General features: G+C 46.1%; 1 protein-coding gene and 1 long non-coding RNA gene across 2 annotated transcripts; both read left to right on the top strand.

Moving 5' to 3' along the window:
* Window positions 1-45,395: 45,395 nt before the first annotated feature.
* Window positions 45,396-46,172, top strand: LOC120842853. The gene has a single exon (XM_040214041.1). It carries the CDS (start codon window positions 45,396-45,398, stop codon window positions 46,170-46,172), a length of 777 nt encoding a protein of 258 aa, XP_040069975.1.
* Window positions 46,173-58,786: 12,614 nt separating this feature from the next.
* On the top strand, window positions 58,787-66,365 carry LOC115325381. The gene is made up of 3 exons (XR_006077141.1): window positions 58,787-58,899; window positions 61,396-61,635; window positions 66,288-66,365. It is a non-coding gene; the product is annotated as an uncharacterized LOC115325381 (long non-coding RNA).
* The last annotated feature ends 5,724 nt before the right edge of the window (window positions 66,366-72,089 follow it).

The raw sequence follows: 72,089 nt of genomic DNA, 5'->3' as shown, positions 1-72,089 counted from the left end.
CATATATCCAATATTGGAAAACCATTGGCTTTGACAGTCCAATATTCGACGGGTTATGCCAGCATTTATCCAATATTGTCACGGGTGGTGACCAAGAGAAACAATAAATACACAGAAAGAAATAAACGTTTAATGTGGCGAACTTGTGCCAAAAATAAAGAAGGAAACAGAAGAAAGCAGAGCGTCGCGGGCGTCGAAGTCGGCGTGTCAGCAGAATCGAGCGCTGGGGCGAGACTGACTCGACAAGGTCGCGGGCGGCCTCTTATCTAGAGTGCGCCGCTATCTCGAAGATTCGGCGAAAGCGGTTCGAGCGTCGCGTGATCGGGGCGAGAATGAACACGCACTTTCTAGAAAACAAAAGCAGGGATAAATGATAGAAGTTACGTGCGGTACATGAATAAACGGGAACTTTCTGGAAGACCGTGACCGAGCGTTGCTTTCTCAGCCTTGCGCGCGGCATTACTCCCCCCTTTAAAAAGTGCATCGGCCCGATGCATCCCAAAACGAAACAAAGCACATAAAAAGAACGGCAAACTAAAGAGTCACTTGAAACACATAAAATCCACAGTCCTACCGAGCGTAGTACGGCTTCAGGCGCACGACGTGGACGACTTCAGGTCGTGGTGGGCGGCGTGATGATGTTCTTATTTCGTCGGGCATCACCTCGTAGTTCAGCTCGCCGAGGCGACGAAGTACCTTGTATGGTCCAAAGTACCGTTTCAACAGTTTCTCACTGAGGCCGCGGCGACGGATGGGCGTCCACACCCACACCCTGTCTCCGGGCTGGAAGTGAACGTCCCTGCGACGAAGGTTGTAGCGGCCAGCGTCGACGCGTTGCTGGTCTTGAATCATGAGTCGGGCGAGCTGGCGGACTTCTTCGGCGCGTTGAGCAACCGCCTGGGCGTCGTCGCTCTCATTGTCAGACGGCTCATGGGGCAGCATTGCGTCCAGCATGGTCGTTACCTTCCGACCATGTACCAGCTGGAAAGGGGTGAATCCAGTGGTCTCCTGAACCGCCGTATTGTAGGCAAACGTGACGTAGGGCAACACCTCGTCCCACGTCTTGTGCTCTACGTCGACGTACATAGAGATCATATCGGCGATTGTCTTGTTGAGTCGCTCGGTCAGCCCGTTGGTCTGCGGGTGGTATGCAGTGGTTCGACGATGGCCGGTGCCACTGAGACGAAGGATCTCTTGCGTCAGCTGGGCCACGAACGAAGATCCGCGATCTGTAATCAGAACTTCGGGAGCGCCGTGCCGGAGGACGATGGACTCGATGAAAAACTTGGCGACTTCCACAGCAGTCCCTGAAGGAAGAGCTTTCGTTTCGGCGTACCGCGTGAGATAATCTGTAGCGACGATGATCCAGCGGTTCCCCGACGTCGAAGGCGGGAAAGGACCAAGTAGATCCATTCCGATCTGCTGGAAGGGTGTAGTTGGAGGAGAAATGGGCTGCAGAAGTCCGGCCGGCCTCGTCGGCGGTTTCTTGCGTCGCTGGCACTCGTGGCATGATCGTGTGTATAGGTGGACGGTCTTGGGGAGCTTCGGCCAGTAATACTTTTCACGAATACGGGCCAGTGTCCGGCTATAACCAAGGTGTCCGGATGTCGGGTCGTCGTGGCAGGCTTGGAAGATCTCTTCTCGAAGGTCACTAGGGATTACCAGCAACCACGGTGTGTTGTTGCCGCCGAAGTTCTCTTTGTAGAGTACACCTTGTCGGATGGCGAAGGTCGGCAGTACTCGTGAGAAGACACGTGGCACGGTACTGCTGCCCCCTTCCAGGTGCTCGATTAATGCGCGCAGCTCAGGATCGTCCCGTTGACGTCGTGCCATATCGTCGGTGTTCACTGCTCCTAGGAAGCACTCGTCGTCATTGTCGTCGCTGCAGCCGGAAGGGGTTTCGACGGGGGCTCTGGACAGGAAGTCGGCGTCGCTGTGCTTGCGGCCTGACTTATAGACCACTGTCATGTTGAACTCTTGTAGTCGAAGACTCCATCGAGCGAGGCGTCCTGACGGGTCCTTCAGGTTCGCAAGCCAGCAGAGCGAGTGGTGGTCCGTGACTACACGGAACGGGCTCCCGTACAAGTACGGACGAAACTTCGTTATTGCCCAGACGACCGCAAGGCATTCTTTCTCAGTCCTGGAGTAATTTTTCTCCGCCTTGGACAATGTCCGACTTGCGTAGGCGATGACTCGCTCGATGCCTTCTTGCACTTGGACTAGTACTGCGCCCAGTCCCGCGTTACTTGCGTCCGTGTGAATTTCTGTTTCCGCATCCTGGTCGAAATGTCCAAGCACAGGAGGAGTCTAGAGTCGTTGTTTCAGTTCGTCGAATGCCTGCTGTTGCTCCTCGGCCCATTCGAACTTCTCGGCGTCCTTCGTGAGATTCGTAAGTGGTGCGGAAATCCTTGCGAAATCCCGAACGAAGCGTCGATAATAGGCACAAAGTCCAAGGAATCTTCGCACGGCCTTCTTATCTGTCGGCGCTGGAAATGCCGCGACGGCGCGAGTCTTCTCGGGGTCTGGGCGAACGCCTTCGTTACTAACCACGTGACCTAAAAACTTTAGTTCGTCATAGGCAAACCGACACTTTGACGGCTTCAGGGTGAGTCCGGCGGTCCGTATGGCTTGGAGAACTGCTCGGAGTCGTCGCAAGTGCTCGTCGAAGTCGCTGGAAAACACTACGACGTCATCGAGGTAGACGAGACAGCTCTGCCACTTCAGTCCTGCCAGTACGGTGTCCATGACACGCTGGAAAGTTGCTGGAGCCGTGCACAGCCCGAAGGGCATCACCTTGAACTCGTACAGTCCATCCGGCGTGACGAAGGCTGTCTTCTCTCGGTCCCGTTCGTCGACCTCGATTTGCCAGTAGCCGCTCTTCAGATCCATCGATGAAAAGTATCGAGAGTGGCGCAGCCGGTCTAGAGTGTCGTCGATGCGGGGGAGTGGGTAGACGTCTTTCTTCGTAACCGTGTTGAGCTGCCGGTAGTCCACGCAGAACCGAAGAGTTCCGTCCTTCTTCTTAACCAGCACGACTGGAGAGGCCCATGGACTGCTTGAAGGTTGGATTATGTCGTCATTCAGCATCTCTTGAACTTGCTGATGGATCACCTCCCTTTCCTTAGCGGAGACTCTGTACGGTGATCGATGCACAGGGCGCGCGTCGTCCTCGGTAACGATGCGGTGCTTGGCAACCGCGGTCTGGCGCATCTTCGACGACGTCGCAAAGCAGTCGCGGTATTCGGCGAGGAGGTTAGCCAGCTGACGCCGTTTAGGGTCCGGAAGCTTAGGGTCAATGTCGAGCTGCGCTGGCGACGTACTCTCTTGCTGGGGCGCCGAGGATTCGTCAGTAATCGCGGTGATTTCGGCGGGGTTTCGGAGTTTCTCGACGTGGCCCACGGCTGCACCTTTCGTGAGGTGTTGCGTTTCGTTTCGGAAGTTCGTCACGAGGGCCACAGTCCGCCCATCCTGAAGTTCAGCTACTCCCCTTGCGACGCCTATGCCTCTTCCCAGGAGCAATTGGAGGCTTCCCTCGAGAAGAACTTCGCCACAGGAAGCTTCATCGATCCCGACAAGTACGAAAACACTCGACCGCGGTGGTAGGTTTACGTGGTTTGCGAGGACTCGGACCGTGGGTGACGTCGCTTGGGGTTCATCCGCTGGTGGAGCAGGTTTTCGTAGCGTCAGCCGGTTTGTTCCGAGGTCGATGACGGCGCCATACTCGCAGAGAAAGTCCATTCCGAGGATAACGTCCCTCGAACAGTCTTGCAGAACGACGAACTTGACAGGGCACGTTTCACCGTGGATCTCGACGCGAGCAGTGCATCTCCCGACTGGTGTGATGAGATGTCCTCCGGCGGTTCGTATTTGGGGTCCTTCCCACGGCGTCATGACTTTTCGAAGGCGGCGGGAGAGCCTCCCACTCAAGACTGAGTAGTCTGCTCCGGTGTCCACGAGTGCCGATGTGTCGGGGCCGTCGATCACAACGTTCAGGTTGTTGGACACCGATGCAGGAGCGTCGTTGTGATGCGTGGGGTCGGGAGAGTGGGAGCGCTCCGTCGTTCTTGGAGGCTCTTTACGTCGGTTGTCTTCGGCAACTCCACCTCCAGGGGTTGCCGCGCCTAGTTTCCCCGGTGAGGAGCGAGGGGTGACAGGCTTTCACGTCGGGGTCGGTGCATCGGCGAAGCTGGACGTCGGGGCGATGGCGACCGGAACTCGCGGCGGAACGCAGGCTCGGGGGACTGGGGTCGTCGCAGGTACTCGTCGATCTCCCGAGGGCGTTCACCATACCGGGGGCGCGGGTCGTTTGGGTGGAATCCGCGCAGCCCGATTCGTCGGTATGGGCATCGGCACTACACATGGTCGGCTTCCCCGCAGTGGTAGCAGAGCGGGCGTCGGTCGGCCGTTCGCCACACATCGGTCTTCCGGGGTACACGGGGCTCCTGGCTGGCGTACTGTGGCTGGTCGTCGCGGCGTCGGTCGTGCTGCGGCGCAGGAGACTGGCGTCGGGGCGGCGCGACATAGGCGCGAGGAGGAGGCGGTGGCCGTCGGGCCACTGCGGCGTAGGTCACGGTGGCCCTATTGGAAAAACGTACAAGAAACAAACCTGCTGCTTGTACAGTTCTGGTATGACACCACCATAATTTCTTTGTGTTATGCATGCAGCTAGTTTGGTTTGGCGTTCTGCATAACTGGAGATACCGGCACCGCTATGGCTCCGGGTCTGTCTATACTGGCAGCCAGTTTGCTTGCCGATATGATTCGGTGTGGCTGGTATGATTTTGCGTCCGATGACGTAGTTGACTGCCGTCTTTCCAACAAAACGCTTATACCACAGGACCACCGGTATAACCAAGTCATACATGCAGAAAGACGACCGCCATCTTCCAACAAAAACGTCCATCGTTCACCACCGCTATCGTTACATACACCATACATGTCGAAAAAGAACATAAGCCACGTTTACACGATTGCGACTTAGTCGCATTGAATCCAGTTGCCGCATTCAATATGCGGTCATGTAAACGGCATAATGCGCAAAGCGCATCGCATTTTGGAACGGGGAGGATTATCGGAAGGCGCTCGCTGCGGGAGCGAGTGAACAGCTGAGAACATGGCGGCGGCCAACCTCGTCGGCGGCGCGGAGAGCGGTCCCGCAATTTTTTTCCCGAGAACGCAAGCTTTTATTGCGATCATAAGTAAGCGGAATATAGCGGAGCTGCTCGGTGAGGGCGGCCCCGTCCAAACCTTTGCGAAGTACGACTTGCGCGTCCGAAGGGGTCACAAAGGCTTCAGTGCAAGCACGAATGACACCGAGAGCTCCGAGCACTGTAGAGCAGTGCATGGTAGCGCAGAACGAGCAGCTCCTACCTCGGTGCAGTTCCTGGCTCCGCAAGAGCCTCTCGGACTCGGGGTCCGGTTGGTCTGGTCGCGATCGGCGAGGTCTAGCGCGGCGAAACGCGGAGGCTTCCTCAAAGCGTGCACACACACGTCGCCTCTCGTTCAGAGTGAACCGGCGGCCCGGCCTGGAGTCCTAAACGCCTTCCGTCTCCCAACTTCTTCCACAGCACCGAAGACAGCGGGCACGATCTTTACGTTCACTGAATGCGTCGAAAGGCCTCCACGTGCGATGCACCGGAAAACGTGGTGCGGCTGGTGCCGGAACGGAACTGCATAACTTCGAGCTTTGAGTCAACGTGCACGGCAACAAACCGATCGTGACACCAAGCCGCGGATACCTCATCGCCGGTCGACAGCGGCAAACGGCCCGTTGCTCGTATCGTGGGCCGTGACTCGTACTCGGCCAACTTGGCGTCTTTTCGTGGCCCCTCGCGTCGTCGCAGCCAGCCACAAACCCGACAAACCCACCAGCCCGAAACCGTAGCGACCGTAGCCTGCGTTGGAGAAAAGCGAAACCGAAACTTAAAGCTTCCGCCCAGTGGCTTCCGCTGCCGCGGGTTTTCTAGCTTCGCGGCTTCCACTTCCGGTCGTCGCGGAGATGGCGAAGATAGAGCGGTGTGGGGGTTCGTTGGCTCGTTTATGGTTACGGGACAGATGTTTTGCGGTCCGTTTCTACTGCGTCTCTGGCTCTCAACTGGACGGCACCTCTCATAGTTCAACCAGGCGTGGTCAGCCTGCGTCAGGCCGGCTCGACTCGTCCGATCGCCGGACCGCAGGCGACTTCCAAGTACGGCCGTTAGGCCTAGGATCCGTGAAACGGTAAGCGAATCTCGACCCGTTTTCGTTCTACTTTTAAATTACGTTAGGTGCGCTACAATATAAGCATGCGTGCCAAGTGTTCGTGACAATTTTGAACTAGAATAATTGTGCTTCATTGCGGTCATTTGCCGAAAATGTAAATCGTGCAATGAACGAGGAGCCATGCTTGAAAACGGTGTATGTACGATGCTAACTTCTACCTGGTCGGCTAAAAAAAAAAAGTCAAGACTGGTTACGGTTGGATGCGAGGCTGGTCCCAATGCGATGGTAAGCACTTAGAGCGCCTTTCTGGACGGCATGTTAGCAATATAGTGATCAACGAGACGAGCGACGGCGAGAAGCTACGAGAGCTGGCGCCGAGCGCCGAAGATTTCTCACTCGCTGCTTGCGCCGCTCGGTTCTTGGGCTTCTTGAAAACGTCGCTCATCGCCTTGGTCGCTCGCACCAATCGCTTTCATAATGTGTGTGTCTCGTCGCGCGGCTGACTACCGTGTTTATTCAAATATAAGTCGACCTGTCTTTTTTTTTTTTTTTTTCGGAAATTGTGATTAAAGAATTTTGACACCTACATTCGCGACCAAATTTTGCGACCCTACCGGAGGCATGAAGCTATCGAGTCACCGAGCCGGCGTTGCCGTAGAGCCGCGCCGCTTCTAGTTTCAAAAAGCTTTTGGTTGCCGAAATGGCTCGCCGCCCGCGGTGACCGGTGCCGATATCGCGTGCACCCCTCGGGTACACGCGATTTCGACATCGCGCCTCTAGCGTTCCCCTTGCTGGGCAACGGGTAAGGAGAGGAACGCGATGCGCCATGCACTTTACCCTCCATCCTCGCAAACGGGCAAAAAAAAAAAAAAAAAATGTTATTTTTGTTAGTTGCTTGAGGCGGCTCGGCTCGCGTGTTGCTCATGGCGACACGGCGGCTTTGCTTGCGTCTTTGTAGTTTGTCTTCCGTCGCTTCGCACCTTTTTCGTTTCTGGTCGTCATTTTACAACGGTGTCAGTGAAGTATTGCTGCGAATTTGCGAGGATGTCTACCCAGCAGACTAAGCTTCGGACGATGATAACATGTCCAGAAGTTCTGACGGTGATGGAAGTTTTTGGCATCGCCCCGTGATTTAGCTGAGAGTGATGTAAATAAAGGTTTTTTTCTTTCTTTTCCCCAAAATTTCCCCTTTTCTTAAAAATTAAAAAAAAGGTTGACCTATATTTGAATTTTTTTTTTTTTTTGTTCTTGGTGGATCCAATAAATAGGGTTCGACCTATTTTCGAGTAAATACGGTAACTTTAATTTTTATTTTGGGTTACGTCGGACGCAACTCGAATGCTTGACAGTTACGTTGGGCGTAACTTTAATTTTTATTTCGGGTTCCGTCGGACGTAACGTTAGACACTCCGTTACACTTAAGGAAAATAGGGGCTGCTGGTTCATTATATAAACCAACCATTTGTGTTTAATTAAAATGCATCACTGACCTAAAAAAAAAATACTGCTATCCTAGAGTTTATGCTATAGGAATGTAGCGCTTCAGATAAATTTGTTAATTTTTACTTTTAGTCCCTGCCCCCTCCAGATACAACATCTGGCCTAAATCAGTGTTCCGGATCTCCTTCCAAGACCTCAGGCGGGTCGTCATTCAATCCATGAGTCGGCGGCGTCTCATGGGCGTGTTGCTGGTGCTTACTGGATGGTGCTACAGAGGGAAAAATGGTCATGCTTGGGAAAGGCAAGTATGGCCGCCGTAAGTATACATATTGTCTTTACCTTTGCTCGAATCCACTTTTAAGAAATGCACAGTTCGCATGTGTGCATCTCTCAATGTTTCCACAGTCGGCTGTTTTTTTGTTTTTTTTTGAGTGCTCCAACTCTGTCAGCGCTAGTTTCTCTAGATCATGCAAATGGGATGCAACACTAAACCACATATGCTCTCGCAACAAACAGTGCTGTGCAGAAGCACAGTGGAATTTACTCTAGCTTTATAATGCAGCACAAAATAGTTGACTCCAAGTATAGCTACTTTTGTGACTCCGTTTAACCAAAAGCTCTGCCGAAACAAACTTGCCGCCTTATAGGTAGTGCAAAAGAACCTCGCGTGCCTAACCTGGAGAAGGGCATTTTTTTCATCGGTCAATTTTTTTTTAAACCAATACCTTCAGCCTCCTTGAAATGTTAACATCATGTGACACACGGAAGAACAGTAACCTCTTTAATGTTGGCGAACCTTTAATTTTCGCGGCCTTTAATTTTGCAGAATTCAGTGGCTGCGATTATGTCCTCTGTGACCGATTCGAGAAGAAATAGGGGCCACGAAGATAAGGGGGTTTTACTGTACATCGGAGGAAAGAGGAAGTCACTTATGTTTGTATGCAGGAGTAAAACCAACAACAACAATCATGGTGTCGACCAGTGTTGCCAGATGGAGAAAAAAAAAGTCAGCAGATTGATCCCCAAAAAGTCAGTAGATTTGCACAAAAATCAGTAGATTCTACGAAATATGTGTTTTGCCATGTTTTGCTATTTCCATTAATACACACTTCGAAGAAATAGTATAGAGTAACATAGAACATAGTAACAAATACAAATAAAAATGAAAAAAAAAAACAAGACCAGTTCTGGAGTAATTGTTTGTGAAGGACAAACTAAAATGGCACCATAAATGTTTCTTTTTTTATTAATCATTATCGACTATTTCGAGGATTATTCTTTGAAATCGAGACTGAGCCACTTTTGGCATCAACAGATGAGGGCGAAAGTGCGACATCCACCTGTCGCTATTATTGACACGAAACCAAAACAAGACGTTCCGGCAAGTGCGCGCGTACATGTCCAATGGAAGTCCTCTGCAAGCTGCCATCTTTCCTTACTGGGCTGTGGAAGGTTTTTGAAGCAACGCTGTCGGCGCAGAGCACTTTTGAGGCTACGCGTCGTCTGCTACGGGCTTATTTCTTTTTCGCCTGACCCAAAGTTTGCGTTCAAACGTGGAGAACTTCATTCGTTAGCTTTTTAAGCCACCGAGGAATAAGATTATATAATTTTCTTGCCACAACCTGCCAAATAAAAGTAAATAAGTGAAATTTGGATGTCGATCCCATGCATTCCGCCGGGCGAATGAATGAAAATGGCGGCTCTCTCCGCTCAACTCGGAGAAGCCGAGAGTTCAGGCGCATGCGGTCACGCCTCTCGCTCTGCGCCACGGGCTGATTGGCTCACTCGGGAGAGGGACGTTACGGCGAGATCATAGACTGGCCAAACTCTCTCCATATATGGCTCTGGCCCGGATGTCACCGTCGAATCTGCCGAATCTGCCGAACCTGCTCTGGGTAAATAGATCGATGAATATACGGCTACGTCACTCGAATAGGACGGGCTTCTGGGCCATGTAGCCAGTGCTTCGTTTTTAATTCTGGTACAATATGAGTTTCCTTTGATGACCGACACTGGGAACTGAAGGGGCCAAATAAAAAAAATTTAATATGTTTACTAAAAAAAAGTCAGTAGATTTTCTTGTTTTTCATTGAATCAGTAGACCCGGAACGAAGTCAGTAGATCTGCTGATAAATCAGTAGACCTGGCAACACTGGTGTCGACACTTTGTAAGCCTATCTGTGTCTATTGAATGATATCAATTTTGTTTTAGTTCGTTAAACATTGTTGCCTGTACATTGTGGGATGTCGTCTTCAACACGAGCAGTGGTTTTCTTCTCAAGCAGGCAGCATGGATGCGTGCCGCAGCACAACATAGTTCATTTGCAGGTGGTACCGCAGGTTGAAAGATGGTTGGCACAATATGGGGGAATCACAATTCAATGTTCTACCTCGGGCGTAGACAATATTTGCTTATTCTAAATCATTTTGTCTAAAAATCTGGGATTTGCGATGAATGTACCCGCATGGTTGGAAGGGCCAGACAAGCCTTGTGAGCGCTTCATTTTCTAGCGTCTCAGTCCTGAACCCACTCACGCACCACATGTGTAGATGTTCCGATAGGTGGGAGCACTTATTTGGAAAATGGTGAATGGCAACTGTTATCTTTATCAGACTTCTGTATTATGGTCAAAGTTGGACTGCATATTTGCAATACTTTTTCTCACTTAAAAATATGTCATACTGAAATATGTAAAATAGCCGATGACAAAAAGAGAATGGCTGGGCGTCCTCCAGCACGTGCTTGTGCTTTTCACCCCACTTTGGACAGATGTGCTTGCTCCAGGCTCATGAGGCGCTGAAACGTCATCGAAGGTAGCAGACGGGCTGGTGGTGGAACAACGGAGACTTCTCCCTGCCTTTCTCATGCTGTCAGTGAGCGTGTACCTCTATACTCTAACTTAGCTTAACCTGCACAGAGCTGAGGAGAATAGGCTTGGCGAGTGCCCTTACTGCATATGCATTTGTACAGCTGAGGCACTTTCTGAATCAAGAACATTGTGTATCTTACCTTCAAAAACACATCATTTTGGGGGTGCAAAAGGAATTGTAAGGCATATCTTTGTTTGTATTGTCCTATTACGCATCGCAGGCACGTAGCCAGGGGGAGGCTTATGAGGCCCGGCCCCCCCCCCTCCCCCCCGATATCTTCCATTTTGCATGGGTCCTCCCCTCCCCCTCATACAGCGTTTTGTTATGAGGGGGCCCCCCCTGAAACAAACTCCTGGCTACGTGCCTGACGCATCGACTCCAACTTAATGCGGAGTTGACCCACCCTGTTGATAAATTTAATGCCTGCCAGGTAATTTGTTTTGCATTCAGTTAATATATCAGTATTCAGTTAGGTATCCCAAGTCATTAGTCGTTGAGATGCAGTCTCTCTGTAAGTCAGTCATGGTTAACATTCATAAAACTGCTTGTCAAGTAATGGCACTGTTGAGGACATGTACTCGGCTCGAGCAATCGCTGTGCACAAGCTGGTCGTGTGGATGCAGACAGCAAACATCCCGGTTGAAACGTCCTTCCTCGCAATGTAGCTCAAGACTAAGTCAGGGCCCCACTCACAAACGTCTATACTTTGCATCTCTTTAAGCTGGACCACTTTTGACACTACAAGCCATTGCAGCAAAAACAGTGTGAGACATGATTATAAGCTCGACGTACCATGGCATCCAACTAGAAGGTCACATGGCTTGCAACTTCTGCCATAATTAACTTTAAACTGAGATAGTTTGGAATAATGCTCCTGGTTTTTAGTGTTGCCCGGCACGGTTAACAATTTGGTGATGTAGTGCTGCATTAAAAAATCTGCATTCGTGACTGTATCACCTTATGAATGCATACTAGCTATTAAACTCTCCATTCTGCAGAGAAATGAAATGCACTTTGCTTCCAATTGCAGCTACTTCTGGAACTTCATGGTATGAAGCACCTTATGGCTGCAAACTCTGACCGATCTTGTTCTCTGGTCTGCGCAGGCTCATTGCAGGGAGTTGCTCCGAGAGCCTCACCAGAGGTTCCTGCCCGTGGTCGTTCTAAATTTTTTTGTTGTAGGTATGCATCCTTTCTGTCTTTCCCTAATGTACTCAGGCGTTTTCATTGTCGCAGATTTGCCTCAAAATTGGTTCAGCACAAAAATGGATGCTGTACAACTGTATCCCGCATATTTTGTTCAAGATAACTTTTCTTTGCGAAAGTTAGATTTTTTTATGAAGGTTAGTCTTTTTTTGTTTTTATTCACTAATTTATTTGAGTTTCCATGGGCAACACTAAAATGTTATGCCAAGGGCAAGGACAAGTTCACTGCTCTAACTTGTTCTCAACTGATTGCAAGAAATTTTGTTAATGTCGTGAAACCTCTTTCCAGCACTTGCTTTGCAGCATGGAAACAAATTATACATGGGACATACTCTTCTTTAGACTGCTTGTTCATTCTGCAGGTCTGCCTTCTATAGATGTCGTGCTACTGGAGAGCAGGCGAATTCGATTGTTGGTTTTGCCATTGCTTTTTTTTTAGCCGTTGTCTTAATAGTTCTTGTAAATTTAAAAATTTTCCTAAAAAGCAAGTCGGCAAGAATATCTATTTTGACTAGTTAGCTGGAAATAATGATCTAGTACCCTTTAGTCAGTAAAATAGATAGTGTGTGCCGCTGTTAGTGTCAAGTAGAGATGCACGCTTTTTAGGCATTTTGCGCAGAGTGGTACCCATTTTTATTGGTTAGCCTCTTGGTGCGCCAACTAAACTCTTTCTATCCAGACACCTGCCCTTTGCTTTTATTTGGCAGGCTCTGGCAATAAAATAATATAGTGTTATTCCTCGGTGGCTTAAAAACCTAAAGAAAGAAGTTTCTCCATGTTTAAACGCAAACTTTTATAAAGGCAAAAATGAATTAAGCCAGTAGCAGACGACACATAGCCTCAGCAGTGCTCCGCGCCAACAGCGTTGCGTCAAAATAGCGGTCGTCTCCTTTTTGCTGCCTTCTCTCTCTTTCCTTCGGCGCTCTCCTCCCTTTCCTCCTCTCCGGCACCTTTGTCACCACACCCACTGGCTAAACTCTCCCACTATACGGCTCTGCATTGCAGTAGTAGGTTTTTTTTATATAGTCTTTAGAGTTAAATGTGAATATTTGACAGAAATCTCCCAGGTTGGGGTGAAAGAGGGTTAAATGAATGCATTTGATCATTTGCCTTAATTTGGTACCCATCATTTCAAGGCCTGTGTGGCCTTGTCCTGGGGTGTGTCTATGACTGCGGCTGTGAAGGAGCAGTTTTTTAATAGGTACAAGTACAAAGTATAAAAGCAAAAGGATCTATGTGCTGATCATGAAAGAATATGCTAGCCATTCTAATGTAGCTCTGCCAAGTACTTGATTGTGATTTGTTTTTATTTCCAGCTACTTGGTTGCCTCAAGATCTGGAGATCCCAGTGGCCACAAGCTTGGACTCAATCTTCTTCTGTGGTCCGGCCAGGACCATGGGGGAGGTAATCCCAGCAACAAGAGCATCACAGTGTCTCCCTGCCTGTGACTTTCGATTAGCATCACGACAAGGGAGTCCTTATGCCACCAAGTGTTAGGTATGCTACTCGAAATAAGCATTCTTACCTTTTCTTAACTGAAACAGCAAAAGCACTACTAAGCCTAAAATGCAAAAAACATTCAAATCTCGGGTTGGATGGAGTCCAATTACAAAAAGGCGTCTGCAGACATGATTCACATGTGAACTTAAAGCCCACGGATGTAGGTTCGACGGAGTCACAGAAATAACTTCCCGCAGATGGCTTCGCTAGTGCCATGCCCAAACAAATTCTTAAAATAATCATTGTGTTACGTTGGTGTCATTAATCTTATGTACCTACCCCACCCAGCAGTCGGGAGATGTGAAGTATAAAAAAATGGGAACTTGCACATTGTCAGCTCTGCAAAGATAATATATTGAACCAAGCATAGCACGTTCAACTTAAGAAAGCAATTCAGTGCAGGCCTAGTTTTAAGCTTCACATATTTGTTATTGCCCTTCATAATGAAGTAAAAACTGCTTACGTTGTGGCCCACTACAGGCTTTCTATTAGTGTTAAAAAGTGTTATGGCAGTTTAAACAGCTCGCTCCAAATATTTTCTTGAAATGCATAGGTTTATGGAAATTATTATGTGGATGTTTGCAGACAGTCATGGTGAGACCAATCTTTAGTGCCAAGTGTTCCACTTATTCAGAGTTGGTTGAGTCTGTAAATATTGTAGGTCGCAAATTAAATTTTTATGGTATGCAATGGACACAATCATCCGTAATGACTAGCTCTACCTAGGGGAACTTTATACGTTTACTACGGCAAGATGGTTTCACAAAACTAAGTATTTATAGTCAGTTACAGGTTAAGAACTTAGCGGCAAATGCCCCTCAAAGGGAATCAGATATCCCTCCGCCACCTCCGCATCCAATAGCGTCCCACCGTTTCCGTGACGTCGCGGCCAACGCGCGAGGAGGGTCTTGCCTTTCTGTACATATGTGCTTGCTCTTTCGACTTTGACTTAGCATTGTGGAAGCCATGAGAGGGAGATTAGAGGTCTCCCCCACCGACGGAAACAAATACGACTTTCGGGGATTAGCTTCCCCCCCCCCGATGGACACAAAGGCTGCTTTCAGGCACTCGGTTCCCTCTCCGATGAATACAAAGGTCGCTTTCTTAAAAAGTGGGATCGGAGACAAGTGGGAATCCATTCAAGCGGAACAAGGGGTGTTTCCAGTGAACTCTTTTTTCGACTGCGGAGAGATTTGAAACAGGCGCATCACACTTGTGGGAGGAGCTTCTCCTACCTTCTTGACTTGTAACCGACTATAGTTTATTCAACTCCTGCACTAACCTTATCTCTAGAAACTTTTTATATTCTTTACGATGCTGAGTTAGGATTCTGGAAGTAGTTTTTCTCGAACTACGCTAGACATTTCCAGTTCATAATTTTTCTCGCGAAGAATTCGAGAGAGCCAAACCCTGTAATATACGGATGGAACTCGCAGAATGATGCGACTGGCAGTTTGAAACATTCGGCACTGTAACAGTAACAATGACATGTCACTTGCCTATGTAATGCTCATTGTCGCAGATCAAACTGCTTTTTCCGTCTGCACTCATTTTCAGTGGACTCATTCAGCGAACTCGCACCCGAGACTGCAGCGCTGGGTTCTGCGAAGTAATTTGCATGAATATAGATGCAACAGGTTTCTTTGAGTGTGCGTCTAACACATATTCTTCATATTGAATCTGCTACTGTATTCATGACCATGTCCTTAATTGTATCCACATTCCAGCTTATTTTTATTTTGACATTTGAGTTTTCTTCAGTACTTTTCTCAACATCTGTGCTTGTTGAGCCGTACTCAAGACCATTAATCTTGTCTTTAACTATTACATTAATATATAAAACTGTTGATGCCGAGGGAGAATTCAAGGTCCCAAATCTGTCGTGCGAGTTAAATAAGAACCAATAAAAAGCTCTACAAAGGAAATTTTGTTAAAGGAGGCTGTATAACCATTAAAATAGCACATGCCATGCTAAAAAAAAAATACAAATTCTTGTTGGGTATGCAAGGATGACACTGCTGTTTCTGATGTGTCACCAAAAAAATCAGTGCCATACAGTGTTCCTTATGGAAGTACAAACTGTTGAATTCAAAGCCCAGAAGTTTTATTCAAGAATGTTCCTCGATACAAATGTATTTAGAGATCTGAGCCGCTGACTCATACATGACTATGTGGCAAACATTCATTTTCATGTGCATTATAGTTTACAAGGTCTAGTCTGCATTGATTTATTGCATTCATGCTGAAACTGGGAGGGGTTCTCTGGGCATGAATAAAGAGATAAACATTTCTTGAAATCAAAACATTTGAGAACGGACAAAAGGAAGGATCTGAGAACGGTATCTTAGATTCTCTTCTTTTTCTTACAGTATCTCTAATGTTCACTTTATTTCACCTGATGAATTTAGTTTTTAGCGCAGCTGTTAGCACCCGTTTCCGCGTTCCGTGGCGTCGCTGTCGGCGTAACCGCCAAACAAAACTTGGCAGGAAATTGAATTAGTGTTGTGGTCGTGTGACGTTAATATTTCCGCTAAGTCTAGCTGAGAAACTGAATTTTTTTATGGATGACGTGACACGGTCATGCAACGTCATTTTCCCCCTTACTTTTAGCGGAAAAACTGCATTTGTGTTGAGGTCATGTGACATCAATTTCCGCGCTAAATTTAGTGGGAAACTTAACCCGCTAAATTTAGTTGAGAAATTTTCCCGCTAAATTCAGGGAAATTTGCCCCTAAATGGGAGGGAGCAGAAGAGGAGGAGGGGAGGGGAAGGAGGGGCATACCCTCCCATCTTCCTCTTCAAGATCTGTACTGTATTTTCACATTACAGAGAATTCTAAACGTGTCATATTTCATCTCATGTTTTTTCTACTTTTATATTGCAGGTGCGCTTGCAGCACAAATCTGGGTTGTGCTGATCCTCTACGCACAAGTTAGGAACTCCTGAGTGGCAAGAGTGGGAGTTTGGTCTGACAGCCCAAGGGACACCATTGTTCAGTATTGAATTTTTAATTATCTTCTTTTGAGCAAAGTTAAGCTTTGCTGCATGCAGTTCTTCTAAAAATAAATACCTGCAACCAAATTTACCAGGTCACGACATTTTGCCTCTGCTCTTAATGCTCCCGGTGAGCCTCGGATAAGAGCTTACTGGTGTGCAAACATCATGCTTGTTTGAAACCACTCACTGATGTAGAGACTCGCTGACATCCAGCGTTCCAATGAAACGCTGGATATCCATAAGTCTTTCTTGAACAATGCAAGCGGGAAAGGAACCATACAATCATATCGTATTGTGGGACATTCTACAGAGTGTTTTTTTGTATGTTTTACAGATTTTTTTTTAAAAAAGCCGTAAAAGCTACATTTACGCAGTCTGTGCACGTGAGTTATATGGCCAGGGCGGCATAGTATAAAAGGCTAATTTGTAATGATCAGTCGGCTTATTACAGAGATGTGCCAGACTTCTTTGAGAAAACTAGATGGAGGTTCATTCTAGCGTATTTTTATCCCGCGAATCTGAATATCCCGTTCATTTTCCACAAAGATATAACTAAACGTGAGAAAAGACAAAAAACATCCTACCAATAGTGACATCGTAAGAACACCCTTCGGCCGCCAACCGTGTGTCGCTTAAGGGCTGCGCGTCCAATCGCAAGTTTTCTAGGTATATTCTCCCGCATTGGCACCAGTCGCGACACATTTTTCTGCCCTTTTAAAAAATAGCATCTGCGTGCATAGCTTTGATAGGCGCTGAAGATGCGTGAACAAAGATTTTGAAAGCTGCTCTTGTGACGTCGCTCTCTAGGGAAGTGCTTTCACAGCGCTTTAAAAATGACTCTGAAAATGACTCAATTAATTAAATTAGCAAATAATTTTCATATTTGAGATTCTGGAGGTCAAATGAAGAAGATTTAAAAGTGTTTTCTCAAATACAAAACCGCTTCAGCCTGTCCTAAGTATAGTATGTTCCTGAAATTTTTAATCAGTGAAAATGGACCCATGGTTCCAATTAGAAACTTGCTAAGCATCATCAAAACACACTAAATCAATTTTCTTTGTGAAGATACAAGACAAGAGCAGCATTTTATGGTGTTCTAAAAAAAATGGTCAATTTGGACGCGTTTCCAGACTTCGGTTTCTTACCAGAGCGCATCTTTGCACGTACGGTCCTGCTGCCCGGTGGCCGCAGTGCGAAGCCGCCCCCTCGCCTCCCTCGTAGGATGGAGGGAGGCAAGGTGCACGTGTGTTGCGCGTCTAAGCCCCTGGGGAACAGGACCGTGGGCGCAAAGATGAGCTCTGATAAGAAACCGAAACCTAGACACTCGTCCAAATAAAGCATTTTTACAGAACGCATAAAATGCTACCCCTGCATTATATCCTTCTAAAAAGAGTTGATTTTGTGGTTTTCAGTGACTCAGCAAGTTTCTAATAGAAACCATATTTTCATTTTCACTAATTAAAAAGTTAATTAACAAATTGTATTTAATTATCTGACTGATCGTTACGACTAGGTCCCTATACTATGTACGCCTGGCCGTATAACTCGCCTGCTCAAATCGCATTAATTTAGCTTTCTCGACCTTTCTAGACATATATGTAAAGCTTAAAACTAAATTGCCCTGTGCAACACTGAAAAGGCGAAACCACCACGTTGGAGCCATATGGCTCCACCACGCCGGTATCGCCTTTTCGCTGGTATAGGATGTCCCATATTACGTTATGCATGTATGGTTCCGTCCGCCTACATGGTTCCGCCATAATCCACTGCGCCGGTACAGAATGTCCCATAATACGACACGCTTGTATGGTTCCGCCTATCTGTATCGTTCCGCCTTAATCCACTATACTGGACCTGCCTTTTCGCTTGTATAGGATGTCCCATATTACGGTTACGCTTGTATGAGCCTTTTCCATCATCTTTCCATCATCGAAATTTTCCAACGGGGGGGCTCCTCGGGTGCAGCTACGTTGGCAGGAGCCTCCAGTTGAATTGCCCGCTGAACCTCGTCGCGGACAACTTCGGCTATTGACACCGAAGCCGGCTGGTGGGTAGCAGGCAGGAGCTTCTTAATTTCCTCCCGGACGACGTCCCGGATGATCTCGCGAATGCTGGAGATGCTGGAGCCAAGGTCGCAAGCGGACGGCGGAACCGCTCTGACGCCGGGAGCCTCTGGTAGTGGCTGGCTCGGGCTTGCAGTGCACGCTCAATGTTCGTCGCCTCGGTTACAAATTCTTGAATCGTCGTCGGTGGGTTGCGTACGAGGCCACCGAAAATGTCGTCCTTCACGCCGCGCATCAGGATACGCAGCTTCTTTTCCTCGGTGGACTGAGGGTCGGCGCGGCTGCTCAGGCGGAGGACGTCTTCAACGAAGCTGGTTACCGTTTCGTTGGGCCCTTGAGTTCGGACTTGAAGGAGGTCTTCGGCTCGCTGTCGTCGTGTCTGGTTCGTGAATGTCTCCTTCAGGCCAGCGATACAGGCGTCCCACGACGTAAGCGACGCCTCGTGGTTCTCGAACCACTGCCTCGCGGTACCCTCCAAGGAGAAGTAGAGATTTTGGAGGCGCTGCTCAGTGGTCCATCCATTATGGCGTGCTACACGTTCGTAGTGCAGGAGCCAGTCCTCTACGTCTTCGTGGGTCTCGCCATGGAAGGTCGTCGGGGTTCGCTGGGCAACAGGCAGGTAGACGACGGCGGCGGCGGTCGGGGACTGCGATTGCTGGTCGTCCATCGTCGGCCTCGTAGGCTGCCTGGTCCTGGGTGGCAGAAGTCCGTATTCCGGGTGTAGACCTTGGGTGCGGCGACTGGTCCGAGTTTCAGGTTCCGCGTTGAGTGGTCTTGCCACAGGGCTTGGAATCGGGCTTGCACTGCGGGCCCTGGGAGGGGAACGCTCTACGGGCATGCGCTACCCCACACCTCCACCAAAATGTCACGGGTGGTGACCAAAAGAAACAATAAATACACAGAAAGAAATAAACGTTTAATGTGGCGAACTTGTGCCAAAAATAAAGAAGGAAACAGAAGAAAGCAGAGCGTCGCGGGCGTCGAAGTCGGCGTGTCAGCAGAATCGAGCGCTGGGGCGAGACTGACTCGACAAGGTCGCGGGCGGCCTCTTATCTAGAGTGCGCCGCTATCTCGAAGATTCGACGAAAGCGGTTCGAGCGTCGCGTGATCGGGGCGAGAATGAACACGCACTTTCTAGAAAACAAAAGCAGGGATAAATGATAGAAGTTACGTGCGGTACATGAATAAACGGGAACTTTCTGGAAGACCGTGACCGAGCGTTGCTTTCTCAGCCTTGCGCGCGGCAATATTGGCAAGCCATTGGCTTTCACAGTCCAATATTGGACAGCTTATTCCAGTGCATCACCAATATTGGAAAAACATTGGCTATGATAGTCCATTATTGGCCCAGGTAATTCCAATATTGGTAAACACATGGCTCAGTCGGGCCATTGTTGGGCCATTCTTTCTCCCATCAATTCCAATGTTGGCCCAATATCGTGTGCTGCCTGGGTGTGGTGTGAATGTGGCCCGGTAGCGTCTGCGATTCGAATTCCCGGAGGGCTCCTTGACTGTGGGTGCGCGCAGTTATATCAGGGATGGAGTCCTCGTGGAGAGTGATGGCCTCTGTGAGACCTGAACTTTCGCTGCAGTTGGTGAAGGGACGTCTGAGTGGAGAAGCGCCGACGAGGAGCGGGGGCTCCCAAGAGCCGTGACGACGTGGTGGGGTTGGACTTTTGCATCAGTGTAATACGTGTCGTGCGAGGGTATTGCTAGGCGTGTGAACCCGTGCTGCTGGCGTTGTTGGTCCGCCTCAGGATTTATTGTTTTTATTTATTTACTTAAATACCTTACACGCCCTCAAGGGGCATTATGTAAGGGGGGTAGGGGTTACAAAACATAATAAATCAAAAGTACAGAGCACAAAAACAACAAAATCAACCACACTTAAGTAGACATGCAAAAAGGGTCCCAGAAAGTAGTTAAATCTTGGCGAAAAAGAACTTGATTACGTTGACAAACAATGTTATCGGGAAAGTCATTCCAGTCAGGAATGGCGGATGGCAAAAACGAGCAGAAAAACAAGGATGACTTACAAGAAATAAGTTTAATCTTACATCAGTTATCAATGCGGGCTGAAACATAAAACGGTTGAGAGAGAAGTTATCAGTGAAGTGATGGCGAGTAGTAAATTGTATACAGAAGACATAGCTTTGATACCCTGCGGCGTATCTCAAGTGAATGAAGGTCAGCACGAGTTTTAAGGTTAGTTACACTGGTATGACGTGAGTAATCAGAAAAAATGAAACGAATGGCTCGGTTTCGGAGTGCTTCTAGTGAACAGCTAAGTAATGATAATGAGGGTTTAAAATGCTGCAAGCGTATTCCAGGATCGGTCGAACAAGCGTAACGTACGTTAGTCTTTTAAGAGAAGATGGGGCAGAATTAAGGTTACGTTTTAAATAATCGAGACTATGGTTAGCTTTTGAAAGAATGTTATTAATATGCATGTCCCATGATATATAGGAGGTTAGGCGAACTCCTAGGTATTTGTAAGATTGGACTAATTGCAACGGGATATTTTGAATATGATATTGACTGGGGTACAAACAAGAATTATTAGGACGAATGAAACGAACGTGCTTTCATTTAGAAGAGTTTAAAATCATGAGCCAGTTAGTACACTATGAGCTGTTATTTAGTAAGTCGTCTTGAAGGGCAGTAGAATCTGATCGGTTACTGATCTGACGATAAATAACGCAGTCATCGGCGAAAAGAGGAATTTGTGATGTCAGGAGTTAGGCAAATCGTCAATATAAATAGAAAAAAGAAGCGGGCCCAGCACACTACCCTGAGGAATACCGGAGGTGACGGGAACGGGATTTGAACGATAGTTGTTAGCGATAGTGTACTAGGTCCTATCATGTAAAAAGTCTTTAATTCATCTGAATACATGCGGGTCAATATTTAGTGCAGATAATTTCGAGAGCAAACGCTGAAGAGGAACGCGATAAAATGTCTTAGAAAAGTCGAAAAAATACCATGAGTAACCTCGTTGCTGTCTAAATTAGTGTGAATATGATGTAAGAAATTAGCTAGCTGTGTCTCACAAGACAGTCCTTTTCTAAAACCATAAGGATGAGGTGAAAAGAAATTATTGTTCTCAAGAAAAGTAACAAGGTTAGTATAGATTATATGTTCAAGTAATTTACATGACACACTGGTTATAGATATTGGCTTGTAGTCATTAGCAGATGATTTATCACCACCCTTGAAGACAGAAACGACCGGCCCGATTTTCCAATCATTGGGCAGCCTACCCTCTAGCAATGACTGGGTAATATTTCGGATAGTATGACACAGCTAATGTCCTTAGTACACGTCAATAATTTCGAGCTAATGCCGTCTTCACCAGCGGATGTACAAAGTTTAGAGCTGTTAATAAGGTTAAGAACACCCTCCGGTGTAATGTTCACGTTAGGCATGTTATTGCTTATATACGGAGGAAAGGAAAGGATTGCCCCCAGTGGTTCATGAGTAAACACAGCACCAAAAGTCGTATTCAACAGCGAAGCACACCGTTCCTCAGATACAATGTTCCCGTTATCAGTTAAGGGAAGTGCGGCATTAGCTTTTGGATTAACCACCTTCCAAAACTTTCTTGGGTTATTCAAGAGAAGTGACGGCAAATCTTGAGTAAAATATTTTCTTCGAGCTTCCCGACTCTTCCCCTTGTACAAACGATGGCACTCCTTATAACTCGCCAAGTCAGAATCGGAGCGGCTTCGCTTGGCTTTCCTGAAGCGACGCTTTTTTTTATTTAGTATTAGCTTCAGGTCCCGGTTAAACCAGGGCGCAGAATGATTTGTTTTTATACTGATGATGGGAACAAACTTTTCATCTAGGTCAAGCATTGTATTTTTAAACAGTAGCCATTTGTGTTCCACAGTACGAGAAGAAAAATCGAAAAGATAATCTTGAGCGAACACTGTCAGGTTAGCATTAATTGCATCATAGTTACCTTTGGTGTAATTTCTGATAACGTTTCGTGAAGTGATATTAGTAGGCAATGGGAACATGGCATGAAGGTGAACAAGCTTATGGTCGTTTAGGCCATTGAGGCATGATATATCTTAAAACCAGGGTGTCGAACCGGAACCGAACCGAACCGAAAACCGGAACAGAACCGTTATTTTTAGCCGAACCGGAACTGAACCAAACCGAAATCTTCGCCGCCATCTTGGAACTGAACCGGAACCGAACCGAACCGAAAAGAAATATAGCGGTAACCGGTTCAAAACGGTTCAAGGTAATATTTCTTTTTTTTTGTTAGTATCACAAAATGAACATATGGGAATAAAAATTGGGCAGCTGTATTTCTATTTATTGATCAAATCATCATATACAGAATTACAATATATGTTAAATTGTGGGTTTTCGTGGCACCTTTGTATTGGCACTAGGTGTAACATATGTCACGCTCTCACGTGACGTTATGGTGTCAATACATGTTGTCAAGTAATGTCACGTGGCTTCGTGACGTCACGTGACTCACTGCGTCAACTCGATTTAATTTGAGGAAGTCATTAGATGTATTAACCTTGTTCACAGCATGACGAAACATGACATCACGATTTCGCTCCGAGAGTCAGGTGACACCGTGACGTAAGCGATTTTCATAACCCCTAGTTGAGTGCTCGGGTTCATGGCAATCAGCATCGCCAAATATTCGGGTAATGGCTAATGTCAATTAAATATGAGAATTAATAGCCCAACTCTAACAATATCTGAAGCTCAGCCCAAGCTTTTGCTTTCCAAAACCTAGCCGCCTAGGGCATTACTGTGATGAACGCTGGCGGTATATAATTAGCGTCCGATCACGTGGCCGCTTGTTCAAATTGCGAATTGAGGTGATATCGACAGTTGTACGTCAGGGGTTATTTTTTTAAACTATTTATTGAAATAAAAAAAAAATCTCTCAAGACCAATTTTACATTATTGAGGCACCGAAACATTTTTTTCGTTGTTCCTGAACTGCATCCGAAAGATGTCCCTGAGAATAGAAGTTCTGAAATGACTAAAGGCGACTTATAAATGGGACGTTACATAGAACCTTCACGTGGCGGAAGGAATACCTAAAAAAAAAATATTTTAGTGACCTCAGAGGAACAGCCGAACGTTGGCAGTCGCTTTAAGTCTCACAGGAGCGTCGTTCTCAAGTTATTGCCCAAGTTTCGACCCCCTCTGTATTTTGCTTAAATGAGCTATAAAAATATTTCTATACTAAGTACTACTCAGGATCACTCCCAAACGTTAATAACTGGTTGAACTTGGCTTTGCTCTATTTTCGAGGCAATGGCAGCCGCCCAAAAATTAGAGAAATATGAGCATCGTTCGTCCCCTCAACTCGGAGCCACCAGTGGCCACGTGGCCTGTTGCCTATCTTATGCCGCCAACGTTAATCATACCCCCGCGCTAGGGTTGGAAAGGAGGAAAACGCGTGCTGAGCTCCAGGCCAGTGTTGCGGAGTTGCCACTCCGGAGTTGGAATGATTCCCGGAATCATTCCACATTTTCACGACCCCGGAATGGAATAGGAATGGAATGGCGGCAACGTTGAGGGGAATGGAATGGGAATGGAATTAGGTGCCCAATGCTCGGAATGAAATGAGAATGAAGTAAGCACAATTCTTCGTTTTTTTTTTTGTTTTTTTTTTTTTAGAGTTTACGGTTAGCTATACCGAGCCAGTCAGCGAGTCAGTTGCTCAGAAATAAAATGAGCGGGAAACTGCTAGCCCGCGTGGAGCCCTAACAGACTTATACGCCAACAAAATGCAATACAAAAAACAAGCGTCAAAGCAAAGAGCAAATGGGGAAAAGGGAGGTAACGTGGCGCCTTTCACGGACGCGCAGGCGTCGGGCTTCGATGGCGTTACACGAGAGCGAAAGAAGAAACCAAGCACCAAGCACAAGAAAAGGGAGCGGCAAAGAAAGAAACCGCCATGCACAACTCCTCATCGTCCTTCTTGTCATGCTTTTTTGTTGTTGTTGCGACGGTTTGTAGAATGCACGCGCGCGCACAGAGTGAGTCATGGGAGCGGAAGCGACTCATAACTCGCAGAGCTCTGATAACTTGTTGACTCGGGCGCCGTCGAAAGATGATCAGGTATTGGCGACGTGCGCGACCGAAAGCGTCGCTGTGGTCGGCCTTCCACGATTGGCCGAACGCTGACTATGACGTCAGAAAAGGATTTATCATCGACGGAAATAAGAGGAATGAAAGAACTTCAATTTCGACGGTGTTGGCAGTGTTCCTTTGAGAGTGAGCGCAATGATTTCAAGCTTCCACCAAGCTATTTACAAACCCCATCGAACTTGTTGTTTGCCAGGTAATGACGTCACAAGGGGGAACCGTAGGAGGTCGCCACTAAAACATCTCGCCGCTAATTGTTTTCTTATAGTTCGAGGCGCGTTGTTTAGCAGGCAGCCAACCCTGCTGCCTTCCACGTTCATTCGTGCGCACTCCCTTGAAGTGCGAAATGTTGGTTTGCTTCGGCATTAAAACAAAGCGAGATTCACTTCCCTCTTCTCCTCTTGCGCTTTGCTCCGAGGCTTGTTTTTTTATACTGCATTTGTAGTGTAAGTCCGCCTATTACTTGGTCTTTGTTCCGATGCTTGTTTTCTGCGTTATATGTTTTAGTGGGTTGGGGTTACAACCAAGCTAGCGGATTCCCGCTCATTTCCTTTGACTTTCTCTGCATACTTCGTTTCAACTTGCGATAGAGTCACCCTAGCCAATCCAGCACCGTGAGCGGGACTGCAGGGTCACGCGACACTCAGAAAGCACTCGTTTGGTTTCGATGGCTCTCGTGTTGTCAGACTCTGTTGAGGTCCATCGTAAGGTGAAGTAGACTATCGTCACCGCTCTTGGTGTGACCGAACTTACTAGACATGCAGAAAGATCGTTCCGCGCCAGACGAGGCGCGACCGTTGCTGTGATGGCAACTGAGAAGGAGAGCTGGGTGCTAGCTGCCACTGAGGTTTTGGATTCCGCGCGTCTCGGCTGTCCGGTCTGCATTCGTGCTCCTTGTCCTGGACCCTATTTGAGGCGGTGAGAAGTCAGTTGGACGGTGTTGTTGAGGAAACACGGGGAATGTTAATTCGAACGGTGCGGTATTACCCTGATAACTGAATCTTGATGTGAAGAGGTTTGTCAACGCTGACTTCCCGACCCGTCGCCACAACGCGAACAACCGACACCGAGGTAGAGAAATGAATCGGTTGGTACCGTCTGCTGCCTGAACCCGCCACTCGATCAGCGCGAAGAGGAACATCACAATTCGGACCAGAAGACAAGATAAATACAGGTCGAGTCATGGAATCGTAGAAGACATTTTTCTACATTAGTCGTGAAGAAAATAAACCAGCTGCACGCTGAAGGTTGTGCAATGAAACTATACACGGTGCAGTCGGCGTATATCATCGAACTTTATTCGCCATCTGAGGAGGAAACAGGAGAATAAGTATGCGAAGGGTGGAAAAGGGCAGGCGAACCAGCCAAAAATTGAATTGAATATGATAAGAAATATCGAGATTCGTAAAGCAAGCGTGAACTTATGCGTTTTAAAACAGGTTTCGTGACATGGTCTATACGGTCCCTCGTGCTGCGCCGCAGAGGTTGTATTTTGTCAGAGGATGTGTTTTTGCCCTGTGCATGGACTCGCTTCCAGCAGTGTACTAGCCGTGTTGCTGTGCAGGTATTTAAAGAATACAGTAACATAGCTTATTTCTGCGCCACGCAGGAACTGGATATTTTTATGCTCTTATCAAACAAACACGCTGGCCGTACGTGTATGTCCTAAAAAACAAATGACAAAAAACTTGCAAAAAAAAATGTGTGTATTTACGTTTTGCTGTTTTTTACGAGCCACGTGGTCGCGAGACTGATGTCTTAAACAAGCATCGACATATCAAGGGGCTTTCTCGATGTTTGCAGTACATTTTAAATAAACACTTTCTGCCACCAGTAAAAATCTTAGTAAAAATCGGTGCTTTTTTGAGGAAGTTAGCATTTTTTTTTTTTGCAATTGTTTCTGCATTTGATAATGTCAGCTTTATGCTGCTTATACCGGCAAGAAATTGTAGTTGTCAAGTGCCAAGTTTTACGTTTAGGAATTAGAGGAATGGATCGAATGGAACGATTCAGCCATTCCAGGAGTGGGAATGGGCTCAGTGTCTTCATTCCTAGGAATTGAAAGGAATTGAATTATCGAAAACTCTAATTCCCCGGAATGGAATTGGAGTGGAATGGGGGTGCCCATTCCGCAACACTGCTACAGGCATTCTTAGAGTTCGACTCTTCTCATCACCGCAGTGGTTGGACACGGACACAGTGACACGGGCCACTACCCAAGTGTCCACCGAGGCATTGATTGTTACGAGCCGATGTACGGTGCTCACGCAGCTCTCCTGTGCAACCCCTGAGCCGCGCTTGACTGTCGACAGGCGGGTGGTTTTGATCCCACAATTACGACATCAATCTTTGGGAAGGCAAGACTAAAAGAAATAGTCTGGTTTAATCCTTGCCATTTCAGTGGGACAAAGAAGCTTCTGAATCAGTGGTGGCCTGTGCGAGTACACGTGTGCCAGAGGACCAGTACGCCCCGGAAAAGTTATGATCATTCCAACCCCATATCGTATTATGACCCCTTTAAACTTCACAGGGTGCAAAATAAAAGCAATGAAGAGTTGCGGTTAACAAGTGTCAAATAAAATTGTCGAATTAACAGACACAACCGGAGGAGGCAATTCCTCAGGAATACTTTCAGCCTTTCCACTCTCGTGAAGAAGGAAGACCAGAAAAGCTCTACTATGGTGGGAATGAAGTAATGGCCGGCCGCAAGTGGGCAAGCCAGAGTGGAAAGGCTGGAGGGGTTGCCGTCATCTATGCGCAACAGCGGCAAAGAGACAACCGGCAAGCCGGTTGTCTGGTTGCCGTCGTCATTTATAGATGGCGGTAGCTCTCCAGAGTTTAGTGTCATCATTTGTTTGCTGACGGACACGACACTGGGGAAACTAGCCCTTAACAGCACCGCTGTATAAAGAAGTGCGTCTGTGTATTTGGAGGGGGGAGAGGGGGAGTTTTAAAAACATATTGTGTTCTAAAGATTCCTCTTCCCCGCATCTTTGGCGCAGACCAAAAAGCGTGACCGGCCGCGGCCGGAAACTACTTTGTTCGCAAAAACGTTCTTGCCAAAAAGCACGTTTTGGTCGTGCCAGACGCTCGCGCCATTCCTCACAACGATGCACTAAGAATAATAATACGTGCCTTTCAAATACTTGGCTTTCACTGAGCTCGAACCTCCTGCAGCGTGCCTTTTGCACCGTCGAATTCGATTTTCTCAGCTAGAAGAAATCAGAATGACCACCAGCCTACAGTGTGATGACATCACGTGCATACCATGCTAAATAGTTCAGCTTTCTGGTGAAATGTGATATTCGCAACGCTAGCAATAGGTGTCCTAATTGTAAAGTTGTGCAGTATTTATAGCAGTCTCGCGATGAGATATGGCAGCCTAGAGAAATGTTAGAGCGCATGACTATTCTAGCATAGTGTTGTAAAGTGAGGGCCCAAAAAAAGTGCAGGTTAAACCAAATATAACATTAGCCTCCCGAGGCAGTATTTTGCGAAGTTTCGAGCTCATGCAAGCTGATGAAATGTAATTTATACTAAGATTTTAAGAATCTTTGTCTGTCCTTCGCTCTATTTATTTAAAATCATGAATTTCATTGCGTGCATCTTTACGTATCTCTTTTTGCAATGAGGCGTTCTGCACGGGATGTTTTGGGAAAATAACACTAATTATCTCTCTCTTTTTGAACATTTTGTGTATTTGACACCCCATTCATCATGTGAGCACAGAGTCCTTTTTAGCGTGCCCTGCAACCCGATGTTTCACACTGCCAATCAGAAAACAGAAAAACAATTTTACGCATACTCCACAGCTCGCGTAGTTTCGAGTATCGTCCTTCCGCGTCGGTCTCAAGCGGTGATGTGAACTTTATAAAATAATATTTATTGATCAATATAAATATATATTTAATTACTAACTGAATATATGACAACATAAATAGAGGGCCGACCACCCTAAAGCAATGCCCCCCATATTATTTGAAAGGTGTTCTGCCAATATTTTCCGGCGTTTTTATCCTCGACAGGCACGTTGTAAGTGATATGGGGCGGCCTTACATACATTTCTGATTTTGAAGCTAATTTAAATAACTATGTGTTTTGTGTTTCTCGCACCTATAACTTCTCAAACATATAGAAGTTTGTTATTCCCTCTTTTATGTGGTGAACATTACTTTTATGTGTGTGGGCTGGACAAAAACTAAGTAAACAGGGGCGCACGGTGGAACTATGACGATTACGTACGCATACCGCCAGAAAGTGTCTAATTAAGTAGCTGCCATGTCGAGTAGAACGTGAAATACTACGTCGTTTTACTTAACAAAACAAAATCTTGAAGGACGCTTAAGTTTTGCCTTTAAAAGTGGAACGCGATAGCATCAACGGGCCTCGTTTGCATCGCATTCTCATTGTCCGCGCAAGCGTTCCTCTGCTGGCCTAGTGAAAAGCGTCCGACTCGCAACTAAAGGGTCGTGGGTTCGAATCCCGTCTAAAATTCTTAATTTTTTTCTTTAAGGCAAAGAAATTACTTTCAAAAGTGAAATCATTTGAGACATACGGCAAGCTTTAACTCGCATTGCATGTCATGTTTTAATCACTCTCATTCCACGCGTGACGTCATGTTTCACGTAAGCATTTTGGGCTGTTTGAAATTCTTGCGCGAGGGTATGTAGCTCTGGACGTAATGAACCTATCGACCAATCAGGATTTTTCAGTCACGCCACCAACATTGGCTTTTCTGCGACATGAGCTCTTTAACGCTATCGTGTTAAAATCATCAATTAGCAAGGGTGATGCTCATTTGAAAATTAAATTGTTCGGCATCTTGTCCAGAACAAATTTCAACAGCCAGGCTATGCCGGCTTATTCTGTATAAGAAAATGTTCACTTGGGCAAGCGCTATTTTGGGCCAGATTCGATCTGAGTGCGAAGGTGCGTATATATTAGAGTGAACAATTGCAAATACTCCTTGCTGCATGATTAGTCGCATGCGTGCGGTGCTTAGTGTAAACAATGTTTGGTTAGAACAACAGGCATTTGGATTACCGCTCGGTGTTTCTATAAAAATAGACTGAAAGGAATTACCCTAAAAATTTGTTACATTTTGAAAATTTCATTGCTTTTAGCTCAATTGGGTCGTCATCATATACATATGTATTGTGAAGTGTATTTCGTGAACCTTATTTCATGATGTATATGGCCACGAGGAGCTCATTTCATAATTTTATGTGATGTAATTAATTCCTTAGTTCAGGAACACGATTTCACTTTTAATACTGCGACGCAAAGTTGTACCAATCACGGGTATTTTAGACGACCTACCACACTTCGCGACATTTTGTACCGTGTAAATAGATCAGCTTGAAGTTTAGAACTTTAGCCGCCTCGGTGGCTTCGAGGCGAGAGCGCCGGCCTACGGATCCCCAGGTGGCGGGCTCAAATCCCGACCGAGGTGCCCGCAATATGACGGAGGCTTATTGCGGAGAAGGCGCCGTGAAACCGAGCTTTCGGCTGCACGTTAAAAGATCCCCAGGTGGTCGACATTAATCCTCAGTCCTCCGCTGGGGCGTGCCAGATGCCCGTCGTAGGTTTGGCACGTAACACCCCCAAATTTGTTAACTTTAGAATTTTACTTAAACACGAAGAAAGGACAAGAAAATACAGTATAGTTCTAACTTTGAAGCTGATCTATTTACAGGTATGTACCAAGAAGCTCAACTCTTTACTCTTGTACTTAAACATTTTGATTCAGGTAAAATATATGCTACTGGTAAACAAAGGGACGTTGAGTCGTATGAACACGACGTTATGTATGTTAATGTAGGTTTTCTTATACTCTTGCGTCGAAATTAAATAACTGAATTTCATATTTTTGGCACCTAAAAACAAGAGTAAATTGCACGGACGATCGAAGAAACTATTTAGTTAATCGTTTTACGGCGTAAATAGTGTATATTGCCAGAACAACGCGGAAAATTTATTCTCAATTTAGCGGTTCAAACCGGTTCAAACCGGTTCGAACCGGTTTGAACCGTTATTTTCTGCTCCCCGGAACTGAACCGGAACCGAACCGAAAGCCGTGAACCCGAACCGGAACCGAACCGATAAACATTTCGGTTCGACACCCTGCTTAAAACACGTCGGGGAGGGTAGTCAAAAGAAGGTCTAAAATAGCGCTACAATCCGTGGTGATTCTCGTAGGACTTCTAATGAGTTGGGTAAGATTAAATTCAAGGCACAACTCAAGAAACCGTCCCGGTTCTGATCTTTGTAGCAGAGGAGAATTAGTCCAGTCAATTGTAGGAAAATTAAAGTCACCGAAAAGTGTGATAGATGCAATGGGATAATTGGCAACGAGCCTGGCAAGCGCATCATGCAGCGCATCAACCAAAGCGGCATCGCAGTTGGGCGGGCGGTAGCACACTCCGACAAGATGGCGCTACTCTTTGGCATTTATACACATAAAAAGCAATTTGAGGTTAGTGGCTATGTTAACTAAAGCAGATCCGATGGTCTTTCTGATTCCTATCAAGACGCCTCCTCCGCGCCGACCAATCCTATCGCAACGATAAATGTTAAAAGAGGGAACGCAGTCAAAAAGTTCTTTCTTATCAATAGAATCACGTAGCCATGTTTCTGTGATAAAAATCATATCAGCAATGGTGGAATCAATAAAACTTTCTAATTCATCGCGCTTGTGCATGAGGCTTCTTATGTTAGTAAATAAAACAGAAAGGGGGTTTTCAGAGACACGTGAAGGTGCTACGCATAGTTAATCAATATCAGGCACAACAGATTCATGTTTTTAGGTATGGGGCGGAGAGCGATTCTGGGTACACTATCCCATAGGGGGCCCTGCAAGACTTTGGGGGACGTGGTCGATTGGGTGACCAAGGAGTTCGAAAAGAGCCGTTCCCTGTTTGTAAGAGGTCAGTCTGTGAAGCTAGGCTTTGTCGTTAATTTCTGTCCGCTCTTCGAGGATAATAAGAGTGTGATATCCTCGAGTTTGAAATTTGGCGAGAAAACGGGAACTCCGAGTGCCGTGCGGGCGCTTCCCTCTTGTTTTGTTGGGTAACGGTCAATTGCTGATAGGGCTACGCGTACTTGAGACGAGTGTATGCCATGGCTTCAGTTAATTTTCGAAGCTCATATTCGCGTATACCCTTGCGTTGTCTCGTTATCTGTGGTATCATGTGGTGAACTCGTTCGATTTGTTTGCGGATGGTGGGGACCCAAACTGTACTGCGTCCGTCCTACTGGAGTACGAATCCGAGGATTCTTAATATGTGGACGGCGTAGAACAGGCAGGCTTGGGAAATAATCCGTTACTTTTTCAAGCAATTATGTAATTTCCACGGTACTTATTTTTCGGAAGTAATTTGTAATGTAATTTCGTTACAAAATATTGGTAACGGATAACTTTAATTACTCGTTACATTTTTAAACATATGAGCATAATACAGTAACTGGAGTAATACGAGCAGAACATTAAGCCGCATAAAAAGAGCAAGTTCAAGGAAATAGAAAACATCAGAAAGGGAAGAATAGCCGACAAGAAAACATGATTTTATGTATGACCAGCCACTAGAACCACTACAAAAAACGGGCAAGGCATGTAAAAATATGCGAAGGACAAAGATCAAATAAGACAACACCGAGTCGGCTATCCGTCGACTTTCATCGTGTTTTCTTCTCCCGGGCAGAAGAAGGCTCTTTGTTTTTATTTTTTGTTCTTCTTTTACGCCGTTTCACCCTTCCCAACTTCTTCGAGGTCTAACGCCACCTGCACAGACATCAAGCGCCGGTCCGTACTCCCTCGATTCGCGGGCTCACAACTCTCCTAAAAGACGATGCAGCCTTGCGCGAGGAGGTCAAATTCTCTTTGTCTTTGATGTGCGCTGCTGTATTCTAGCACGCTCTTGAGGCACGGCTGAAAAGCGCTCGGCACGAGGTTCACAACATCGTCTCCTAGGGTACGGAGGATACTTCTTTCGGTTTACTTGTCTGGGAATGGTGCTCGGCCTCCACCCCCTCCTCCACTTTACAGTGGGGGAGGGGGTGGAGGACGTCTAAGGAGTGCTGACAGAGAGAGTGAGAGCGAGAAAACGCGTAAAAGTGCTGTGATCCTCTGTAGTTATGTGAAACCGATGGCCACCGCTTTTTTCGCTCCATATTCCTTCCCCACCCCTGGTACTCCACGAATATTGATATGAAAGTGAGAACTGATGAACGATCGATCACCCGTAACCACCAATTTTTTTCTGACTGGTCAAGTTTTCGGTCATAGAGTGTCCGTCGTCTCCATGGCCATCTCTTAAAAGGTAACTGCAAAGAAACAAAAAGTTTTTTAAACAGCCTAATTGGGACAAAAAGTCTGAAAATGTGTCTTCAACCAAAAATTTGAAAGCCACCCGACGTTTCAAAACCAACACGGTTTCTTCTTCAGGGGTGACTGAAGGCACGCGGACACAGCAGCAGCTCCCAACCTCTTCGTTTTCAAAAAAAGAAAAGAAAAGAAAGAAAGAGAAAAGGAAAATTAAAAAGGAGAAGTTAGGAAATTGAAAAAATTGTAAAATAACTCGTTGGTTAGGAAGATGGTCGTCTCTTCAGCTTTTCCGTCAGGTCACGGAGGCCATGTGTGTACACAGAGGGCAGAGCGCCCAGCGACCTGTTTAGGTTTCCTGGCGTGTGCTGGATTTGCAACGATTCCAGGAAAAGTCTTTATCGAAAATTGGGCTCTGTGTCCACCACGTGCGCGTTCGCGAAGTCAATGCAATGGTCTAGGGCAGGGCTCTCCAAACCCCGGCCCGCGGGCCAGATCCGGCCCGCGGAGGCCTTCTGACCGTCCCGCGGCTGGCCATGGTGCTTATAATGTGGTGCGGCCCGCGGCCCGCTACCAGCAGGCCCGCTGCTACCAGTGCGGGCAGAAGCGCGCGTAAAGACGCGACGGCGTGACGAGCACCGAACAAAGAGAGAACACCGCATCATATTTCTGGAGCGATGCCGAAGGGGAAGACATTTTCTATGCTCGGTTCACTCGGAAGCTGACAGTGCGCTGGAAGCTGCGTGTTCGCCGAACGAATCAACCGCATGTCTCTTATCGCCAGATCTCGCTCTCTACACGTGAATATGCAGAGGGTATGATCACGTGATAAAAGACCGGGAGTTGGCTGGTTGACTGGTTCAGCGGGCATGCAGCTTTCAGTGCACTGTCAGGTTAGGGGTGGGCGGTGTATAGAAGAATCTCGAACGCGGCTTCAGTGGCACAAGCGGTGCGTGGGGGCGGGGGGCGGGCATTGTTTTTGCTTTCTTCAGGAACCAACATCAGAACCAACATCATGTGTCAAATTGCTGAGAAAGCGAAGCAGTTCACGCACTACTCTCTGGCATTAGATGAATCCACGGATGTTTGTGGCACGTCACTGCTTCTAGTGTTCATTCGCGGTGTGGACAGTGAGTTCAACGTTACCGAAGAACTAGCGTCAGTACGTCTTCATAGAATTAGAAACGACTGTATCGGAATACAACGTGGAGTGGGGCAAATTAATATCGGTGGCAATTGATGGAGGAAAGAATATCCCTGGGTTAAGGAAGGGTCTGGTTGGACAAATCTCAAAAGCCGCTGAGGCTGGTGGATTGACAAATCCAATGTTTCTGCACTGTATGATTCATCAGCAGGCACTCTGTGGGAAATAGGTGGACATATCGTGTGTTTTAAAACCTGTGGTTTCAGCCGTCAATTACATCAGTTCGCATGGGCTTAATCATCGCCAGTTTCGTGAACTCCTAAAAAATGGTGAATCGGAGTTTGTAGACGTGACCTATTACACAGCAGTGCGATGGCTGAGTTTCGGTAAATGCTGTCGCGTTTCTTCAACCTTAGAGAAGAAATAAGGAAATTTCTCGCAGACAAGAATTGGCCCGAACCACTGCTGTCGAACAGTGAGTGACTTTGGAAACTGGCGTTCTGTGTAGACCTGACGGAGCACATGAATAAGCTGAATGTGAGGTTGCAAGGCGAGACAAGCCTTATTCATGACGTATACACCAACTCAACTCTCCTACGTCACGCCGCGGTGGTGGCGCGCCGGACGCACTTCCGGTCTGGAGCGGTGGGCAGAAGTCGCCGTGCCAGACATGCATTCCTGTGTTCCTTTGGAAGAAACGAGACAAAAAACCTGCCTTCTCGTCAAAATGCTGCGATGGGGGCTTTACCAAGAGAGTCTGGAAAGGTTTGAAGATCAGTTTTCATGTGTTTTTGAACCCTCCGTTCGTCCGAGAACGTGGATAGCAGCCGTAAAAAGGGCGTCTGTGTGCAAATGGTTGCACACAGACGCAATTGAACTAGGATTGCGTGTGCGGGCCACAATTTGTGGTCGCCAGATGTATTTGCTTTGTTCCAACTTGAACGAGAGAAAACCCCCAAGTTGTCCGGACCACCCACGGATTCAGTGCGTCTTCAAATTCACACGGCCGCCTGATCGTTCGAACTTTCGTCTGCTCTTTCAAACTTGTCTGCTTTTTGTCGTCTGCTCGTTCAAACAAAAGCGGCCCGTAGACAAAACTTTGACCCGGTGATTGCAATAAGAAGTAATTGCAGGCCTCAAAAGACTTAAGTAGGCTCGGTGTAAACAGTAGATACAAGATGTTAATTATTGGTAACGGTGGCCATCGCCTACTTGTTACGCTTGGTCTGTTCCCGCTTCCTATTTTTAGTATCGACGTCGATCATCGCCGTTACCTTTTACACTTTTGCAGCACGAGCGACGTCGCGACCGAAAATAGCGACAAGAATCTCATCATGGTTTTGGCGTCCATTCTGCAGCGTTCATGCGAATGAATCGCCGCACGTCAAATTATTTACGGTAAGTTTAGCGGCGTAACGAGCCTTGATAATTTCGCTCAGGCGATTGAAGTGGTAAGACATTGCGATGAGGACGTAGAATCGACAACTCCAACGCGAAAAAAGTATGCAGACTCACACAGACGCCGACAACGTGACATTCGAATGGTTTGTTGACGCGGGACGCGGTGTTTCTTGCCCGTACTCTATTGCGCGTGCGTTCGAACTGTCGTCTGCTCTTTCAAACTTGGCTGCTTTTTGTCGTCAGTTCGTTCAAACGACAGCGGCCCGTAAACCAAACGTTGACCCGGCAATTGCGATAAGAACTAAGTGCAGGCCTCAAAACACTTTTGAAGGTTGGCTGGGGTAAGTCGGCTAAGTGTAAACAGATACAAGAAGTTGTTGATCATTGTTACCAGTGGCCATCACCGACTTGTAATGCCCGATTCTACTTGCGGTTTTCAGTATCGATGTCCACCATCTCAGCTACGGTCCACGCTTTTGCAGTCCGAGCGACGTCGCGACTGAAAATAGCGAGCAGAATCTCATCGTGGGAGTCAGGCTTTAGCGCCCATTCTGCGGCGTCCACGTGAAATGAATCGCCGCACGTCACATTATTCACGCAAAGTTTTGCCTCGATAGTTTTGCTGAAGCCGCTCAAGTAGTCAGACATTGTTAGGAGGACGTAGAATCAACAATTCCAACGCGAAAAAGAGCACGGGGACTCCCACCGATGCCGACAACAACGGAATTCAATGGTTTGTTTATGGGCGACGGCGGGCTTCTTGCCCACCATCCACCGCGCATGCGCGGCGCCGGTGGCGTCCGCTAGGGGCGCTCCGGTTTGTTTGTAAACATGAGTTGGTGTATACATGGATATTAAAGGATTTAGGCTGAAATTACAGTTCTTCGAAATACAGGTGCGAAACCAGAACTATGAACATTTCTCCTGTTGTGCAAAGCTCTGTACAGAGACTGATGCGGAATTCCCCTCATTCTTCGCAATGGAAATCCTCCGAGACCTTCAGAAGCAATTTTTTGAACGGTTTTCTGACCTCGATGGGAGAGTTTAGGAAATACAGATGTTCCAGGATCGATCTAACTGCGATGTGGATGCGCTCCCGAGTCAGTTTCAATTAGAAGTCATTGACTTACAGTCAAACGACATTCTGAAGGAAAACTACAAAGGAAATTTGATACAGTTCTACAAATCCTTGGGCTCTGAGCAATTTCCATCCCTGAAACAATTTGCTCACTGTTATGTATCGGCTTTTTGGCACTACATACCTTTGTGAGCAGACGTTTTCAAGGATGAAGTACGTAAAATCCGAATACAGAGCTGATGATGAACACTTGAAGTCCCTCCTAATTATTGGCTCATCAAGCTTGCAGCCGCAGTTCAGCGAAATAATAAAGTCGAAGAATCAGCTACACCGCCCGCATTAGTCCTGCACTTCATGTCCGGGTAAATGTGTCACAATTCTGATGCATTCCGGCTAAAATACTGCTTAGTGTTTTGTGACATATAGTCGTATGTTGTCATCATCAGGTTCACCGTGCTTAGTCTCCTGCTTCATATCTGTAACTACGTTAAAATTCCTTTGCGTTCTCGTGAATATTTTGATATCAGTCATGTGTCATAACTATTGCATATTGTCATAACAGTTTCACCGTTATCATTTTTTTTATCTGTGCTAATATTGCAGAGTTCCTATGCGCTTTGATTTATGCCTGGTGAGTTTTCTGGGTCACACTTATCGTGTGTCACAATTACCTATATGCTGAATTTGGAAATAAAGTATATGTATCAATACACCTTTGATTACTTCTCGTTTTTACTGCAACTTGAGCTCCTCTATTTAAATGCTCATCTGGGCTCATTAATATAGTTTTTACTGACTTATAATATTTATTTGTTTTCCGGCCCTCGAGACTGCGACAGGTCCCCAACGCGGCCCGTTGGCCAAAAAGTTTGGAGACCCCTGGTCTAGGGTATCGCAATATTCGGCGATGGCGCTGCTCTCACTGTCAAACTTCCGCAGGTCGTTTTTGTGTTGGCAAATACGTTCGGAAAAGTTCTTCGTCTCGCCGATATAGGTTGCGGGGCACTCTGCGCAAGGAATGGTGTAAACCACGCCCTGTGTTTTTTCCTTTGGTAGACGGTCTTTCGGTCTTGGCATAAACCTTCCCAGTGTGGACGTGGGCTTGTGGGCCACCAAAATACCTTCCTTTCCCAGTACTCGTGCGGGCGCTTCGCTGGTTCCCTTTACGTAGGGAACGCTTATGCGCGCGACTCGATGGGGCTGTCGTTCTTCTACTGGCGTCTGGTTTTGTCTGGCCAAACCTTGGCGTCGGGCGATGCGCTCAATAAAGCTACTAGAGTCGCCATTTTTCTTTAGGTCTTCAATTATGATCTTGTTCTCCTTCTTTCTATCGGTTTTCTATCGGTTTCCGACGAGCAGGTAGTCGTTGCCCTACGCAGTAGGGTCGAAACCACTGAGGCCTTATGACTCGTTGGATGGTTGGAGACAAAATCGAGGTAGCGTTCGGTGTGTGTTCGTTTTCGGTACACCGCAAACGTCAGATCTTGTCCTCGTCGGTTCACCAGCACATCAAGGAACGGCAAGGTGCCATCCGTCTCATATTCCACGGCAAATTTAATGGCCGAATCCTGGGAATAGGTCAATGGCATTATGTATAACTCGCTTTATGAACAGAATGAAGACATGTTACGATTAAAGTAGCGAAGCGGGAGAGTTGGTTCATGACTTATAATTTTTAAAAAATGCTAACAAAGACGACGACAAAAAAGGAAGGCGAACAGAACGAGCGCTTACTCTAAACTGAACATTTATTTAAGAACAGCTAAAGCAAACAAATTCCGATAAAAATACACTGAATCCCTCAGTGGCGTCACTCATCACCACACGTCAATAAAATCACTCTCTTTTTGATGCGGAAAAATCGACGGCTGGCTGATACAGCCTTCGGTGCTTTCGTTCTTTATAGCATGCGCTTCAAGGACTTCCCTCGCAGCTTTTTCACGGGCCCTCCCCACGATCGTGGTATTTTGAAAATTAGGCTGGCACAGACAGTCTCTCAATGAGGCTGTCTGTGCGCTCGTCCTGTTCGCCTTTCTTTTTTGTCCTCGTCTTTTTAGCGCTTTCAAATTTTATGAGGCATCTAGGATGAAGACTAAAACCTTCCGCATTAAGATGGAAGAGATTCACCTCTATTTTTGTTTTCCTGGCCACGGTGACAGATTCAGTGAGAGTATGTACCTTTTGACCTTCCCGATATGGGTACCTAGACTGTTAACTAAACGTTTTCCTCAGAATGAAGAGGCTGGAAGGTCCTTCGTATGTTCCTCTTTAAGGAATGACACGCCGTGCAAAAATTGCAAAACTTAACTTTCTACCAGAATGCAAAATATTAAGCCTCGTGAAAACGTCGTTTAGACACATATGTTTCTAAACATGTAAATGGCTAGTTTTTGCCATGGGAAATGCTGCCGGAAAGATGCACGTTAAGGCGAGAGCTGGACATTTATTTATTATTCTCTGAAGGAAATGGGATCATTAAGTTATTGGCTAGATTCATACAAAATTTGATTCAGTACAGTCCCTTTTATGTATTCTTACTTGAAATTTGTGAAATACTAAAGGTTGGTTTTTAAACTTTATTGAACAAAAAAATATTTTTATAGAAGTCAATGAAAGCAAAATAAAGTTTGTCTGTAGGTACCTGTAAAAAAACTATAAAAAGGTTCTGGAAATATTACTGCGCATATAAATAAAACACTTAGTATGTGCAGGATAACTTTTTCGCTATTTGATTTTTGGTCGGGCACGGTATATTGTTGCTTTTTTTCGATGGGGCACCACTACCGAGGGATGGCGAAGGCAGTTGATGTGCCGGAATCTTGAGGATGCTACGTAATCCGATACCCTGGAAGGAGGCTAGAAGTGTCTCCACGGTGGCGATGAAGACTGCGTAGCCTCTGAGTCACCTGGCGCGTTCTGTTTTTAAGAAAGAGATCGCACCTGTGCTGGCATTGCCAGGTCGTAGTCGACAAGGGTCCGTTTGTGCAGCGGTAGAAGAAACTTAGGAAATGCAATTTATGCGTCATAGCCTTGGCTGGTCCGTAGGAAGTACAGGACTAAGAACGGGAACGTCACTGTAATGTCTTTCGCAACAAAGCAACAACGCATTAACAGCTCGGTATTTTGACATCATCGCAAAACCTATAAAAGACGCAAACTTTCACTTCCCATTATTGCTGGTACAATGGTGTCCATTCTTTATGCGTGGTATATAAAGCAGCAATGCGAATCGCATATGTCTAAAAAGTACTCTGTTTGATTACGCATCCAAAGTCAAAGTACCGCCAGCTGTAAAGAAGCGATAACTACAAATCTTTCCGTGGGTATGTGATATTTATATATTACCAAAACGTAATCTAACGGACCGGAGTCGTGACCTACTAGATTAATATGTTTAGTCATAATTATTTTACGATGTGCGTATCATATATCTTGTTATTTCTTTTTTTTTAGTGTCTAGTTCATGAAGACAGTTCACATTAACTCTTTATTCCTCTGTGCTACAAGAACTCATCTTGAACACTTCGCAAATTATGTATACTTTTTTTTTATTGATATGATTTTTTGGGTAGTTCGTATATTATATAATATTATGTAAAAACGAAACAATATTATCTCTGTGGGATTTTTTCCGGGTCAACGAGGAAAAACGGTGAGCCTTTGTCTGGTTCTCTGAATAATCTGAAAAGGTTTTGTCCAATGAGCCATCTCTTGGCGAGCTTCCCCACTCTGAGCTTCCGTGCGGCAAGCTTTTGTCCGGTGATATTTCCTTCGGCGAGCTTCTGTTTAGGATTGAACACAATTTTTAGGACCTGGATTCTCACTGCAAGTGTACGTTTTGTACGCAGGGGCTTGATGAGGTTAAAACTAGCGAGCAGAGGATCTTGGGGAACCATTTCAGAATATTCCAAAGTTCAGCACTCTAGCTTTTATTTAATTTAAAGTTATTAACGCCAATATATTCAAGGAGAGCTCCCACTGAGTTTCGCCGTAAAGTATCTCTACACGTATAACCTCTCGCCTAAGCAGTGAACCTGGCTTTATGAAGCATGTGACAAAGCGCGCTCGCGACAATCTTATGGGGTTTCAAACTTAAGCACTTCAAGTTCTTTTGTTTTAATGTGCGCAAGAAATTTGGATGGCAGTTAGCCGTTTGGCAGCCATCCTTGCATTTTTCTACCTGCCCCCCAAGGGCAAGTTTGGAACCTGATAAAATCGTTTTTTTTTGTTTTTGTTTTTTTTGCGCAGCGGCCGATTTCTTACAAAAGGGTGTAAACTAGCGGGAGTTCAATATCTAATATTATCAGGGCGATCGGAGGCAATTTCGGAAAGATAAAATACAATATCTAAAAAATTGAAGATTGTGGCCGCCGTTACAAAAACTACATGCTCCGAGAAACGATAAAAATATGAGAAAAAGAAGAGCACGCTGGTACTTTAGAAAGCCAAGCTCTAGTTGGAATGATTAATGGGTAGACCTAAGTCTAACAGCCCTTGAATCCGCTGCTTTTGTCGAACGGAGGATGCCGGCGACCGGTGTTTGGCTGTTACATTCGAACGCGCTCGACGAGTGCAGTGCAAACAAAGGCAAATATGCACCGGAAAAAAAAAATATTAGGAGAAGGAGGAGAGGAGAGCACGCGGGGATATCAGAACACCGGGTTTTGTTTTAAAGGGTTGGAAAAACAACCTTAACAAGAACTTCCTCTGTCTCAGTTGACGCTTCGAACGCGAATGCCGAACGCGAGACGCCAGCGTTTCGCCTTCGAACAAATTCAAATAATAAATAGCAAAAAAAAAAAAAAAATAAGACACTAGCTTTGCGTCTATCCACTGATAATTCAAACCAGTGCTCGGTGTACGGAAGTCCACGCGAGAACTTGTCTCCTCTGCTCTCTCTTTTCGGCCTCCTGCGTTGCCCAGGCGGTGCTGCGAAAAGGGACTTGTTAGGCCTCTTTTTGGAGAGTACATACATTAGCGTCTCAAACTGTCGCGCATGCAGAAGCGTGCCTGCTCTGGTGCGGAGCGTGATATCAAGACGAAAATACAAAGAAGCAACAAAAATTCGAACGCCGTCAAAGCTAAGACGCTAAGAGCGTGAGCCAAGAGATGCCTTTTCACGCGTTCCAAAGTAGACATGACAAAGAAAAAGAAAAATGAAAGCGTCGCGACACAGGTGTTTTGGCGTCACCACCCAGAGATAAGAGGCGCGTACCCTAGTGCTGGTGTCATAAATATGGCACCTTTTATTGTCTTGTGGCGTTGAGTCTGGCCGATTTCTGGCGTCCAAAGGTGTTTTTATTTTTTGTTCTTCAGCACCAGACATAATTAAAAAAGCTCAACCAACGTGTCATAAGCGAAGCTCAATCAGGTGAGCTTGTTCTACCCAAAATGAGGCCGCTACAGTTTGTTCAAAGCCTCTGTGCAGTAGGCCTATATCTACTCGTAAAGCGACAGCACGCCTAGCTGCAACTTTGCGAGTTTCTCAGCTTCTTGGAGCGTGCGACACCTGAAGCAGGAGCGGATACTTCTTCGGGGCTGAACCAACGACCGTGTCGGCGTTACGTCGAATAGAGAAGGGCTGCCGGGTGAAGGCCGGTGAAACCCAAACATGATTTCTCCATACGGGCAGAGAACGGGAGACGTAACCCAGTTACTAGAATTTTTTTTAACAAAATGTTACCGTATTCAGTGCACCTCACTACCGGAGCATTTAAAGCAGGCTTTTAAGTGCGCGCCAAGCTCTCACGGTATCACTGGGGCTTCGCTTAAAAGCTCTGTTCAAAGGCCTCGGTAGTGTGATTCATAGAACATGGTAGCGGTTTGCTAAAGTTACCTTTCTTTACTAGTTCCAAATCCAACCCTGCACAAAAGTGTGTGGTTGTGTCCGAACGACGAAGCCCGCGTATCGACGACTGGAGGGGCCGATGAAGTGACATCAAGACGGTTTACCAGACGATCAATCGCAGTATGTGCAAAAAGTAAAAACGCTTTCTACATAGTGTGCGAAAACCGATATGACCCCTACAATATGAGGCAGACATTCGGTAAAAATTATAGCTGAATTACGGGAAAAAGAGGAGAAATTCAAAGAGCAACCCAACCGGCAGCGCCGAGAACTGACAGCAGCAGTGCTTGCTTGCTAGAATCAACGTCTCCACTAAGGCTGTGTAAAAGAAAGCACCGCCTAAGCTAGCGCAAGAGCAGAGTGGCACGTGACGTCGAGTCTCAAGCTCTAGCGCGCCTAATGTTTGAAACATTTTCTTTCGCAGCGTCTAAACTCAGATGCTGATTACAGCAAGCCGGCCCAGATTCTCGACCATCCGAGGATTAACTAAATAACACTCAGTGTGCAGGTGAGCTGGTGTTGATTATTTACACTGTAATACCTGAGGTGGTGGTGCGGAAAGTTTCGAAGCTTTTAAATGGAAGAAACTGACAACAGTAGGAGAACGTCACAATAGGAGACGCTGTTCCCTTTGTACTTTTCTTCGACTTAAAAGTGTCTTAACTTTTGAACAACACAGTTTCTTTTGTTACACTATACAAAACTGGAGATATTGCCGTTGGAATCCTAAGAGATGAAGGGAGCAACAGCCTATACGATTAACAGATGAAGCAAGAACACCGCGTATATGTACCGCATGAGTCAAAGGGGTCGATGGCTGTTTGATGGCTGTTTGATGGCACTATAGAAACCGGTTTCCCAACGTATCACGCTATGATTTGCTACAAATGTGTCTTGTGGAGGTGGAAACGTTCTCTAAAATTGGGGAAAGATTGACTCACCTGCGTGTATCACGAAACTTAAAAAACTATGCTTTTCCAATACTTTTCATATACACTTAAAATATATTTTGCGTCACTGTGGCGTTTAATTGTGCGAAATAAAGTAACTAATTAGGGAAGCCAACTGCATTTAATATAGATTTAGCCTATAGTTTAGTCGTAATAAATTCCAGAACAGCTCAGAGCGATTTTCTGATCATATTAAGAAAAAATGCCTCAGCGATAATTTTTTCATAGACAAAGCCAACTTTTATATTTTTTTTTAATCCACAGTACTCATGTATTCACATTCTCAATAATAAATGGACTACCTTCGAGCACCTTTGTTGTAACTGCCAGCTCGATAAGTTAAGAGACCAATTTATGCGGTCCTTTCAAACCGCGGTTCGCTTTCTTTGACTCAACTGGTATAACTGTTCCAAGGAGACTTTGAAGAGACGGTTGCGGAGATAGCATCAGCTACTCATTTGAAACTTTTAAAAGCTTTCTTACTCAAACAGCAGCAAGCGACGATCCTTATCGGAAAAAAATCTTCAAGAAAGACGCCTTCCTCTAGCGTAGCATTGAAACATTTAAAAAATATCGATCTCGGGAACAAAATGGCAGATGCTCTTTAATGCAAAATGAGCAGACCAAAAATACTCCTTGGAAAACTTAACAACACAACAAACAAGAGAGGTGTGACAAGTAGAAACGAAAGGACATAAAAGTTACATGTGGTGCGCACAACCAGCGGTTAGGCACAACTACAGCACAAACATCTGACAGTGACTGGCATTCTGGGGAATAAATTTGACCCAGCAGAATGCGGGCTCACAGACGCAGGTTTAGAACCATTCAGATCTGGCTACATCATTCTTAGCACAAGTACAAAAAAGATTGCGAAACTAAAGAAAAGCCTATCTGCGGACATTAACATCTCAAGTGAATACGAGGTCAAACGCCCAACCAAGAGGATGTGGCCCATCTCGATTTGACAGACCCACAGAAAACTTGATCCGGAGGAGGCCGTCGGAATTATAGTTAAAAAAAATTGAGGAAAGCCCAGGTGATGTAAATATAATCAGGGCATTAAAAATAGAAACGGAAACCGGGCATAATGTTTAGGGTGAAACCACGAATATACAGGGGGTAGAAGTTGAGCTAGTTGGTGGTACATATTACAACGGTTATTAAAGATTAAATAGTTGGTAGTCCAGCGATCACCTGTCTTTACTCCTTTCTCCCTAATTTCGTAGTTCAGCTGGTTTAACCGTTGTAATACGAATATGCAGTCAATGCAGAAATAAGAAAGAATAAACGAGTTGGATCACCTACCCTATTGGAGAAAAACTGTGTAGTACAAAATGCACCAGGTGCACTTGTTATGGCCACCCGACAATGGCATCCGAAGGGAGCAAATTGTGCATCTAATGGCCGCTGAACACTTGGCAGACATATCCGAAGACGAGGCAGGAATATATATAGCATGCAGGGACGGCAACCATAATTTAGGACGTATCAAATACTCAACGTAAGAAATCTACATATTTACAAACTATCATTTAAAATTGGGCGGCGATTTCAGCTCAATAAATTGGTGTTTTATGCTAAGTACCACGCGAAAGATAGCCGCATAATTTAAGGCGACATTTATTAATAAAATCGCGTTTGCGAACGAATTATGAAGACCAGAGGTTGGGTTTGCTGATGCCAGAACATTTAAACCAGTACCCGTATATTTTAGCTTCATTGGATTGCGTACGATCACTCTATCAATATAAAAATACTGTAAAAGAACATTTATTCACAGGGGAATAAAACCGGATATGTTTTAAGCAAAATGCTTAGGATGATAGCTAGCAGTTGTCCTTTCCCATTATGTTGTTTTGTGATCTACTCGTTTTTTTCTAATAAATTATTAGTTTGGAATGAAATTGTATCACCCCTCCTTTGTTTTATGTTTTTGCTGCCGTTGCTGCCAAAAGGGTGGCATGGCCCCGTCAGGCATTTATGCCTTCAGCCATGTCCCCTGAGACATTTCTGTACAGTTATGTCTTAAATAAAGGTATTGTAAGGTATCGGGTTGGCCGACGAGACTCGTCGACCGTTGCCACGCACAGCCGAGCCACCGGGTTGAGAAGAAAGAAGTGGTAGCTCGGGGGCAGTTGGTTCTGGCGGTTGGAATGAGCGGCCATGATTTACGGGTGTCTTAGAGCAAGTGTTAAGAGACGTTGAAACCTGACAAGTGGGGGCTCGTCCGGGATACTAAGATGTCTCATCGACCGCTTTTCGTGCCGCCAGACTTTCTCCATAGGATGATGCAGCAAACGGATGGTTCAGCGCTCCATCGGGAACAGATTGCTGCCCACATACGCGAGCTCTTGATTGCCGCGCCCATCGAGCTTGCAGAAGGTGAGCTCGACCCTGAGCTGCCTCAGCCCTTGTCGCCTCAGCCCTTATCGCTTCAGCCCTTGCAGCCCTTGTTACCCTCTCCGTTGGTAACGCCAGCCGCCACTGCGACCAACGGAGCGCCCGGTCAAGATCCCATGCATGCCCTGTGGATCTCCACCCAGCCTCCCAGGTTTTCTGGTTTTAGAGATCTACAGTCACCAGAAGGGTTCATAGAGAAGCTCGAGAGTTACTGCCTAATCCACGGTGTCAAGCCAGAGGATCGCATCAGCCGTGTCGTACCCGCAGTTCTCGACGAAAGTGCCAAGCTGTGGTTTCGCTTCGCGGGGGAGTTTACGAGCTGGGACAGCTTCGTCACCGCGTTCCATAGTCAGTTTGCGCCGGTGGACAAGAAGAAGCGACTGAAAGAGGAACTGCGGAAACGAACTCAACACGCCGAGGAAAACCTGAAGCAGTTCATATATGTCATCAGCAGTTACTACGACAGGATCAGCGATCCTGTGACAGATGCGCAGAAGGTGGAGAGTGTACTCCGACAGATGCACCCGCAGTTCCGGGATCTCGTTGAAGGAAGGACCTTCGCCACGCTCAAGGAACTCGCCGACGCTGCCGATGGATTAATGGAGCGTGTGTGGTGACGTCTCCAATACGTACCCCCTCCCCAACTTTCAAACCAAGTGGCCCGGGACTTTGTGTTTCAAAGTCGAACAGCGACACCAGTGCCTGGCCTAGTTCCGGTGACTCGAACGGCGACGCCAGTGACTAGTCCAGTTCCGGTGACGGATCAGAGTGTAGCAGCGTGGACCACGCCCACCCTCGCTGCTCCGAACGCGTACCCCTGGTGCCTGCATCCGGCGGCCCTGCAACCTTCGTACTACAGGGACCAACTCGGCGCTGTCGAGGCTCACAGCGTAGCACCGTCCCAGATGGGTTCCGGCAGTTTCGGCAGCCCAGTCCGACAGCAGGCCGTGCCCCAAGAAAACAGCTATGATCGCCAGCTACAGTGTCACCAGTGCGGGGGTTTGGGACACATGTCACGCCAGTGCCCTACGAGCGCGCGCCGGGGCCGGTGCCTGCCTCGCTGTTTTCGCTGCAACGAGCCCGGGCATATGCAAGCTAGTTGTCCGGAAAACGGCAGACAGTAGACGCCGCACCGGCAGGCGTCTACATGTCAGTGCAGGTAGCTGCAGCAGCCGGTGGAAAAGAGCCTCTTCTGGAGCTTCGCATAGGGGACAGAATCTTTTGCGCACTCCTGGACACCGGGTTAAGCGTCAGTCTAGCAGGAAATGCAGCTATTGTGACAGCGGTGGCTGGAGGAGCGACTGTTCGAGAAGAGCAGCACTGCCTTTTTCGTCTTGCAGCCGGTTGGTCTCAGACAACAAGCTCCGTACGATGCCGAGTGCATTGGGCAGGGGGATCACGTAAGCAGCGATTCCTCTACATGTCAGGCCTTTGCAGGGACATAGTGCTAGGCAGAGACTTTCTTAACGCTACCGGCATCTCCATACACATTTCTTCGAGCGCTTGGACGATCGGGTCTGAACAACAGAAGCGTATTCCGTTTTCGAAGTGTGAAATCCAGAGAAGAGTCCGGTCAGGCCAATAACGAACAAGTCTATAGCTTAGCGCGATTGTTCGCCGAGTCAAGTGAAGGCCATTGTGTGCAGAGAGAACAACCTGCGGATGATCAGTCCCTACGAGAAAATGACCGGCGTCAGGCCTACCATAACAAGAAGATGCCTACAGATGATCGACATCTGCTGCACGCCGACAATCCTGACGTTGACTATGCAAAGCATCCGGATGTCTTAACCATGCTGGGAAAGTTTGGCACACTATTTGACAAACGTCCTGGCTGCACGGGACTCATGGAGCACACTATGAACACTGGAGATTCCGCGCCGATTCGCTGCAGGCTTCGGCCGGTCAATGCTCACAAAAGGCAGATTATGGATTCCTGTATCAAAGATCTGCTGCAGCAGGACTTGATACAACCCAGCTCGAGCCAGTGGTCCTGTGCCCCAGTCCTGGTTGCGAAGAAGTCGGGAGGATACCGACTAGCTGTTGATTACCGGCCGCTCAATGCTAAAACCCAAGTTCCGGTATACCCAATGCCACGGACAGACTGGGTACTGGCAGAGTTAGGCAGAGCTTAGTGGTTCACAATGCTTCGACCTGTCCCAAGGTTTCCTCCAGATTCCTGTCCGCCGCGAGGATATCCCCAAGACTGCATTCATATGCCACAAGGGTACATTTGAATTCAAAAGGATGCCCTTTGGTGTGGCTGGCGGACCAGCCACATTCCAAGCTCTCATGGACAAAGTACTTGTGGGAATCAAGCACAAATTTTGCATGGCCTTCTTGGATGATGTCTTGATATACTCCAGTTCATTTGAAGATCACTTGCGGCATATTGAAGTGATCTTGTCTAGGATCGCCCACGCTGGGCTTACCATCAATCTGACGAAGACGCAAGCCTGTAGGCGGTCGCTGAAGTTTCTAGGGCACATAATTTCACCGGGAGAGTGCAGGCCTGACCCAGATAAAGTTGCAGCTGTACGCGACTTCCCAACCCCCCAAAGTGTCAAGGACATTCAAGCATTTCTTGGTTTGGCCGGGTATTACCGGTCTTTCCTGCCAAAGTTCTCTGAAGTGGCCCGCCCTTTGACCATTCTTCTACAGAAGAATGTACCCTGGCGTTGGAGCAACCAGCAAGAAATGGCATTTCACCAGCTCAAAACCATGCTGTGCCAGCATGGTTTTGAGCTGGTGAAATGCCATTTCTTGCTGGTGATTGCAAGGTGGTGGTTGCACTCCCTGACCTCAACCGACCGTTTTTGGTGGAGACCGATGCGAGCGGCACCGGCATCGCAGCAGTCCTCTTGCAGGACACGGAGGGACAACTGCGGCCAGTGTCATTTATTAGTCGATCTCTGAACGCAGCTGAAAGGAACTACACCGTGCAAGAATGGGAGTGTTTGGCCGTAGTCTGGGCCATTGACAAGTTTAGGCCGTATTTGGAACATACCAAGTTTGAGGTACACACCGACCACGCTTCTCTCAAGTGGATGTTCACCACCGAACAGACCTCAAGCAGGGTACGTCGATGGGTGCTACGCTTGCAAGGTTTCGATTGCCTCGTCAGACACCGTCAAGGAGCAGCAAACATCCCAGCTGATACCTTGAGCAGGTTCCCTGCTCCAGTCACGGTACCGCCGTCAGAAGCACTGGACACCGAAACCGATGAGTGGTTCCCCATAGAAACGGTGGAGCCAGAGCACCGACTTCGGTTCGAGGAAAATGCCACAGTGGAGGAGACGGACATATCACTGCTCCTCAATGCATCCCAGCTGGCTGATGAACAACAGAAAGATCCTGAAATCTCTGAGGTAATTCGCTACCTCCAAGACCGAACTCTGCCGACCGACGAAACAGAGGCACGTCGAATACGTCATGTTTCTGATGATAGTGAAATCGATCATGACGGACAGCTACTAAAGGTTTCAGGGGAAAGAAAGCTCATCTGGGTTCCAAAACAAATACGCCAGACGGTACTGCAGTTCTCACACGATAACCCTTTAAGCGGACACTTGGGGTACTTCAAGACTCTGAAGCGGGTCGCGGAGAGGTATTTTTGGATCGGTATGAGGTCTGACGTTTCCCGCTATGTGCGATCTTGCCCGTCCTGTCAGACTTTGAAGCCTCGTCGTCAGAAGCCGGGGGGTCTAATGGACAGTACCTGGGCAGAGGAGCCTATGGCACACCTGAGCGTAGGTATAATTGGGGCATTACCTATATCAAAACGCCACCACAGATATCTTCTCGTGGTCATCGACAAGTTCACGAAGTTTGTTGAACTATTTCCCCTTCGAGCTCCGACCAGTAAGGCCATTGTGGAAAAATGGTTGACGTGTTTTGTCGACATGGCTTCCCAAAAAACATATCCAGTGACAATGGAAGAGTCTTCGTTTCTCGGCTGTGGAAGAACGTCATGAAGCACCTCGGCATCAAAGACCGCCACACGGTACCGTACCGCCCTGCAGGGCAGATGGTAGAGCGGCATAACGCAACAGTGAAGCAGTGCCTCGTGGCATACTGCCATGACCATCGTGACTGGGACCAACGTATCCCTGAAATTTCATTCGCAATGAGAACTTGCGAAACTGTGACCACATGGTACACGCCAGCTTTCCTGTGCAATGGGCGCCAGCTCCGCAAACCATGGGAACAAAACCCCGGTCAACTTCCTACACCAGACAGCCGAGCTCCAGGCTTCGCGGCAGAGGTGACATCTAGGCTGCAAGACGCACACGAGTTTGCGCTACAGAACCAGAGAAGAGCCCAAGAGCAGCAGCGCCGCTACTACGACAGAAATTGATGACAGTGTAACTTTAGGATCGGTGATCTAGTCCTCCGTGATCTGCACACTCTAAGCGATGCCAGCAAGGGCGTGGCGGCAAAATTGGCACCGAGACGCTCGGGGCCATTCGTGGTGGTGGGGAAAGTGGGGCTGAACGACTATCGCTTGAAGGACCGCAATACTGGACGACCAGCAGGACTGGCACATGCTGACCAGCTGCTGAAGTTTTGTGAAGACCGGCTGAACATTTAATCTAAGGGGGGCAGGATTAATTGTAAGGTATCGGGTTGGCCGATGAGACTCGTCGACCGTTGCCACGCACAGCCGAGCCACCGGGTTGAGGAGAAAGAAGTGGTAGCTCGCGGGCAGTAGGTTCTGGCGGTTGGAATGGGCGGCCATGATTTACGGGTGTCTTAGAGCAAGTGTTAAGAGACGTTGAAACCTGACAGTATAAACAAACAAACAAACAAAAAGAACCATAGTTTTGTTTAACCCGAGACTGGGGTATTTCGGAAAAGGGACGAGAAGAAAAGAGGCCACAAGGAGGCCCTTTTCCGTCCCTTTTCCGAAATACCCCAGTCTCGGGTTAAACAAAACTATGGTTAACTTCCACCAGCTCGCCTGCACCCTTACAATTTTTTCACAAACAAAAAGAAACCCACCACGACGTGAAACCCAACTTCGACAGTGAGGAGTGAAATGCACAAATAAAGCGAGAAAGCTAAAGCACTCTGCAAAATACTAAGCGTGATGCGAATCTAGTAGTACCACGCCAGAACAGAGAAGAAAGGGTACAACGCGAGATCAACCAATTCCCCATAAAACACAAAAAATGGAAAGAAGACATCGCCAAAATGGCCAGCCAAAGTAACACATTGATGTTCGAGCATGAATAACCTCAATATCAATTATCAAAATAAATCTGTATCATTATTATTCGGTATAAAAAAACATGATTGCCTTGAAAACTGTCTTAGTTGTGATAAGGTTACGTACGCAATGGGAGGGCGCCACGATAGCGCACGAGTCTGGAGCGCCGACGGCTGAGCGCGCGACAGGAGAGCACCGCGACAGCAGAGCGCACGACAGGAGGTCGACTCGACACGAAAGCGCGTGTTATTAGAGCGTGCGTCACGAGAGCGTTGAATAATAGCTGCAGTCACTGAAGTGCGTTTCCCTGAGGCAGAACGTCCAAGTATTCAATCCTCTTCTGTAGTAACGGGGATAATATACGTTGAATGAATAGTAAGTTAACAGCCAGCAATGCACAATATGTGAGTGCAGCTTCATATTTCGCCATTAATCATAGGAATGAACAAATTGATTTCTAGAACGTTCCATATTTGACGTTTCCACAACATTTGCCAGATTTAAACATGATAATGATGTAACACCTGCGCGCACGGTAGGCTCTTGCAGGCTTGCTGCCAGTAAAAACTTAAATGTTTAATAATGATAAAAGCTGACCCACTCTTTTTTTTCATGAAGATTAATAAGTGAATCGAATTTGCGTTCTTGGAGGTCAAAATGACAAGTCGATTTGTCTCGAGAACAAAAGCAGACACAGTGGCGGTTCGTGTAGACAAGCTCCAGACGCGGACTGCCCTGCGACGAAGACCTACTATGTCAAGACAACTCGCCGAGAGGGAGTCCAATCCTTCCGACCCCCCCCCCCCCCCCCCCTTTTCCTAAAAAAAGTAAATGAACGGATTTTTTTTTAATTACAAATTTTTTTATTACATCTCTTTTTTTTAATTTTTACGCACCGTCGTCTTGCCTATCATAGCCTTTCCAATTCGAAGGGACGCCTACCCCCTTGCACGAATTTTCACAGCACCACCTTTCATTAGCGTTGGAAACAGTGAAAGAGTAGTTTTGGTATTGCGTGTACTAGCGAGCACAAGCACTGCGTGCTTACGTTAACGTTGCGTGTTCCACTCTGCGTCTGCGCGGAGCCCAAATTCGCCGTAGGGAGCATGGCGACGACTCGCATATGGAGCATGCAACTATCAAACTCGCAGCGCTTGCGTTTGCTTCTATACGCAATATTAAAACTCTAATAATTTACAATCCCGTACCAGCTGCACCACCACATCAGTACAGTGAAGTTCGTTGTTCGCTTTCAGAGATGACATTTCACGAGCCATGATCGCGAGCAGATTCGTCGTGCCCGCTGAGCAGGAGAACAAGGGGACCGTCACTGGAGCGCTTCCCGTTTCCGCCGCGGGAGGGCGAGCTGCAAGTTGGAGACGCGAATAGCGTCGGGCGCTGTCGCGTTATACAGCCCTTACTCGATTGATTAAACTTTTAGGATTTTCATCGAAACGAATAGTAATTCGATCCAACGACATACCAAACTCTTCCGTAATGTTTTATATTTTGTTCCATATATATATATGGGCAGACTTGAACATGTTACTAAAAAAATTTATAGAATTACATTTACAATTACCCATGACTAAATACAACAAATTACAGTTACAATTACACTTCCATAAAAGTAAGTGACCGTTACTTCAAAAAATAATCCCTTACTTTCACGCTGCTACTTTCAACCTTACTCTCCTAGGGTAAGAAACACAAGTGTTATGGAAGCGTTCATTGTTTCCTCAACTCACACTTTTGTTTTTACCCTGAGCATCGTCTGGCTCTCAAAAAGTACCATCGGACATCTTGTCACGTTTCAATGTAAAGATGTCCGCCGCACTGCACTTAGACTTTTTTATTTTTTTGTTTTTTGTTAGAAGTAAACACTTTGAACTCTGGATTTTGCCTAATATTGTTTTGCAAGGACAGTCCGGTTCTTTTTTTTTTTCTGTGGGCTTCCTATTTCTTTGTGGGCGAGCAACCTGGCGAGTTAAGAGTTGTAAGCAACCAAACCATCGAATGAAACAAAACAAAAAAGAGTTGATTCGAGGTTCTATGTGACGTGAAGAAAGGCTTTGAGCATCTAGAGAATGCCAGTGCTCGCGTCTTGTGCATGCAGGTGACAGTGCTGTGTGATTCTGGCAAAGTTTACCCTTACATAAAAAGAAACCTTTTTTTGTTTTCAATTTCTAAAGTTTCCACATTTTTCCTCCCCGAATGAACACAAAACATTTAATAGATTACATTCATTCCCTTACGTAAAAAAATGTAAGTAAATTACTTTACAATCCCTTTTTGAAATATGTAATTATTTTCTTACAAAACTAGGGATAAATGTTAAGAATTACAAGTGATTTTTATACTTGTTACGGATTACGTACAAAATACCGGTGTTTTTGTTTTATATTTAACATTAACAATTTTCTAAAGGCTTCAAAGCTACACTTTTTCGGTTTGTGCAGCTGAGTTATACGGTCATCGGGAAATAATATAAGGGGCTAATCATAATGATCAGTCAGCGAATTAAGTATAACTTGTAAATTCACTATTAATTAGTGAAAATAAACACGAAGTTTCAACAAGAAACTTGCTGAGCGTCATCAAGAACACGAAATCAACCCTCTTTTGAAAAAAGATATAAGGCAGCGGCAGTACCTTACGGCGTAAAGAAGAAACGCTCAGTTCGCCTCCCTTGTAGGATGTAGGGAAGTATGGCAATGGCGCTTCTGTGTTGCGCGTCTCAGACACTGGAGAGTAGGACCGCCGCCGCAGAGATGTTCTCCGACAAATACCCGAAGCCTAGAAACGCATGTAAATTGGGAGTTTATGCGGAACGCTCTAAAATACTGCCCCTCCCTTTCTGAAGAGGGTTAAATTAGTGGGTTTTGCTTACGCTCACCAAGCTTCTAATTAGGACCTTAAGTCTATTTTCACTAATTAAAGATTTAATCAACATTTTTTTTAACTCACCGACTGATCGTTACCATTATTCCCCATGACCGTATACGTCCCCATGACCGTATAAATTACCCGCACAAGCCGCTTAAGTGTAGCTTTCACGGCTTTTTATGAACAAATCTGTTAATCTTTTAAAAAAAACGTCCTGTATCCATGAGAAAACGAGGCCAGAATATCGGAGTTAGGCTAAAAAGAGCAAATGAAGAGTTCATACTAAGAAATGAATACGCTCCAGCAAATGACGGCATCAGTTGCACAATATAATCAATCAAGAAAATAACTGAGGGGTTTGGAATGATTCCGAAAATATCATAAGGCGATTTAGATGCAAAAGAACGCACTGAGTGGGAAGAAACGAGACAAAAGAAGTGACACTTTTGTTGATTTCCACTTACACAGAAATGTTCATTATTTCAAGGGGTACTCCGGTTAATTTCTGAGCTACACAAACGTTTTTGTCTGAGTCATCGACCTTTACCCTCTGTGGTATGCTGTTTGATATCGCAAAATTAAAAATCGGTTTTGTAAAATTGAATATTAAAGTGATGCCAAATCAAACATTCCAATATACCCGCATTTTTTAGTGCCGGGACCAAACTGCAAGGCAACATTCCTGTCTAAAGGGGCAGTCCATAAAATAATATTTAAGTATTGCTTAGTGCTGCCGCTTTGCACCTGGAGCGAACGTTTGAAAAATTCATTTGGCACTATGTATTAAGCTGATTGCAATAATGTGGAGAAAAAGTTCCCCATTCCAATGATTGAACTCATGCCGGGCACAGGCGTATATTGTCGATTTTCGAAACTAAAATCATTCAGTTGAACAAAAAAATCCGTGAGAACCATCATTTTTGTTTCAATAATTTTGTGAATAAAAGTATTTTGGCTTATTATTTTGGTTACAATTTCAACTATTCTTGTTGATTGGTTAGGTCACTTTTGAGGCAAATGGATGACCACAAAAAAGACGCAATCGTACATCTTAAATATACACTAAAAGTAAAAAAAAAGTAATGTTGTGGTTTTGTTTATTCGATGAAACTCGGTGAAGTGCGGTAGCTTCACAAGAACATCGTTAGCGAAAACAATTAGGAAAGGGAATGGTGCGTTTATGAAACGGTTATAACATGTCCTACACCAGGGTATAAGATAGACAGCTGGGGAAACGACCCATAGAAGCCTACCACAGCGTCGTGACCGGATTGTGTACTCGTCTGCTTGCGGGTTCCCCCGATTGGCGACAGATGGCGATGCAACGAGAAGAAAAAAATCGGAATCGAATGTGCATGGAACTCCATGGAAGAGTGCGCAAAATAAACCGAGAGCACGACAGTCCTCCATTAAAAATCCACAAGAAACCATCTCCGTCAATTTAGCCGGTCGCCACCGGTCGGTCCACTGATCTCTATTGTAGTAGGCTGGATCGTGGACCGCGGCCTCGGAAGCTGGGGCAGAGTGTCGCCACCGGCGGCCATTGATTGACACCAGCCAATGCATGGGACTCTATGGGAAGAACGAGAAAAAGTACCGTTTTCCCGTGTTTTTAAGCTGTTTTCGGCACTGAAACTTTTTGGATGCTTTTTGATAAGCCCGTCAAATAGCTTGCGTACAAACGTTAAAACTGGCAGCCCTCGCAGTTCTTATAAATAAATATCTTGTGGTAGAGAGTGACTCCGCTGTAGTGCAGCTTAATGAGGCGAGAGTTACCTAGAGTTACCGCGGAGTCGGTGCCGGTTTCGTTGAGTTGGGTTTATCTGACGACAATCTCGAAGGCTTTGCTACGCGGAATTCGCTCACTCCCGGAAAGCCGCTGTCGAGATGGAACTTCTTTGTCAATCATCAACTCCTGGGCTTCCCTAAGGACGGTCTTATTGACGGCAAGTTCCTTTGTTTGCTCCACTACGAAAGCAAGCTTTCCAGCTCAGCCGTAGGTGCTCCGTTACGTTTGATTTTTTTATTCGGCGACCGTACGTTTGACAAATACCGATTTGATCTCCAAACACCCGACATAAGGATCGCACCGCACCATAAAATACTCGCTTCCGAGCACAGCGTACATGCTTCAATATGCTTACTTTTGTGCGTTTCTCCCATAGACTTGCGTGCATGGCCTGGTGTCAAGCAATGGCCGCCGGTAGCGACACCGACGGGCTCCCGATCCGAGATCCAGCCTACTAAAATAGAGATCAGTGGGTCGCCCACCCGGAGTGAGAGTTCGCGGTGCTCCACATAGATGGCGCCACAGAAAAAGAGAAAACCGAGGGGACTCAATCCGGTCGCTCATTTGGCTCTTGTTTCCCCACCTGTGTATCTTACACCCTGCCCCACACATAATAAAAACGATGTGAAGGACGGCGTCTAGCACGACGTCGAGGACGACGTCCTAGAGGACCACGTCACAGTTGACGTTTAGGATGACCTCTAGGACGGCCTCTAGGACGATCTCAAGGGCCATTTTGAGAACGGCGTCAAGGACGACGTCAAGGACGTAAGGTCGCGTTAGCTTCAGCGCTTATGCGTCGGCGCTCACGCGGACTGAGCTTACGCAACCGGTGCTTACGCGAGCAGAACTCACGCGAGCGGCAATTACGCGACAGGAGCTCACGCGACCGTGCTTACGCGACCGATGCTTAAAACCTTACGGGGACGGCGCTTCAGCCACTGGCGCTACGGCCAGATACGTTAGAGCCACAATCGCTTCTTCCGCGAGCATCTCAGCCACGGGCGTCTCGTTGACTTTGATTATGCGACCCTGCGCGTGATTGAGCATATAAAGCTGCCGCTTTAAAGGGGTAAGAAAACGAAGCGTTTGCACTTTCATTTCTTTGTTTAGATGTGGTCTATGTTGTGCCGGCAGCTCAGAAACACAAGCCTAGAGTAGTGTTCCTTGGCTGCAGGCAGAGAAGTCAAGAAACCTAATTTAAACCGAATGAACACATTTCAAAATTGCGTCTCTTGGCGGTCTGTGAAGCTCCGTAGAAATACCGTCACGTCATGAGTTCCTAAGAAACATCGCCAGTTCGCGGCAGTATGGCTCTCTCGTGGATTTAGTTACTCCTGAATGTGACTTGGTGGAGAATACTCATAGGCTGAGACTGCAACCAAAGCTACAAGGGCCAGCCAGCTCACGATCCTGGCTTGGAGACATCCATTTCTAGCGCGAGCACTTGATCATTCTGCGGAACCACGCTTCAAAGCAGCGACCTGGGCCCGTTTGCTCGAAGAGCTAACCGCGGTTAGCGTTGGCCAAAGTCCCTAGTAGGTACCGAAAGTACCTAGTTGTACCTACGTTGTACCTACTACGAAACTTTAATGGCTGGACATAAAACAAATCCGTCCTTTATTATTGGGCTGGATCCTGCGCCACCTTGTGCTGAAAAAAATAAATCGTTATTTTTTTATGATACAACGTTTGCTTTATGGGAACCGTTTTCGGCTGAATCTAGTTGTAACTTGCAAGAAACGTTTGCTCAATTGAAAAGAAAAAGGATAGTTTCTTTTTTGCATCGAAATTCTTTCTTTCGAAGTGTGGAAGCGTAGACAAGACACCTAGTCAAAGTGCTTTGCAGTTTTCCGTGGTCGTGTTTTGCAAAAAGCAAGTGCGTCGACCGTCGCTTCCAAGTCTGGCAACGCCGTGTGTGCCGTGTCGCGTGCACGGCGTTTGTTTATGCAACCAATTTCGCCTCGTTGCACGCGACGCGCGTTTCTCGTTTTTGGTTATCATCTGAGTTTTCCTGTCTGTATTCTGCCCTTCGACCGACCGACCCACCGACAAACCCTCCGACCGGCCACGGACTGACTGATAAGATTTGCGGACCGATTTCCGACTTTGCTACCGAGCAGAATGTCCAACGCAAGGAATCGCCGACACAGAAGAGACCGCACGGACGCGCAGTACGCAGCGGCAATGATGAGGCGACAGCGTGTGCTGGGGGACCGCCTGAACCCCTTTGAGGATTTCGACGAGGATGGGCTGCAGCAACGGTTCCGATTTGGAAGAGCGGGCATAATGTTTCTCGCCGACACACTGCGTCCGGACTTGGAGCGCCGTACACGTCGCAGCCGCGCCCTCTCTGCGGAGCAGCAAGTGATCATCGCCTTGCAGTTCTACGCAACTGGGAACTTTCTGATCACTGCAGGCGACTACATCCGCGTGCATGTGTCAAGTGCTTCACGGTCTGTGAGGCAAGTCACCGTAGCGCTGGCTCGTCGAGCACAAGACTTCATACGGTAAGGGTCCTTTTTTTCCCCTTTTAATTGTAGTTTGCCAGCCGTATTGAAGTAAAGTAAATACACTAAAAATATATCTGAATTGCTGGTGATAGGGATGTTTTGTAGGTTGCCTTTTTATGGCAGTAATATTCTACCTACTGGTAACCAGCCCTCCCCGCCCCCCCTTTTCAATAGAAAAAAAAAATGATTACGGCCGTAAGCGGCCTACTTGCCTGATTGGAAAGGGCCCGGTCACGCCATTTTTCTGAGAAACCTCAGAAAGCGACCCGTTTGCACTTTTGGTAAGGACTTGCACCGAATCACAGTCACTTTATAGGTCTTGGTAACTGAACAAAAATAAAAAGGGATCCTATGAAAACATGCAAACTTCACTATTAAATAGGTGCTACTGAGGCACTTTACTGCTACCACATACTTGAAGGGCACAGCCAAAGTCCTTAGCATTCCTCATTAAAAAGGTATTCATGAGCATTGTAGCTGTAAGTTTGCTATATGTGGTTTAATTGCTGAGGGGATCAACGACGCAGATGGCCTGACGCTGCGGAGGGGGCAGCCTTGCAGCACAAGTTCTACGACATGGCCGGCTTTCCTTTGGTCGTGGGTGCTGTTGACGGTACCCATGTCCGGATCCAGGCACCCCATGTGCACGAGGAGGCGTACGTCAACCGCCATGGATACCATTCCATCAACGTACAGGTGGTCGTTGACGCCTCTTCTCGGATTTGCAACGTGGTTGCAAGGTGGCCTGGAAGCACCCACGACTCTCGGATCTTCACGGAGAGCACCTTGGCAGTCAAGCTGGCCAGTGGAGAGTACGACAGCCTGCTGCTTGGTGACAGCGGCTACTCCTGTCAACCATGGCTGATGACGCCATTCCTGTCGCCGTCATCAGCAGCCGAGGTCGCATACAATACGGCACACACGACGACAAGAAGCATTGTTGAACGGTAAATCTAGGCCATATATTGTGAAGGGCACAGAGATATTCATGCAAGGCATTTCGAGACGACTAGCTGTCTTGACGTAATATGTGCAACACGTGCATGCTCCTTACGTCTATTGCTATTCTTTATGGCATAAAAATATTCATACAAATTTGTATATTAATCTAACGAAGCATAAAATACCGTGGTTTTATGTAAGCAAGATGAAAGTAGTATCCTGAGATTACGAATCAATACAACTTATAATAGCTGCCTAGGGTTCTGCGGTTTCAGTTTTTATTTCTCTGGAATCGGCATACTTTTTTAGGTTGTTATTGTGAGTATGAAATTTTCAGTTTTTATCGATGAATATTTTTAGTCGAAAGCTTACTGCCTTTTTCCGGTCGATATCTATTGACCAGTTACGTTTTTTTTTTAAGTAGGTTTGTCGAGAATGCAGTAGATTAGGTTCATATCTGAGTTATTCGTCAAGCGGCAACACTTGCGAACATGGCAAGCGTAACCTTGGTTATACATGTGCTGTGACGACAAATTCTTAATCGCAAAATTCGCCAACGTAATGCTTGGCACGCTTCTGTGTTCTTCACATGTGGAGGACTATTGAAGCTGCTTTCCTCTTACCAGATAGCACCTTGAGAGAGGCTGTTTAAACAGCTTTGTTTTTTTTTTGTTTTTTATGCTCCCTACAATAGGAACAGAATGACATTCCATTCCTCCGAGAACAAAAGTAAGACCAAATGGCTTGACAAACAATGAAAACGCTCCAAATCCGCCCTCTAGACGACCACAGCAAACTTGATGGACAAAGGAACGCAAATTGCATCGATGACAAACCCAAATACTTCCTAAAGTGTGCTTCCAACAGAATAGTTTGAAAGCACGGAGATAAGATATTTGACTACTCGGTCACATGCTTCTATACTCTGTTTACTCGGTCACATGCACCTGTAATGGTCTAAAGTACTGACCATTTAGGTTTAAAATCAAACTTTCGAAAATTACCTCACCACACTTTATTGGGTTTTATCGCTTGAGACTGAAAATGCAGAAACTCAGTTATGTCTTAGGTCCCCAGGACTGGCAATAATGGGGAAAAGCACTAAACTCACCTCAGGTGCCAGTGCTACGCAAGACCCGGACAGAAGTTGATATTTTGTTAATTGGACAAAAAGAAGCATTAATGACACTGGAATTTTTTTCCTAGACATAGCAGTGGAAGTAACACTGTGCCTTGGCACTTTCATATGTCTACTTTTTGAAATGTCAGTTTCGTGCTGTTTAATGGAAACTAACTAAACGTGCTAGATATGTATGTGCTCATATTGAGTGCACAAGTACAGCTAAGCTCGTGCGTGCTAAGATGCGTGTGATCCAAAAATAGCGGCACATCGCTGTAAGTCGCAAACAATTGTGTGTTGCTGACCGTCTTGACCGATTGGCCAAGAGTACATGCCTAGCATGACCTATTCTGCTCTCATCGATGGATTTAAGAGTAGTGCCAAGGCATCATTTTGGACAATGTTGAAGTTGAGCATGCAATAACAAGTTTCCACAAATAGTCTCTAGACACCATCTTACACGTCATTCACGACTGATGATGAGTCGCTGCAATCTCAAATGTTCAGGCAAATCTTGCTTGGGATTCCGTTGTGAAAGCGCCATAAGACCCTCTACCAAAACTTTTGCTGCATGCGTCCAGGAGCTTCCACTTGAGTCAGAAATGGCGGTGCGTGGACCACTAACTAATAGGAACACTAGCGGCACAATCAAAGGGTAGGAGTACTTGGATAAGGCGTTATATCAAGTGCTTTACGTCTTACATCTCCCAGACCTACAAGACGGATTCTTATTGATCAATGACAAAAGTAGATGGGTTGCGCTTCCACGAACATCTATTCCTGGAGAGTGGAAGGGGAAAGGCTCAACAAGACAAGAGTCTGGCTCTCTTTCTCTTTTCACGCTGTCTCACAAGTAACATGTAGAATGAAATTTTGATGGTACTGTATTTGTTGCAGTATAAAGCTTGGTTACAAGTTAATTCTTACAGCGTTGGCAGCAATCAGGTAGCAAAAAATTCTAACATATTGGCCTGTGCATATGCAGGTGTTTGCTTGGAAGCATATCCACGAAACCCTTTGAGGATAGCGCTTGAATAAAGCTGCACTTTGCTTGTTGCTTTCTATACAACACATTGCACAGGCTAACCTCAGGTGACCCCGGATGTGAACGCAGTGTAAAAATAACTCGGAAGGAAAATAAAATGGTATGCATAATGCCCAGCTTTCGATATCCTGGAGCAATGGGCTGGAGCTTGGGCTGGAAAAATTAGGAGGTGTGATATCGGGCACGGCAGCCAATTTGCGATTCGAATTCAGCTGTAAATTTGTCCTTGTTGCGTGTCACCCTCTTGAGTATTTGCGTTCCACGCTGTTGTCCGATTTTGCTATTGGGTTTCTGGGAAGGAATAACATGTGGTTTTGATCCATGCGCTCTGTACAGGACAATCGGCCAACTCAAGCGGAGGTTCCATTGCCTTCACGCTGAGCTCCGAATGGCTCCAGAACGGTGCTGCGACATCATTGTCGCGTGCTGTGCCCTCCACAACCTGGCCAAGAGGTACCCCTGCAGGGCACCCGTGGCCGCCATCCCCGCTGAGGTTCCCGTTGAGCCCGTAGCAGCCAACCGTGCTGAGAGCAACGAGGCCCGAGACTTTATTGTCAACCATTTCTTCGGCTAAGTGTAAGTGTCTGGATAGGTATCTTCTGGCTGTCCATTTCTAATGCAAGATGCTTTGTTATGATCGTGGCTATTGCTTTCAGCTTTTGTTTATCAGGCTTTGCAGATAATTATAAGAAAATTATGTCAGACAGTTGTCTAACTAGATCAAATAATTGCTTGAAATAATATTTATTGTTTTGCTACTTAAACATCAATTGTATTTTTGGAAACTGCAACAGTTAGGGGCTCAACCGTGCTGCACAGTTAGCAAGAAGCCAACAGCTTTGAGATATTGATTAATTTTATTTTAAGCTTTTTTTGTATGATCTAACTGGATGTAAGATTATCATAAGTTCTACCCAAAATAACCCATAAAGGAGTGTGACACATGTGACAATGCTGAAAGTGTGTTATCAACATGACAATGACATTCCAGCAATGCATATATCACTCTTGCACAGATCAATTTGGGTAGTGCTTGCAGATATCCCACATAGAGTTTCGAAATTTGGATGATAGAAATGTAAAGAATGATTGATGCACATCCCCTTATACCTGTTGCTTCCATAGCAGTACGTGTAAATTGCAGCATGAGCGACGAAATAAGTAATAAAAAAAAATGTTCTTACTTCCCGCATTATTGTTGCAAAGGCTTTGATAGCTCGAAATGTGTCATTTGAGGCACTTAAAATTAGCTTGTTGGAAAGAGAGTGCTCGAAAAAAATCCCTGCCGAAGCTATTGGTCAAACGGGAGTGCAGTGCAATGTCCAACACTCCTGCAATCGCACGCTGCAGCTCAACTGCTTGTTACTGCTTTGGTCTCCTCCCCATCAACTCCTGCACTCTCGCAGAGCTACAAGCATAGGCACACACGGGCTCTCTTAAACTAATAGATTTTGAATTTGATTTCCGGAGTTCATAACAATGCACTTTTCAAACTTCTAACTAATGACACGAGGGATGCTTCTTCAAATTTGTGCACTTCTTCGCACTCTCTGGAGCTCTCTTTTTATATTGTCATTATTTTTTGTAATACATTTCCCACACCGACGATGCTTTATGGGAAGTGCTGAAGTCAGCCCTATAACAGACTATGTGTGCAGAGTTTATAATGAGGCAACTGAAGAAGACAGTTATTTTCCCATTCAATATCTACAAACTGATACTATTTAATGGGTACAGGAGCATGAATAGGAGAGTATAGTGAAACAATGTTCATTTGATACCAATTTCAAAGCTATCAGTACAAATTATATATACTACCCGATAGAATGTTCATTTTTCACTGCATACTCATGGTTACTAGCTCATAGGATTTACATAGTGTACGCTTCTGAGTGTTGAGCCATAACACCTTTCACAGGTTTTTCCAACCTGCAAAGCTTTTCTCTCATTTTTCACAAACCTCCTAGGGTTAGTTCATATTTTCTTCATCCTGGCTGGCATGATAACACCATTTGCAAAACATTTATTTTTAGTAGGGCATTGACCAGAGAGGAGCTTTATTGTACATACTACACTCTCATTAATTCAAACTCCAGAAAGTCACATGTTTTAGTTGGATATATATGATACTAGACAACATTATGATTTGTTACATGGATAGCGATATATACAAAGCAGATTTTGGCCAGTTTCCTCTACATAGCACAGTAGCTTGCTTATAGTTAATGCATAACTATAAGCAAGTACAGGCATAACACATTTGTGAAAGAACTGTGACTAAGTTTATACATCCGGCAAAAACGTCGTCAATTGTGGACTGTTTAGTCAGCACATGAGATCTCAAAACAAAATTTTCAATGCCAGCCAACGCAAGTAGCTCTTTACGGGACTTTTCCTTTGCAGACAGAAACTTCCGGAGCTGAGCGATGTGCTCAAAGGCCTCTGCGGCTGTGACAGTTCGTAGTGGGTCATCCATTTCTTCATCGTCATCTTCACTGTCACTGCTGCACTGTGCTGGCATTACTTTCCGTACTATGTCCTCTAATGAGTCATCATGACAAACACACACATCGTCGTCAAGACTAATATATTTCGCCTGCACGGCGTTCACATTACGTGTTTCAAGGCCAGAAATCATGATGCCAGTGAGCTGTGCCTCGTCCTCGTTGTCGTCTTGGTCATCATTGCTAGTCTTGAAGCACATAATGTGAACGCCGTTTTCCGTTCATGTGTGCCGTTTTCGCTTAATTCATAGTTTTTTGTTCTCGCGGCCCCGTTGACTGCGCTTCTTTCCGAGCACTGGTGCACTGCGGAGAAGACACTCGCAAAAGCAAGCTCCGCAGGTATTGCTTCTCTGCGGTGCACCGGTGCTCGGAAAGAAGCGCACTCAACAGGGCCGCGAGAGCAAAAAACTATGAATTAAGCGAAAACGACATTCGAATTAAGTGGCTTATAAATACATAAAAAAGCTTAGCGGGACAACCAAAATTTTTAAACCTGTTTGAATTAACTGGAAGTATGAAATATCCGAGTTCGAATTATCGCGAGCCTACGTACAAGCAGCAAGTAGATTTCAGCTCCAAAAAACTGTTGTGTTAGATAACAGTGTATTTTTTTTCTCGGTTGTATATCTATTCTGTGCGGACAAGTGATCACTTTGTGTTTTTATGTATGTGTGTTATTTCCCACCCCTCCTACAATAATGCCCTCGAGGCGATGAAGGTACTCTTTAAATAAAATAAATAAATAAATAAATCAATACTTAAAGAACAAGGTAAGTGGGGACGATTCAAAGTAATAAGAGTTGAAGACCCGGGGCCCCAAAAGGTGACACACGCGACAAAATGATGTAGTGTTGTGTTTTATCCCTTTTTCTGTTCCTGAGTTTCGGGATATTCTTAGTATGAAATTTTTCGTACATAAGCAGCACACAGTCCATAGGTCGCAGGAGCATATCCAGGCATAAAGAGCCTTTATCTTAAAAGCAGAAGGAATATTTGCAGATGCAAGTCAGAAAGTGTCTGTGGTCCACTCATCGATTACTCGAACATTTTCTTAAAACACAGAAACTCGACCTTGGTCTTCTGCCGGGAGGCTAATCGTCTTGGCGACCTCCTCTCTTGAGCTGTGACGGGGAGCCGCGTTATGAAAGGGAAATATGTGAAGGGATATAGGAAAGAAGGAATTATACATCTGCCTTTGAGCTTAACCCATATTTTTATTTTAGGTATCTATGTAAATTATGTGCCACCTACGGGGTGTCGAAAGCCTGGGTGCCATACTGCCAGGTATGATATTCTGTTGCTTTCTTAACCACAGCGTAAAATATTGCGATCAGAACAACCACGCTGGTCCAGTGTGTAGGGATAGTCAACGACATGGAAAAGATTGTGTGCAAGCTTCCCTTGTAGATAGCATGCATAAAATAAATGAAGTGTCAAACATACCGTGTTTGCACGATTCTAACGTGCCCCCGATACTTACATGCAGGCAATTTTAGCTCCCAGATATCGAAAAATTTAATTGCTGCCGATTCTACCACGCAGGTAAAGTAATGCACTTTGAACACCCATACCTCATAAAACCAATTTTAGGAAACGCACGGCAATACACAACATAAATACTGCCCACAAGTTTCTGTTGTCGGAATCTGGCAATTGGTCTTCGCTGTCCACAGACTGCAGAAGGTCATCCTTGCTTCCGTCTGAAGCGTTTGAGGTGCCGTCCTTCTTGCGCTTGAACGAGTGAGCAACCGTTGCCTATTAGAGGGACGTTTTAGAGTGCAGCTCTTAGGCGCTCGTTTCCGGCTTGAGCGCCGTCGCCGTCGGCGTAACCGCCGGTGCATGATGGGTAAATTTCTCCGCTAAATCTAGCGGAAAAATTTCTCCGCTAAATCTAGTGAAAAAATTTCCCCGCTAAATCTAGCGGAAAAATTCACCCGCTAAATCTAGCGGAAAAATTTCCCCGCTAAATCTAGCGGAAAAATTTGTCCGCTAAACCTAGCGGAAAAATTTCTCTGCGGGGTCATGTGACCTGGGGGTCATGTGACCCCCACCCCCTCCTCGAGGTCACGTGACCCCCCTCCCCCTCAGTACCCTTCCCTACTCCTCCTCAAGAACTGCGCTCTAATTCGGCGTTACAGAGTTGTAAACGGCCTTCACTTTTTTTTTTCATACAACACTTCGCGAGCACATTGGGTCGCTGGGATTGCGAGGCTACGCAGTGTCGCTCCGTGGTTATCGTTTCCCGTCAGTGTGATGACATAAAGGCGAAAGAACGCGCGATACGGATACCAAAATATCTAATGTAAACAAACGGTCACCAAGGTGATTGGGCTAGCTGCCTTGCGTTTTTCTTTTGAGTTTTGGTTTCAATTCTAAGTGCATCTAATTTTAGGCACCGATTTTGGCAAAAAAAAATGTGAGCGTTATAATCGTGCAAACAAGTATCTAGGTCAGAAAAAACGCAAAATATGTATACAACACAGCGACAAACAATGCAAGTAGCTCATTACATAAGTTAATCTGTCCTAATTGTCTTTTTATCAGTTCAATTTGCAGCTGTGCTCGGGTGGTTTCAAGTCTAATGAGTTCTCTTTGCTCTCTGAGCACTTCCTCCCCTATAGCATAGAAACTCCGTGCAGCATCTGCTGCAGCGATGGTTGCGTTTGCAGCCTGTATGGCCCCATTTGTGTACTTTCTCTCAAGGAGTATATTCTCATGCTCCAGATCCTGCTGTCGCTCGGCCCTTCTCTGGTACTGCTGTGCAGCCTCACGGGTCCAGCGCTGGTTGTGCTGCACAACAGGTGAGGCCAGTGTTCTCTGTGCTGCGTCGTCTTCAACTGTACTGCTGCCAGATGACGAGGGTGGCGGCGTCGTCACCCTTTCCGTGCAGCTGCTGTAGTGACACGCATGACCAGGAAATTGTTTGAGGTTAAAGGGATACTACAACAAAATTTCGGGTTTCATTTTTTGGTCTATATGTGTTCGAAGGAGCAGTATCACATCGAACACAACAATATCTTGTTAAAAAAGTCACGAAAAGTAATTTGAAAACGAATTAAGCGATTGGCAAAGAGCACCAGGTGGATGTCGTTAACGCCTCGTTTGTAATGCCCGTCTAAGAACCTTGACAGCTAGTGACGGTAACTGTCTCGCCTCCGGCTACCACAATAGAAGAGGGGAAGGAGGAACTCTCCTCTTCCAAAGAATCCTTTTTGTATGTCCCAGAAGTTGCTATTGTCCCCCTAGAAGATTATAAAAGATTAACCCGTCACTCAAAATTCGTACAAAAGCAGCCGCTTTGGTGGCTGGAACGACTAGGCCACCCTCTCGACGTCAGCCTCGTCGCAGCTTTGCTCGTCCCGAGACGAACTACGTCACGATTGCGTTGGGTGTCACATGCTCTCCGCTGGCTGTTCTCCGAGCGCTTGTCAGGGTGGGCCGTTTGTAATGAAAACTATAGCCACCAGGTTCAAAATACAAACGTGCGATTGTCATTTAGAGATACAGTGGATCATATTCAACCTATTTTTGAACACGACGGGTATATTTTTAATTTCGTTGAGGTATCCCTTTAACGCATAAGCCTTTACAACGATTATCAGCAAACTTAAAATCCCAAGTCACTGACTGGCTGTGGATGGCAGCCCGAGGTACAATATTGTCCTGCGTAAAGTTAATGCTCGGGACGTGTTCCGAGCATGCGCAGTGAGAAAAATGGCAGCTCACAGAGGGCTATTGTTGGGCAGGAGTGAACTTGTAAATTTCAGCATAACTTGGCAAACTGCAAGGGCTACAGCTCCAGAGAGCTGCTCAGAGCATTGAAGCAAAGGATTGTGACTAGACACCATACTCGTGCACGTACGTCCTCCGTGACATGATTCTCTCCGTCCTCTATCTCTCCAAGTGATGCATGAGGGCTGCAGTGCATGACATTTTTGACGTCACCCTAAATCAGAGTACATCAATGTGTGGGAGAACTGAGTGCAACGTGCGGCAACCTTAATCCAGATGTGACAGTAACACGTGTCATAATTTTACCACATATGTTGGTTGTACAACAGACTGGAGTGCCTAACCCCACAACTTCGTTTCATTGGTGGTTGGTAGAGTCGCCATATAGACATTTGTACAAGATTTAAAACAAGTAGATGTGGCACACTCACACCAGCCGTCATATGTGATTATTGTGTACCCAAGCTTTGTCCGGCTAACTGGGACATTGATACTTTTTCAGATTTTGTTGGCACAGATCAGCATCGAATAAGTCATTGGTGCATTCTCAACTTAATCTCATAAAAGTTACCAAAAAAGAATGGATTTTTGCTACGTTAGCAGGCATGTACGAAGATCATGCAAAAACATTTCCACTGACAGTGGAAAAATTTGGGTATTGAGTGACCTGACTTAGAAGAAAATAGGTGATCTCAACTTGAGAGAAAGACTACCATAGCTTTGTTGATTATGATGTAAATATTTCTTTGTAATTTTGTGGTACAAATAGTTTCAAACTGTGAGTTTTACTGCATTTACCCTAATAAATGGTTTTATTGGCACTTTTTCAGCAGTGCAGAACTGGCTAAATATGTGAAGGTGGTGTCCTTGTGCTGTGTTCTGTTCTCTACTGGACAGGTTTTGACTCGTGCTCCTAATATTGTCGTTTTGCTTCATGAAGTTGGCCTCTATGTAAGGGCACGCAGCAGTAGTGTTATGCAGCTGACATGTCCACTTTGAGATGTAAAACCAATATATTATTTTATGACAATCCAAACTGTTCCCTATGCTCATCAATGTTTTCTAGGAGCATGCCAACAATTGGTGACTTTTGATATGCCTTGTGTCTGTGCTCAGTTTCATACCTATCATCAGTGACAGCAGAACATCCCTATCATCAGTTTCATAACTATCATCTTGTGGAAGTACTCATAATGTGACGAGCAGAACAGAAAAAGAATGCACCTTCAGCGCGTGCTCATTCTCTTCTGCTGCTTGTGCATCCTTGTGCTGTCACGGCTAGTAAGCTGTAACTGGGTGCACAGCTTCCACTGTACTATCGCCTTCATTGTCACAGTCTACATACAGTGTGCAACGATATCAAACTTGTAGGCGTAAGGGTGGGCCATTCAATTAGCACAAGTAAGGTGATTGACGAAGCCACGTGCTCATACCTACAACTTTAGTATTGTAATGTAGAAAGTATCAACAGGAGCATAGCATACACAGCATGGCCTATAAAGTGTTACCTACTTTTCGGTGTCACCGATGATGACGTCAATCCCACAGATAGTCGGGGAATCGTCCCTGATCACATTTAAAACAGCCTCGACAAGTGGTGTCAGCTGATGGGGGTTGGGACCAGCACCTATGAATTGAAGTACACTTATTTTGTTTACTACGATGTAAGCACAATTAAAGGTGGGGGAGGGGAGACAGGGTGTTCATTATTCAACATAGTATCAATGTGCGAATGAACAGAAAACGCGTAAACATGTAATTGCCAATAATGATAAGATTTTTTTCTTACCTTCGTTTTTTTTTCACCCTCAGGTTCCTATTATCCGGTCTCGGGTAATATGTGATGTTGGGCAATTTATTTCTTTTTTTTTTTTTTGACAGCAAACTCACTGTTGCCAGCTACCGGCTAGCCTGGCCCACTCTGTGCCTGAATCGGTTGCGTCGGAAGTGTTTGAAACGTGGAGGGGCGACGGGGCACCTGAGATTCACCCTGCCCCCTTTTGCAGCATTGTTTACTGCAGCTGTCTGAAATTTCAAAGGGGGCGGGGGGGGGGGGGGAGGAAGGGGAAGGGGGTCTGAAGCCCCCCTGCCCTTGTTCCCACGCTACTTGCCTACATACATTTTTCTTCTGTGTTTAGTTGAACAATAGTGTCTACATTGTTTACAGTGCTAAAGGCAATGTTTTTGGCAAGCAAAATTTGGACATTAATTTTGAGAAATTACGCAGGCCCACTGCGTGGAACAGGATCCAAGGTGCTTTGGGGCTATTTCTGTGTTAGTGCCACTGTGTTGAAACTTGTGCGAGTAAGAGCTAATTAATCTTTGGGCTTGCCCTCTCGTGATATTGAGCGAGATGTTAGTTGTCGCGCATTGAATGGGGTCTTCGGTTGAGATATTTCCCCCAAAAATTTGAGGGGCTAATATATCACTCTCTAATAAATTTGTACAGTGCACCCAAAGTTTCCAATAAAGATTTTACAAATATCGCCTTTTTTTCTGTTTTTGTAGCGCAAATATTGAAACTTACCTGTCCGTTGGTCATGTTCTTTGTACAACCTGTACAAAGTTCGGCACTTTTTAAGTAATTTTCTCCATGCTTCTTGAAGTTGTTTCACTGAACGCGGAACTTGGTGGCGGCGGGTCATGGAATTGGCTACTTGGTCCCAGGCGCGTCTTTTGGTTTTAGTAGTCACGGTAGGGCCGAATTTTCCCAGGATTTGGTATTTTCGAGCCTCAACTTCCCGGACTAATTCCAATTTTTCATCTAGGGTCCAATTCTTTTGACGCAGCGGCGCGGTCCCCTTTGAGGTAGTCGCTCGGTTCATTTTCGTTTGCAGAAGGAGCATGATCGTCTGCGACCTTGGTTTGTTTATCTACACAATTGCAACATTATTCCTGCTAACCGTAAAATATTTTTTAGAAGCAACGCGAAATAACAAACAAGTGCATTTCCAACAACCTCAGTATTGTTTATTTCTCGGTTCTACAACTTTCGCAGACGGCACAACGGAGTTGATTCGGAAAAACTGCATGTACAGTCGCCGGCCATATGAGCTCCCTCGGCCGAACGCCGACCGGAGCAGCGAAAATCCCGCATGGGGCGCGTCAAGCGTTGCCCCGTTTTGGGAGCCGGGCTATTGGGACCAAACCATTCCGTTATCAAAGGGGTGGACGTAGGAAGTTTAATAGCAATCCGCGTTTTGGAACGTGAATCTGAAGCACGGCCGATTACAATCCCTCTTCTGGTTGTAGGTAAACGCAGACGGCTTATCGAAATTCTTCACTACATAATATCTCTGACGTGTTATATGCTACTTTGTTATTTGCAAAACCGGTTTGTCATTTTAGATATTTCCTACCCGAAGAGTAGTCCTACGCACAAGCCCCCCTTTCTTACAATCTTTCTTATACCTAGAATAGACAATGATAAGCGATTTTGAAATAATTTAGTTATGTTATAAGGATATGCTATACATAACAAAAAGAAAATATTTGTGTCGAAGGAGAATAAAGATTCAGGCACTTTTCATGAACGCGATTTATCGAAGAGACTCCATTGTTCTGCGCTCAGTAGCGTGTTGCTTCGCCAAGGGTAATTCTCTACACGATGACTTTGCAGATGGCTTCCTGGTTGTTCACTTCTCGCTTTACGAGGGATCATTGTTGTCATGCCTAATATCATATCAAACATAGGGTTCTTACATTTGTAAGCATCGATCGAACACTGCTGCTTTATCTACGCCTAAGGCAAGCTCCAGTTTATCAGCAGTTATAACATCATCTCCAAACACTTGCGGCCAACACCCGAAAACGGCAATTCTAATCGCCCATGTTTTTGTGATTCACACTTCTAAAGGCTGGAATCCCGATAAAAGCTATGCGTCTACCCCTTTGATAAAGGAATGGTTTGGTTCCAATAGCCCGGCTCCCAAAACGCGGCAACGCTCGGCGCGCCGCGTGCGGGATTTTCGCTGATCCTGCCAGCGTTCAGCCGGGGGAGCTCATATGGCCGGCGACTGTACCGGCTTTCTTGGAGGGCGAGTGAATTGAACGATCGGCAGGTCACTGGTCTTTTATGGACAACGTAGCATTTCACTAAACACAGAGAAAGTTCTGCTACTCATCACTGCTAAAATCCATTGGACCGTTGAGCCTCTGTCCGCCGTTTATCTGCAGAACGGTTGATGCTGCAGCTGCAGTCGCACTGTAAGCAGAATACGAGGATTTTGTACAAAATGGACACCCTGAACAGAAATTTTCCCGGCGTGACTACTTTCGATAAACCGCAATCGCTACTCAAAAGGCAACTCTCCGTAATGCTTGCTTTCAATAAACATATTCTGATCCTGCTCCTGCTTGAAGTTAGTTTCACAGCGCTCAACATAACGTGAGTATGAGGCTGGCCTCATCACAACCCTATCGCGAAATGTTTTGGTGCTCACCGTAAAACGCTTGTCGTACTCGGCTATCGTGTTCCTTGGAACGCATCCCACATTTCGGCGCTGCGATGCATGATTCTTGCCGTGCTTCAATGAAGTCGATGCGAAGCTTCGACAGTCGGCGACTCCGGGCCACTGTACTTCTACAAATCGGTGACTCTGAGCCACTGTATGTCGACGGGCTGCTGCCGTCGACTTCAGTCGCAGTCCCCTCGAAATGTCCGTTTCTTTAAGGCGCACGTAGGATACTTGTACACTCTTAACTTAGAACACGGAACCTAAATCATCGCTCTGAAGACAAACACCAATGCGATCGCGACCGCGGAAACTGCGTACGCCGCAGCCATTTTGTCGA

Source organism: Ixodes scapularis, unplaced genomic scaffold (genome assembly GCF_016920785.2).
Source record: "Ixodes scapularis isolate PalLabHiFi unplaced genomic scaffold, ASM1692078v2 ptg000834l_1___fragment_1__unscaffolded, whole genome shotgun sequence".
NCBI lineage: Eukaryota > Metazoa > Arthropoda > Arachnida > Ixodida > Ixodidae > Ixodes > Ixodes scapularis.
This window is presented reverse-complemented; position numbering and strand designations above follow the sequence as displayed.

Excerpts from the sequence above, each read along its gene's own strand:
- LOC120842853 (XM_040214041.1), top strand. The coding sequence starts at position 45,396 with ATGTCTCATCGACCGCTTTTCGTGCCGCCAGACTTTCTCCATAGGATG.